Raw genomic sequence first — 72,089 nt, 5'->3', positions numbered from 1 at the left:
ATTTGCACTTGTCTGTATTAACAGAACATATTTCTGGAGTGGAAGATACTCTAGAGGTTCTTAATGATGCCAATGCTAACTTGACATTGAAAACAGAGGTGGTGGAACAAAAAGTGGAAAATGCTGAAAAAGAAATTATTATGATACAGTACCGACAAATGGAGTTCGCATTAAGAGTAAGGGGGCTGCGTGAGGAGAAACAGGAGAACCTGAAACAGATCCTATCGGAAGCTTTTGACCGCCTGATGGGAAGACCAGGGACCAACCAAGGCTGGCAAATTGACAAAGCTTACCGCGTTAACTCCTGGCTGGCAAAGCAGAAGCAGCTTCCTCGAGACATCGTTATATATTTTACTACAAGAGAGTTCAGAAATATGGTACTGCAAGCGTCTTATAACACTAAGCTTCAAATTGGCGGTCAAGACCTGGCTGTTTTGAAAGAGATACCACCTCAAATGTTAAGAGCCAGAAGAGACTACGCTTTTTTGGTCGAAGAACTCAGAAATCGTCAGATACAGTATAGATGGGATGCACCATTTGGCATCATATTTACATTTGATAAGCAAAGGTACCGCCTCAACTCTGTATGGAAAGCCCGAGATTTTTATTATAATATATTGAAGGCCGGACACCCTGCACCATCTGGACCTAGAGAAAGACCACAAGAAGGACAGGATAGACAGCAAACTACACAACCTTCAGCTAATGTGTCAGTTGCATCCTTCTCTATATCAGAAGGCCCAGGTCACTCACCTGGTCACCCTGCAGCACAATGCACTCCACATGGGATTGCCCTTGAAAACCGTCTAGAAGTTCAACTGATTCAGAATGCAGTGAGGTGAATAGTGACGGGCATTCCCCAGTATGCCCAGGTAAAACCTCTGCTTCATAAGCTAAACTAATAGCCAGTTTTCTGCTAGTGTGATTCAAGATGCTGGTTATTACCCATAATGTTCTATATGACATAGGGTATTTTTTGGTCAGGTTGGAATATTAGTAGGTAAGTAGTGGAGTCTTTCTGGACATTTTGGACACTTATCCTGCCAGATTTCAGTTGAACAGCTTTTTGTACAAAACATTTTAGAAATATCCTTATTCTGTTTTAGGACTCAAATAGCAGGCACAGAGACCTATAAAATCAATGAAGAAAGTCTCCTATTCCAAATTAAAAATGCAAGCTATCAGATTTTTTTCCCCTTTAAAAACTAATCTCACATATTTATTTAGTCTGGATTGCCTGACTTGGAATGGCATGAAAGAATTGGCATTGGTTACCTTTGTGGGGTGCTGTACTTTGATGCCTCTGATCATTGGGATTTCTGGTGTGCCAAGATAATTGTCACAGTTGATTTGTTAATTTGTCCCTCTTGGAAGACATTGTCTTGCCAATGGCAGGACATGTCATGCTTATGGCTTGCTAGGAATACTGTGATAATTTCATAGTTAGTTAGTAAAGGCAGTGAAAACATTTGGCACCATGAGATACAATCCCACATAAATAGTTGGGCCATAAACAAAGAGAAGGTGCACAGTCACTCACTTTCAGGAGATTTAAACCAGATCCATTTGTGCAAAGTTTAAAAATAAATTTTAAATGTTAAGATATGTGGGCCTTGAGCCCACATGGGCAATGCTGATTGATGAGTTGAACTTTCGGCTATATTGACAGGACCATCCAGAAGCTGTATATTCCATTAGGACAGCAGAAGAAAAAATAAGAGTTTGTGGCTGGCCATGTTAAGTAAGTTAAGAATTGCAAAAGCAAGTAAAGCACAAATTGTCAGGCCTTTGTGCATTGGGCACATTTATTGCTGTAGGAAACTGGAAGGGGGGATTATATGGAGTGGGGTAGATATAGTCCAAATAATATTCCTTTCTCAAGAGAGTCAAGGACATTTTGCCCTGCACCTGGAGTGGTGTGACGGGAGGCATCTCCAGTTGGGACAGTGCTTGATTGGATCATGTGATGGACATGTGGGTGCTGGGCAGGGACTTGAACTTTCATTTGGGTGGGGAAAACCTAGAAATGTTCAGATTTGGATTTTCCCAGATGTGCCAATATGACACTTTTAATAAAATGGAACTTTAAAGAATCTCAAGCCTCAGAGTCTTCAGAGTTGGTGGTATTACTTGGAACCCTGGCACAAATATTATTTGAAATAATAGAACAAATGTCAGCTAACCCTAACCTAAATATTTTCTATGGAAAGGATTTAAAGAGCCATTGCATTATCTGGCAAACTATGTATGTCAGTTTTAGAGAACCCATTACAACACTTAACCCTTGCTTAGTGTTCTCCACATAAACTACTGAATTTGTAACATGAAGTCTGAGTGCCGGAGCAATACATATGCATAGATAGCAATACATATGTATAGGTAGTCCACATTACAACCACAACTGAGCCCAAACTTTATGTTGCTAAGTGAGACATTTGTTATGTGAATTTTGCCCCATTTTATGACCTTTATTGCTTGTTAAATGAAACTGCAGTTGTTACATTAGTAACAAAGTTGTTAAGAGAATCTGCCTTCCCTATTGACTTTGCTTGTCAGAAGGTCACAAAAGGGGATTACATGACCCGAGGACACTGCAACCGTCATATATATGAGCCAGTTGCCACTGCAACCATCGTATATATAGCAATAGCAATAGCAGTTAGACTTATATACCGCTTCATACGGCTTTCAGCCCTCTCTAAGCGGTTTACAGAGTCAGCATATTGCCCCCAACAATCCGGGTCCTCATTTTACCCACCTCAGAAGGATGAAAGGCTGAGTCAACCCTGAGCCGGTGAGATTTGAACAGCCGAACTGCAGAACTGCAGTCAGCTGAAGTAGCCTGCAGTGCTGCATTTAACCACTGCGCCACCTCGGCTAATTTACCTTAAATTAAATTAAATGCAGTGATGAGCAATAAGCCAGTTGCCAGTTTTGATCATATGATTGTGAGCATGCTGCAATGGTCATAAGTGTGAAAAATGGTCATAAATCCCTTTTTTCAGTGTCATAACTTTGAACAGTCACTAAATGAACTGTTGTAAATCAAGGACTACCTGTACTTCTGGTGGAATATGACTAACAATATATGGTCTTGGATTAGATTAGAGATTAGAATTTCATGAGCAAGCTTTGGCTAAAACCAGACTGCTGTTATAGTTGCGGCATGTTGGCTAATTTGTGTGAATATTGAACAGCACTGATACTATTAGCAGGGAATGCAACAAACAGTCAAGATTAGCAACCTGATCTACATCTTTTCTATCTTACCACAATGCGCATTTCCTGAAAACCTTCTTGGCAAAGTCATGAAGACATTATCTATGAGGCAATCTAGCAAGAAGCAGGGCAAAAGTACAGCAGAAGATATGTAAATGGTAAAAAGTATCAATTAAATTAAATGGTGTATGGTGTGTTGACAGAATTAATTAAAAAGCCAAGGATGCAGTGGAACTGCATGAAGGTGCCTTGTGCTTGTAGAGTATAGTTGACGAATACATTTGAGGAAGTAGCTGCATTTTAGCTATTAATGAGAGGACTAACTATATAAATTGCTGTCATAGAGAGATCATTGTAAATACATAATGTATAAAATAGGAATCCATGGAGTGATAACAGCTGTATGTTGTGGTCCAATAAATGGTGATACAGTGTGGTGTCTTTAACATAAACAGACTGGCTCTCACTTTTAGCACCTATTACTTAAAACTACATTTTCAGTATTTAAACTGAGGCATTTTTACTTGCTTTTTGAAGTGCACAGCCAAGGATAGATATCTATTTTAAAAAAAGAACAAGAATTCCACTTTATTTTCAAGTTGCAACAGACTTCTGATGTCATGCCAACTATCATATTTACCATCCTGATTTTTTCACATTCACACATTAATATTCCCTCACTTTTTCCTTGTCTCCTCCTTGGTCGCTCTTTGAGTGATGTGTTCACCCTCCCAAATCATAGACATTCTTTAGTTTTATTTCAGAACATTTTAAAAAGTCCTCCTGGAGCATTTTTGTATTTGGGTCATAAAATTGGGCAGTCACACGATCCATCGGTTAACAAATACACCACTTAACAATGAATTTTATAGTCCTACTTGTGATTGCAAATCAGGAACTACTAAATATTTGGGTAGATCAATTATTTGGGACAGAATTAATAGAGGGATAGAATCAAGATCATGTGAAGTGTCAGTATACTTTATAATGTCTCGGTAAGACCACACTTAGAATAATGGATCCATTTTTTGTCATCTCAATATAAAAAAGATGTTGAGATTCTAGAAAGAGTGCAGAGAAGGGCAACAAAGATGATCAGGGGACTGGATGCTAAAACATATGAAGAATGGTTGCAGGAATTGGGAATGTCTAATTTAGTGGAAGAAGGACCAGGAGTGACATGATAGCAGTGTTCCAATATCTCAGGGGATGACACAAAGAAGGAGACAAGCTATTCTCCAAAGGCAGAATGAAGGCAGGACAAGAAGCAATGGGTGGAAATTAATCAAGGAGAGAACCAGCCTAGAACTAAGGAAAAATTTCCTGACAGAACAATTAATCAGTGGAGCAACTTGCCTACAGAGGGTTGTGGATGCTCCAACCCTGGAGGTTTTGAAAAAGAGATTGGACCACCATTCGTCTAAAATGGTATAGGATTGGACTAGAAGACTTCCAAGATCCATTCCAATTCTGTTGTTCTGTTATTGGATAGTTATAACTGCAGAATTTGATGTTGTTTTTTTCTTCCCAACTCAGAAACAAAATTATTTGAAGATACACAATACAGACTCTGACAATAAAGGAATTTGAAGAACTTTGATCTCAAGATGACAAAAATCCAATATAGACATTTTTCTATAACATGAAGTTATATGTCTCTTTGAAACTCTGCCTCCACATCTCTACTGCTGACATCTTTATGTACAAGGATGTCAAAAGCAGCCATACATATGGAGATTTATGGGGTGAGTACAAGATATGTGTACGTGCAATCCCTATTTTAGCCCTCTTAGATTGCAGGATAATGCCTGCATGGGACTAGGAGGGTTCAGTATGCAATAACCAGCACAAAAGAAGACAGTTATGAGAGACTTTTATTACAGTTTTGTAGATTGAATGAAGCATTAACAAAATCATTAGGGTTTCACCTCAAAATATTATCTTACCAGACCATAAACTGCAGTTTGAGCTGCCACTTTTGTGGGCCAGCACTCAAGCTTTAAATAACTGCAAAAATAAAATAGGTGGATCTTTTTCTGTCTTAGAGAATTTTGAACCAAGTGTATTCCCCTTCAAGATTGTGATAGGGAGGCAAGACCTGAAAGATCAATGAAGGGAGATGGGATGATTAAATTGGCAGGAAAAGAAATAATGTTGGATCTAATACTTAATACAGCTGTCCCCAACAGATCACCAGCCAGATGTGCAATAACAAGACCTTGTTTTCTAGGAATTCCGGGAGATATATTGGCAAAACATCTGAAGAGCACCACATTGGGGAAGGTTAAGTTACATCTCCATTTGCATTATTGGTATTTAATAGTGGCAGAAGAAAGGAGAGAGAATTCCAAGAGATTAGTAGTTCCACCCAAAAATGCTATATGTATAGGGCAACTCTAGCAAAAACAATTGTTGCCATAATTTAATGGAACATTAAACTAAGTTACATGGAGCTACCATTCTAACTTGCTAGACAGAGACTAACAACTCTAAGATTTATTTTCAAGATGGATTTAATCTTCCACTAGTGGGGAATTTAGAAGATGGCCTCATAATAGTTCTTCTGCATCTCTGCATTATCCTGTTTCAAGACTAAGCCATAAAATCACGTTCCAGACATATTTATATGTTTGCTTTCACGGGTCTCTTAAGTGCAGCCAGGAACCTGCAGCACCATTACAAAGCTTTGTGTTATTCATTCCTTTTGTTTTCTTTCATATGCAAAACTGGAAGAGGAGTGCAGGAAGGGAACAAGTGAGCACACTAAGTAGTCTTAAAACCAATAGCTACAACTCAGTTCGTAACTGCAGTTGCTTTTGCTGCTGCTGACCTCAAAATTCTAAGAACCATCCATTTCCTACTGCAGGTTCATTTTAAGTATAATTCCCCAATGAAATGAGCAGTTATTGTGAAAGAGTTAGACACCCCACCATGGACACTAACCTTCAGCTGCCCTATTGAAATAATGGTGCCTCGCCATGACATGGAGGCTGAACAATTAGAGAGAAATGGAGAATTTAGCTTGAACCCAGGAGTTACAAGCCAGGAGGAGTCGAGTTATTCCCACTGGACAAATGACATGCCTGTCCACAAGCTCTGCAGAACTTCAGCGTTGCAAACTGAGACCATTTTGAGAGCTTTTGGATAAATTCAACTGAGCAAAAACTAAATAACCACCACAGCCAAAGGCTGATCAGACAGGTGCAAAGTTGCTTCTGGATACTGGAGCCAATACTGGAACTTTCCTATGTTATATTGCTGAATACCGCAAATGAAAACATTTTGTTCTACCAAGAAGCACATCTTTAGGGCTGATCTGTTACAAGGCTATAAGGTAAATGCAACTGAAATAAGCCATAGGTAAGACCAGAGGCTTCATTATTCAAAAACACCTTTGTTCTCCATTCCAAAAACTTCTCCTCATCCCAACCAATAACATTGTATAGTTACTTGGAGGTGAGAGCTGATCTCTCATAAACGAGTTGTGAAATTAAAACTGAGGCTATATTAAATTAGCCCAAGCATTGCAAGTGGCCATAGAGCCAAGGGAAACCCACCTTGGCTAGATCAGTGATGAATTGGTGCTATCACTGTATTACATGATTGAAAGCCAATTACCATTTTAGGTCATTGTAGTTTTAGGATGCATTACCCAGAAAAGAGTTATATTGTTTAAACTCATCTACAGAGACTTCTCTCCTCCACACCATATGTATGTGTGTGTGTGTGTGTGTGTGTGTGTGTATACATACATACATGCATGCATACATACATACATATATAAATACACACACAGACACACAGACAAAGACACAGACACAGACACACACACTGCAATTTAGATATTGCAGAGATAGATATGGCTTGGGATTCAACTTCTTGGCTCATTTACTTTCCGGTGTTTGGATGGAATTGAATGTGGCTCCATTCTTTTGGAATGGTTTGCTGATGCTGGTCAGTCACCTTATTTTGAAACAATCTCACAGAGAGTCAATGGGACTTTTTTCCTAAGATAATTGATTTGGAAACTGTAGCCTTTGTCATTCTGGCCAGCAAATTGATATAAAGCACATTTCTGAGTGGAAGATAGGCACTTTGATACAGTCATTCAATTTCTGTCTACTGTTTGGAGGCTGAACGCATTTTATTTTTCTCTCCTGCATGGTTCTTCCCAGTTGTTTTTTATTGTTCCTGCTAAAATAAAACTTTCCCAAACTGCAGTGATGGTGCCTACATTACTAGCAATTTTCTATCTAGGGAGATATTGCTAAATAAGGTACAAGATTTATAAACTCAGATATTTAAAATCAATGGTAAGTGAGTACCAACCACAAGTTTACGTGGTTAAAAACCTCTTACAGCTTGTAAAGCAAGCATAAAATATTATTTCCCTTCTGTCTTTGTTAATCTATCTAATATAATGTATTAATCTTAAGCAACCACCTTATATCCTGCTATGCTGCCTCCTTCTGAAAGAAGCATGTGTGTTAATTCTTGGGAATAACAAAAGAAAAATGCCAGGTATGTACAGCAGTGTGTAGATACTTCTAGCAGGATGCCTCAGGTTTGAGTTATCTTGGGAACTGTAATGGAGAACTCACTGTTGCTTTTCCCCTCCAATTTTATTCATTTTTGCAAAATGAAAATAGTAGTAGCCATGGTGGTAACAGTAGCAGGGGGCTGGACGAGAAGACCTCCATGGTTCCTTCCAGCTCATTCATTCTACCTCTATTTCTAATAGGTTGAAATAGGAGCCCAAAAGTCCATCTTTTAAAAATAAAAATACCAAGAATAGGATCATATGTTAATTTTGGGGGGAAATACATACATTTTAAAATCCATAATCAATAGTTATATGCAAAGTGACATGAATACAAAAGTAAACTATTGACATATATTTTCTCCAAAATAAAAGTAATTCATTCAAGTATGCTTTTTTAAGGATGTGAATAAGATAACATGTACTATGAACCTTAAGAATTAAAATGTCACAAATTCTGCTCTGTCTAATGAATGGAGGCTGAAAAATCACTGTGCAAAAAACTTCATGACAAAGTATTAACTAAAATGTTTATGGTCTTACCTTGAAAACTGATTTGCACTGAATAAGATCTAGCAAGGATACATAATATAAGCTGTATCTCTGATGCTATTTCTTTTCAGATAAACAGGTATGCCTCTCTTTATAATAAATTGGAATGTCTCTATAATAAATTGGAATGAAAACCATATTTATTTTAATGATTGCCTAGCCTGAACTTTGACTAAATGTTTTATACTGTAGCCTTTGCTAGAGTGCCCTAAAGTGCCAAAGTTTAGGGAATGCTAATCATGCTAATCATGCACCTCTATCACTACCATCTTCTGAATTCTTCTAAGAATGCAAATTACATTAGTGGAAGATAGCACCATCAGTCAATGGGGCCTAAGAGCACCATATACCCTTGAGTTGGCACTGTCCTTCAATTTGACAATCACTCTTAATGCAAATCCACAGCTGGATAATAGCTTTATCAGGATCAAGTGGAATGACATAAAAGGGTTCTCCTCCAATGTCAGTGAAAACATTTAAGGGCAAGTGTTTATAGATAGAATTCTTAAATTTGAAAAATTGCACGATTGTATATTGCCAATTGCAATTTACATAAATATGAAGGAAAGGGTCACTTTGCCCATGGCAGCAACAGTAATTTCTGCAGCAACCTTTTTTTTTTGTATTGGATGGCCTCATAACAGTTTGTTCATTATTACCTTTATCTCATAGGATCTGATTTGTTACAAAATTAGCATATATCTGCACATACGTATACATCTAATTTTCTTCTTTTCCTTTTCCTATGTTTTGCATTTATACTTGATTTCTTTCCCTTTTTTGCTAAGGTATTCCTTAATATAAAGAAAAATCAACTGCAAATATATTCTGTAGCTTTCATCTCTCTATATATATATGTCCTATAAGGCAACTAGACCAATTGATTCATGCTTTCTAAGGTCCAATTGCAGCAATAATTTGAAATGTCCCTTCGATTTGCTACAAGTATTTGTTTTCTGTTTTGAAATATTGTTGCAAATACCCATAGAAGGTAGGATTATTGGAAGATCAAGAAAGTTTTGTGAATCAACACTCATATGATTTACCATTAAAGCAATTATTATGAATCTAATTCCAATTGACTGTTTGCCACAAGAGATCTCTGAATTGATATTCAATCTATAAACTGATGCATTTTAATTGACACAAAGATAGGGATGTTTTCACAATATCAGTATAAAGTTTACTTTCCATTTTATTGGATAGTATTCCAGCCCATCAGACTTTCTTTACAGATGTTTTTAAAATAAAACTAAAATCACATTTGTCATGGCTTCCAAATTTCTATAATGTGCAGAGCTTTGTATACATCTTGCCTTACTGTTCAATTTTTTTTGTCAAATGTTTCCCAACAATTGAAGTTATATAGGTAGAAGCATTCCTTAAATTCCTCGAAAACATGTTCTCCTTTGATGTGTGCATTCTCACATACAACTTTTAAAACATTTTTACCAGACCCAGTAATCTGAGAAGAGTTATAACCAGAAAAAGACGATTGCTACAAAATTCCATTTAGTGATCCTTTCTAATGTCCCTTTGGCAAAGCAAATTAATCTTTTCCCATGATAATTCATGAATCCAAACCAAGGTTTACAAAATAATGATAAAACATTAAAACTCAAATTCTCGAAATCAGCTTCAAATAGAAACTAAAAGAGATAATGAAGAAGAAATCTCACCTCCACTTGACAGAAATTGTTTTTTATAACTATTGCTATTCACACTATTGCAAGAATTGGGAGTAGATTGAGCAGAATGACTAAACTGTGACACTTAGAGAAGTCAGCTGTGTACCGAACCAAGGCCCTATTTTTGGAGTATGGAAAACTATTCTGAAACTTCATCCAGAAATAAGATAGTTAACTGCCATGCAGCAAATCACGATTGACCCTGCAATTTAACAAGTCCACAAAAGGACAGATGAGGCGATACATGATAGAATGCTGATGGAATGCAGCTGATAAAGGATAAAAAAGACTAGAGAGGGGATTGGTCAAAACAACCTGCATGTTGTCATCTACAGAGTATCTATCATCCCCAATCCCTATGAATTAGAGAGTTTAGAGAGTTTAGAGTAATTTATTTATATGCCGCCCTTTTCCCTGGGGGGACTCAGGGCGGCTTACAACTCAAAAAGGGGGAGGGAAACAAACAATTAACACATAAGACAGTACATCATTAAAAGCACAACATTCATACTATTCGGGTGGGTTACAGTCTTTAACCCCAGGCCTGACGGGATAGCCAGATTTTAAGGGCTGTGCGGAAGGTCTGGAGGGTGGTGAGGGTATGAATCTCCACGGGGAGATCGTTCCATAGGGTCGGAGCTGCCACCGAGAAGGCTCTCCTCCGCGTAGTTATCAGTCGACATTGACCGGCAGATGGGACTCGGAGGAGGCCTAATCTATGGGATCTAATTGGTCGGGTGGAGGTAATTGGCAGTAGGCGGTCTCTCAAGTACCCAGATCCACTACCATGAAGGGCTTTGTAGGTGACAAGTAACACCTTGAAGCGTACCCGGAGATCGACCGGTAGCCAGTGCAGCTCGCGGAGGATAGGTGTTACGTGGGTGAAGCGAGGTGCACCCACAATCACTCGCGCGGCCGCATTCTGGACTAGCTGAAGTCGCCGAATACTCTTCAAGGGCAGCCCCATGTAGAGCACATTGCAGTACTCCAGCCTAGAGGTCACAAGGGCACGAGTGACTGTTGTGAGAGCCTCCCGGTTCAGGTAGGGGCGCAACTGGTGCACCAGGCGAACCTGGGCAAATGCCCCCCTGGTCACAGCTGACAGGTGGTGTTCAAAAGTCAGCTGTGGGTCCAGGAGGACTCCCAAGTTGCGGACCCTGTCTGAGGGGCGTAATAATTGACCCCCCAGCCTGAGAGATGGTATACTTGCCAAATTATTGGGAGGGAAAGACAACAGCCACTCGGTCTTATCTGGGTTGAGCACAAGCTTGTTAGCCCTCATCCAGTCCCTAACAGCTTCAAGGCCCTGGTTCATCACGTCCACTGCTTCATTGAGTTGGCATGGGGCGGACAGATACAACTGAGTATCTTCCGCATACTGGTGGTATTTTATCCCGTGCCGCCGAATGATCTCACCCAGCGGTTTCATGTAGATGTTAAAAAGTAGGGGGGACAAGACCAAACCCTGCGGCACCCCATATGTTAGGGGCCTAGGGGTCGATCTCTGCCCTCCAACTAACACCGACTGCGACCTGTCCGAGAGGTAAGAGAACCACCGCAAAACAGTGCCTCCCACCCCCACCTCCCGCAGTCGTCGCAGAAGGATACCATGGTCGATGGTATCGAAAGCCGCTGAGAGGTCAAGGAGAACCAGGATGGAGGCGTGGCCTCCGTCCCTGGCTCTCCAGAGGTCATCGGTCAATGCGACCAAAGCGGTTTCTGTGCTGTAGCCAGGCCTGAAGCCAGACTGGAATGGATCCAGATAACTAGCTTCCTCCAAGGACCGCTGGAGCTGAAAGGCCACCACCTTCTCAACAACCTTCCCCACAAAGGGGAGGTTGGAGACTGGACGATAGTTGTTAAGAACGGCTGGATCCAAAGATGGTTTCTTCAGGAGGGGTCTCACCACCGCCGCCTTAAGAGCGGGGGGAAAGACCCCCTCCCGAAGGGAGGCGGTAACAACTGCCTGGATCCAGCCCCGTGTCACCTCCCTGCTGTTAGCAACCAGCCAGGAGGGGCATGGGTCCAGCACACATGTGGAGGCACTCACAGCTCTCATGGCCTTGTCCACGTCCTCAGGGGCAACAGCCTGAAACTCAACCCAGCGATGGCCTACCAGATTATCCCCCTATGCCTCGGTTGGATCTGTGAAATTGGAGTCCAAGTCCGACCGAAACCGAACAACTTTGTCCGCTAGAAACTGGACGTAATCCTCAGCCCTACCCTGCAAAGGATCCCCCGTACCCCTCCTATTTAGGAGGGAACGGGTTATCCTGAACAGGGCAGCTGGGCGTGACTCAGCGGAGGCAATCAAGGTGGCAATATAGGTTCTTTTTGACGTCCTGATTGCCATGATGTATTCTTTGATGCAAGATGTTAAAAGTGCTCGGTTCGATTCGGATTTATTGGATCTCCATAAGTGCTCTAGGCGTCTCTTCCGGCGCTTCCTCTCCCGGAGTTCCTCAGTAAACCAAGGGGGCCTCCTGGATCCACTGCCTCGGAGCGGCCGTAGTGGCGCAATCCGGTTAAGAGACTCCGTCGCTGCCGAGTTCCAAGCAGCAACCAGAGTCTCCGCCGGACTGTGGGCAAGGGTATCAGGAATAACCCCAAGCTCCGTCTGGAACCTCAAAGGGTCCATTAGTCGCCTGGGGCGGAACCACCTGGTCGGTTCCTCCTCCCTACAGTGGGGGTTTGGTCTCCGAAAGTCAAGCCTCAGTAGGCAGTGGTCTGACCACGACAGGGGTATGATCTCGCTACCCCTCAGACCAAGATCATAAGTCCACTGCTCCGAGAGGAATACGAGGTCGAGCATGTGACCCGCTGAGTGGGTTGGGCCCCGAATTACTTGGGTCAAGCCCATGGCTGTCATGGAAGCCATGAACTCCTGCGCTCCATCAGAGTGTTCACCGAGCGAAGGCAGATTGAAATCCCCCAGGACCATAAGCCTGGGGAACTCAATTGCCAGCTCGGCTACCAACTCGAGGAGCGAGGGGAGGGCTGCTGCAACGCTGTTGGTAGGCAGGTACATTAACGGCAAACCCACTTGACCCTTGAGGTCCAACTTCACCAGCAGGGACTCACACCCGACAAGCTCCGGAGCCGGGATCCTACGAGGTACTAGAGACTCTCGGATAACAATAGCCACACCCCCACCCCTTCTCTGAGCTCTCGGCTGATGGAGCACCTGAAAACCTTCTGGGCACATCTCTACGAGGGGGACTCCTCCCTCCGGGCCCAGCCAGGTTTCAGTAATACATGCCAGGTCTGCCCTCTCGTCTAAAATTAAGTCCCGGATGAGGGGAGCCTTATGAACTACAGACCTGGCATTTAGCGACAACAGCCTGAGACCAGGGTCCTGATTACTCACGCCATCTGGCCTTGGAGTGGGACTCATAGGGCCGGAAGGAGGGATCTCTGTAACGTAGCGAGCCCTCCTTCCCCGATAATGGCCAGCCCTAAAGTCCCCGCCATATCTGCCCCTCCCTGTTACGACCGTGATGCTCTGGCCCACTCCCGTGTCCATAGTCCCCCTGACCACCCCAATGACCCCCGCATTCCTCGGCAGGTCCTCCGAATCAAACATACTCATTCACTCACCCAGGCAGTCCCCAGTAATAATTAAAAACACAGAAGTACAACAATAATAGCAATAAAAAGTGGGATCATTCACTCAATTACATACATATCGCATGCATATCCCATACAAAGAAAGAAAAGGAGGGAGAGAAAAAAGAAAGAAAGGATAGATTGTGGAGCTGTTAGGGTGCGAGTTCAGGCAGAGCCAAATGGCTCTCAGCATTCAAGGTGGTTGAGATAATTGGCGTCCAGCTATGGTCCAGAGAAGGTATACAGGGGAGTAACTCGTATCCCCCTCTTCTGTAGATCTGAACAGGTCCAAAAAGTCCGGAACAATTGAGGGAAGCAGGGGGCCTTCTCGCACAGGCGCTGTCCCAGATAGAGCCCCAGAGGCAATGGCGGGTGGTGATGATAATAATATTCAGAGCCAGGTGGGGCTGTGCCAGAGAGCCTGAAAGTCCAGAGGCCGCGGCCAGAGGAGGCCAGATGATAGAGTGCCACAGTAGGGGAGCATCAAATGCCGGGCGGAAAACACAGGGGGAGACCCCACAGCAACGGGGACGGGCAGAGAGGAAAACGTGCCCAAAGAGCCACCCGACCAAGCAAGAACGGAGGAGGAAGGAGGCAATGCTGGAGAGGAAGTGAGGCCGAGTAAGGAGGGGAGCCATCCGGAAAGGCCGATGCAGCATCAGGGAAAGCCAACCGTCCGATTTGCCCAGTCCCAACACTGTTCCGGCTCGTTCACTCTCCCTCCGGGGCGATAGTAGCCCAACGAAGCCCCAACGAAGCAACTCAGCAGGCAGAGTGGAATCGCCGAAGCCGCCGAAAAATGCCACCGCTGTAGCCAACGTGGCGCTGCCCCCCCCCCCGCCGAGCGACGCAGGCAGCTCACAGACCTCCGGAGATTGTGCAGTCCGGGGTCGCCCAGAATTACCTAGGCACATGCAGGGGAGCTAATGTTGAGTAGTGTTGAGAATAAGAAGTGATTGTGACAGTAACCACAGCATTCTTCGCTCTGTTCCCCTCCTGCACTGACACATGTATAGACAGACAGACAGACAGACAGACACACACACACACACACACACACAACTCTGTAAGATAGATTGGGCTGAGAGGGGCTGAACAATTTCATTTTGGAGCTTCCATACCTGACGTTTCACTTAAATGCAAGTTACTTCCCCACAACTAGGTCAAGACCTCAACCATTATCCTACATTGGCTCTCAAACTAATAACTCTACGTAGATATGTTGTCACATTTTTGGAGGACCCAGTCCATTGCTTATAACTATATAAGAGCCAAGGTGGCGCAGTGGTTAAATGCAGCACTGCAGGCTACTGCTAGATCAGCAGGTCAGCGGTTCAAATCTCACCGGCTCAGGGTTGACTCAGCCTTCCATCCTTCCGAGGTGGGTAAAATGAGGACCCAGATTGTTGGGGGCAATATGCTGACTCTCTGTAAACCGCTTAGAGAGGCCTGAAAGGCCTATGAAGCGGTATATAAGTCTACTGCTATTGCTATATTGCTATTTGTGAAAAGACCCACAATACCAAGATTTAATGACTGTTCCAAACCAGCCACATGCATATTTGTGGTTGCCAACTTTGCACTAAAAGTTGCCACTAAACTGAGCATGCGGGGGTGAGCACCATCTGCCTTAGATTGACCTCATGCTCCATTGCTTTGAGCCATCTTTTCCCCAAGCCAGCTTTCCAGTTCTGCAGAAACCAAATTGGGAACTATAAAAAGTCTCGCACACACTGTGGAACAAAAGTTGATCAATAAAAATGTTCTCTTTATGTATTTTTTTCACTTGTCAGGTTAGCTATTATTAGAATTGTTTCCACACAGCAGTGTTCTAAAACTCTTAATCGACCCACACACATACACACACCTAAGAATATGATTCCTAACAGGATTTGAAAAGAAGTATCTAAGAAATTTTTTAAAAAGTTTTAAAGGATAACGAAAGCTTTCCCAAGATCCAGTTGCTTTGATTTTTTAATCACAACTCTCTCGCTACTATCCAAACCATGGCCATATTAACCATTTCTGACAATTCATCAAAATCCATTTTGGTTGGTTTTGTGTGATAAAGTCTTCCATGGTATCTCTGGCTGTAATCCTTAATACACTTACCTGCATGAAAAACCCATTCTGTATGATACCATTGAGTTGAAAATGAACCTGTCTTGTATTATCAATGATTTTGTCAAGGAACCAATGAGTAATGATGGTTAATGTTACTGTCTGACAGGGGGCAGAAAAACATTGTAGCACGCAATGCTGTTACTGCAAAATATCTTCAGAGAGCATAACTGGGCTCTTTCAAAAGCAATTATGAGATCCAGAGATTCATAATCTATAGTTAAGTTAAATGTTAGTGACAAGGAAATAAAGTTCAAAGAGTTAATTAAGGGGAAAGTTTATAGAGACACGTCATATTATGAAATTATGAAGGACAAAAAATAGGTGCTAGCAACAGCATAATCTAATTGGCAATCAGTTCAAATCTTTGATAAATCAGAAACTCTCTAATTGCTCTATTAGTTTAAAACTATATTTAAGCCAGTTTTTCTATGAACATTAATTCAAAGCAGTGTGTACAATGCTCCTGAAAGGTGGATTGGGTGCCAAAAGGACGAGAAATCATGATTTCCCAGTTTTTAGCCGAATATCATAAACATTGTATCAAACTGGGCATCTCTACCTAAATACCTAAATACCTACCAACTTACTGGCCTGTTCATGCATCTGTCTTTATTAAAACTATAGTCAATGTGTTTACTTCAAATATAAAAACAAATTTCTTTCTGAAGTTGGGAAAAACCTCATTTCTTTTGGTGTATTTTAAAGTTATGGTCGTCCATCCTCAAAAACAACTACAAAAAGAAGGACTGGATAAATAAGATAGATCATGATGCTATGGATATTTGCTGTGTTGCAAATCCTTCACGAATACGGAGACAGACAGAAGACTATGGACCAGGGGTGAAATTCAGCAGGTTCTGACAGGCTCTAGAGAATCGGTAGCATAAATTTTGAGTAGTTCGGAGAACCAGTAATACCATCTCTGGCTAGCTCCAGAGTGGGGAGGGAATCAAGATTTACAGTATCCTTCCCCTGTATTGCACACCAAGCCATGCCCACAGAACCAGTAGTTAAAAAATTGAATTTCACCACTGCTATGAACATCATTTAATTCTCTCTTAAGTGCATAGTTAAGGACATATTTTGGAAATAGCTTATCTTTCATGATGATCCAAAAAAATGCTCCTCTGTTCAGTATCCATACATAGATCAGAGATACAAAAGCCACAGTTTTTTTTTTGTCCTAAAATGACTAGATCTTCCAACTTTGCTGGTAGAATGAACTTTCCTTCATTTTGATCATTAATGTCTAAGAATAATAACACATGCAGTCTTCTGAAGATCAATTGATTGCCTGTGAGGCCAGTTATATGAAGAGACTAATGTCTGAAATGCAAATTTTCAGGAATGCTGCTAAGACCATTAAAAGTTGGACAAGATAAACTCAAGTGGGCAGTAAAGAATGAAAAAAGAGGAGACGGATTCCAACAATCATTTTATAAGGATTGAACCAGAGGAGGGTTCCTACTGGTTCAGACCGGTTCAGCCCAACCGGTAGTGGTTTGGCATCCTGGGTCGCTGCCTGCCATGCCCCAGAAGCGGTTCTCCTATGGGGCCATCTTGATTTTCGGTTCTGCACAGAACAATTGCAATTGTACAAATTTCATTCTTTTAACGTTTTGCACATGTGCAGACCTATTTTTGTGCAAATGTGCACGCACGGATAGTGCACCAAATTTTTGTGCGCACCAGTGGTGGGTTTCAAAAAAATTTTGAACCTCTTCTGTAGGTGTGGCCTGCTTTCCAGATCCACTGGTGGAACCTCTTGTAACCGGTTCGGTAGATTTGACGAACTGGTTCTACTGAATAGATGCGAACTGGTAGGAACCCACCTCTGGTGTGCACCGAACGGGCAGTAATGCCAGGATCAACCCACCCCTGGATTGAACAGTAAAGATATAGACACTGATTTATAAACATTGGACAGGTCACTGCTTGAATCCATAGCTGAATTGGATGTGTCCAATTCAGAAGAGACAAATCTGAGATAATGGTTCTCACTCTGTTGCCTTAATAAATAAAATAATAATAATAAATGAAAGGGACTAGAGCTCATATTATGCCACTATAATAAAACATGCCACAACAGAAGGTCATTTCTAAAGGAAAAAGTATTTTGTGTATCTATTGAGTATGGCCTATAAGTGTCCAAATCAAAGATTCCTGACATATAAAACAATGCCAAGTTTGAGCAGTCTCATAAAGTATTGAAAGTTTTTTTCAGCTTTAAAGGGAAACATAAAAAAATCCCAACACCTTTTGTTCAATGTCTTCTAGTTTTCACAAAAATACATCATAATAGAACAAAGACATCTGTATGGTATTAATGGACTTGGCTAATTTTCCTAATATTTTTTCACCATCTGTTCTGACAATTTAGAAAACATTGTCATTTCAGACGCTAAGCTCAAAAAAGAAACAATGGCAGGTGTTTTCAAAAAGTAATGAAGTTAACTCGAGCTGCAGTGTCTGATCTTTGGGAAAGAGTATTAAGATCCATAGATGAATTCTCCAATCAGATCAGAGAATGTCTCTGGCTTTGAAGAGAAGATTCTAAGATTAAATGTCCTCTCTTGATTCACTACCAATTTCTAAGCTTCACTTTCACACAGGGAAACTGCTCCTTTTATGTGATGCAGCACGGGGGGGGGGGGGGGTCTGGCAGGCACTACTGCCGGTTCACTTGTGGGCATGCTGCGCATGCACACGTTTGATGTGCACTGCGTGTGCATGTGCAACGCAATAAAAATTGTTCTGTGCATGCGCAGAATCAAAAAACAAGATGGCAGTTCCTATGGCACTGGCTGGAAAACTGGTTCAGGGGCATGGCAGGGCCGGGTCACTGCCAGTTCCAGTGACTGAGGCAGCCAAATCACTACCGGTTCGGCCAAATCGGTAGGAACCCACCACTGATGCAATGTATGGGACAAATCTTAAAAAGGGGAAAGAGGCACAAATTCCTTAGTTGTGCCTGCTGTTTTGAATCCAGTGCCCATTATTGTAGATACCTCTATGGAGAAGTGTCGTATGGATACCTCTATGAAGAAGTGTCTGTTTGGGGAAAGAGCAGAGAAGAATTTAGAGGCACATTCCAGGAATTGTTATAATTGAATGTGGGAGCAGATTCAGGTGTCCAAAATCCATTAGCGGAGCCCATTCCACATCAAGCCAAACCTGAATTTAGCAAGCAGTAATTGAGAGAGAAATATATTACTGTAAATGCAGCAGAATTTGGAAAGCCACATTTTGAAAAATAATATCAATGTTTTTCTCCCATGAAATATTAAATGGAGAAAGAGAGACAGATGCATCAGAAAAGTGTCAGAAATCAAATGTACTTTTAAAGAGGAAGATTTATTAAATACTTTTAATGCAAAAGGTTAATAACTCGATTGGGGAAGAGTTTAAAGGTATAATAGTTCAAAAATGTAACTTTAAGTTGGATTATTGCTAAATATGATTTGTACTGTCAATTTCTCTGACTAAATAATGCCAGAATAGAAAATAAATGGTGTTATTTTCAACTGTGAAAATAGTGACTATTGCCCAGGCAAGAAATGTATATTCTCTTTAGTAGAACATAGATGAGTTCAGTTAAAGATTTTTTTTAAAACAAAAGTTATGTTCAAGAAGTGAATTCACTTCTTCTTGAATAAGAAGTGATATGTCTTCAAAGAAAAACCAGAAAGTCCAGTTGCCTCTTGAAAAAGCACTGTTGGGACAACCATGATCTGGATGACGGAGAATCTCCATAGGCATTTAGTGATGTTCACAATAGTTATCACAAAATTCCTCCTTACTAATCTGGGGATGTAAGCATAATTGTTTCATAATATAGCATTCAAACTCACTAGACATTATCTTGAAGATTTTAAAAGCAGAAAATAATAAGAAAAAATAAACTGCTTTTATTGATATCAAGCATTTCCTAAAGTTGGCTCTTGCCTATCGTGTAGGTCTGTTTTGAGTTTTTATCCAATAGAAGCCTGCTAAGGTTCTTCCTAGTCTTAAAACTATAAAGGTAAAGGTAAAGGTTTCCCATGTCCTGTTGCATCTGACTCTAGGCAGGGGTCAACAACCGGCGGCTCTGGAGCCGCAAATGGCTCTTTCAACCCTCTGCTGTGGCTCCTTGCTGCCCGTCGGCTCCACAATTGATAGGGCTTTCGGTTAGGACAGGTAGAGGAAAAGGATGCTGTGCTAGGAGGAAACTCTACGGTGGAAGAACCAGACTTCTGGTCGGCAGCAGAAAAAGAATGGTACACTAGGAGGAGACTCTATGGTGGGAGAACCGGATTTCCGGTCGGCTCCAGAATTGAAGGGGGGGCTTCCAGTTAGGACCTTTGCGGCTCTTTGAGCATTTAAGGTTGCCAACCCCTGCTCTAGGGTGTGGTGCTATCTCAGTTTCTTAGCCGAGGGAACCAATGTTGTCTGAAGGCACTTCTGTAGTTATGCTGCCAGCATGACTACATGCTGAGGCGCATGGAATGCTGTTATCTTCCCACCAAAGTGCTATCTATTTATTTTTTTGCATTTGCATGCTTTTAAAGAACTAGATGGCAGAGGTTAGGGCAAGTAACGGCAGTTCACTGCATTGTGCAGTGCTCAGGTCTTGAACCTGGGCTGTCAGCTTTCCAGCTGACAAGCTCAATATCTTTAACTGCTGAGTCATTATGTACACACACATGTACACATGGTATGGAAGACTATACTGTAATAGTAATTTGGCAGCTGTCTACTAATTGTTGTGGTGTTAACACTGGCAATAGTTCAGAGACTCAGAAGTTGTTTCTGCAAAATGAGCTGGCAAACTTCACAATTTGGGGGCAAAATGTCTTCACGTATATACCTTTCCCAGGATGGGGCATGGAAGCATTCTAAAAAAAAATATTGCCAATATAAGAAACTTCAGTAAATTCTATTTTTAAAAGTTATACCCCACTCAAAATGTAAATGTATTTGCCCAGAAATTTTGAATGGCCCAATTTCATCTTTCCTGAAATGAGATTTTTAGTATCAAGATTTTAGATGGTAAACAGGAGCAGATCTTACAAATAATAATCCCAGAAATTGGATCTCAGGATGTCAACATGAGGCTTGCTGTCAAAAGAATTTGGTACAGTGAAAATGTGAGGAGGGGGGCAGAGGACCTCTTCAGATTACAAAGTACAAAATGGTCACTGAAAACAATTCTGACATTCTTCCCTTAAAGTTTAACATATGTCACGTAAGCTGGTCCAAAGTATCTTACTGAATTGTACAATGCTTTTTTCTAGGATGCAATATAATTGTTGGAGAACCAGTTTGGTGTAGTGGTGAAGCGCCAGGCTAGAAACCAGGAGACTGAGAGTTTTAATCTCGCCTTATGCATCAAAGCCATCTGGGTGACCTTGAGCCAATCTCTCTTTCTCAGCCCATGATGTCAGTCTGGTCGGCCAATTGGTCACAACCAATGGACCAACGCCCAGCTGATCTGAAAAAAGTGGATCCTGAATTGCAGGGGGAGAGGGGGAAACTGGGAAGAAAAAAAAAACCAATATGGTTATCATAAATGAAATCTGCCTTTCCCGCTTATTCCACCCATATCATCTGGAAAAAAATGATTTCAAAAATCATTAAGAAATTATTTAGACCTCATGTAAGTGTGTGTGCAACACATTTCTGGAGTGTTTTTTTTTCTGCTGTAATGAATAAGCAGCTTGTAGTTCTTCAGTCATCTGGAAAAAAAACCCCACCTATTTCATTAAATTAGATTAAGAGATTGGTTAAGAAGTAGATTACTAAACAAGACTATGTCTCTTTTCTCAAACTCATGTAATAGTCACTAACAAGATTTCAAAAACGTCTTCCTAATCATTTCCCAAGTGACCACTGCAGTACTAAATAACAAATATATAGTAGATCAGAGGTAGTATTCAGCAGGTTCTGACTAGTTCTGGAGAACCGGTAGAGGAAATTTTGAGTAGTTCGGAGAACCGGTAAATACCACTTCTGACTGGCCCCACCCCCATCTATTCTCTGTCTCCGGAGTCCCAGCTGACCGGGAGGGAATGGAGATTTTACAGTATCCTTCCCCTGCCATGCCCACCAAGTCATGCCCACCAAGCCAAGCCATGCCACGCCCACCAAGCCACACCCACAGAACAGTAGTAAAAAAAAATGAATCCCACCACCGTAGTAGATTTGTTCATTTAGAACAGGGCTGTCAAACTCACAGCCCGTGGGACAAATGTGTCACGCACTGGCCACTCCCATGCCCAGTTTAGCAAAGAGGAAAAAAGTCCCGATACATCACATGACACTGTGACGCTGTGAATTTGACACCCCTGATTTAGAATAAATAAAATGTAACATTTGTTTGAAAACAAGTATCTCTCTTCTCTCAAGCTCAATTTCACTACCTAGATAGTGCTGAGAAAATAGATATTGGATTATGTTGTAAGGCACTAACAAAATATTAGTTTTCAAAAAACAAACATATCTTAGAAAAACAAATAATTGCTTATTTTTTTAAGGAGAAAGATGAAAGGATTTTGTTTTCTTAAGAGTGCCTGGAGTGGTTGCAATGAAAAACCATATTAGCCTAAAGACAATTTAATTCTAATGGACATAATGTAGCCCTTGACCACAAATAATAATCAAACATGGTATGTATAGATAAATATTCTTAATTTTATTGGTATTTCCTTCGCTCAGAAACCCTTGCAACTAAGAGACTTTGAAAAGAGGCTTTTTAGGGAGAAATTGGTTTTTTTCTGAGTATGATTGACAATTTAATATCTAATTTGTAATTTGTAATTTTAATAGATTTGTATGCCGCCCAATCCCGAAGGACTCCAGGCGGCTTACATAAAAGCAATTAAAAAAAAATATTAGAAAAGATTAAAACACAAGACAGAACGACTTAAAAGCAGAAACACAATATGCACTCAGTTGTAATGGGGCTGAAGTTCAGTCAAGATCAACAGCCCCAGGCCTGCCGGAATAGCCAGGTCTTAACAGACTTACGGAAGGCCAGGAGAGTGGGGAGGGTCCGGATCTCAGGGGGTAGATCGTTCCAAAGGGCCGGGGCAGCAACAGAGAAGGCTCTCCCCCGAGGAGTCGCCAGACGGCATTGCATAGCCGACGACTCATCCCGATTGGCCGTCCTCTGTAGCCTCCTGGTGTGTCTAGTGCTTCCTTTGGTGGCTGGTTTGCTCACTCATCCAGATCTTCTCTGCAGCTTCCTGGTGTGTCTGGCGCCCACTCTGGTCACTGGCCTCGCCTTGCTCAGCTCTCCTCTTACATTATTGGATTACAACTCTGATCATCTCCAAACATTGGCAATGGGGGTTGGGATGAGGAGAATTGGAATCCCAAGATTATCTGGAAGGCTATAAGTTATACCCTTCATTTGCAGAAAATGCACACAGTCATGTCTTATTTGTTCTATACAGTAGCTGCTGTCCTGAGTGCAATTTGCCACAAGCTGAGCTCTTTGCTCATAAATAAATAAAAACCTAAAACAACCTATTGTTTCTTGAGACAGCATTTCATGGGTTGCCATTAGATTTCTGATCACTGAATAGAAACAGAGATAGAGTGGCCAGCAGCAGGAGTCTTCCAAATATGGCATTTGTTCTGTTCAAATGCCACCACACTAATGCAAATGGACAAAGATCACCAATGGTCTCCAAAGGTTAAAAGCTTTTTGCTTTCCAACTTTCTGCTAAATCTAATTTTGTAAAGATAAAACAGCACCCCCAAAAAATAAAACGATGCCTTTTACTTTAATTCAAGGATGCTGGTAAGAACGAAGCAATGTGACTCTATGATTGTTTCAAGGCAACCCCTCCAGGAGGCCTAGGAACAAATCACAAAGAGTTGGGCCCCAAGAGCTCCTTGTGTTGTTGCATATGTTTAGGTTTAGGTTTAGGTTTAGGTTTAATTTATTTGTATGCCGCCCTTTTCCCTGAAGGGACTCAGGGCGGCTCACAACTCAAAAAGGGAGGGGAAATACAAACAGGGTAACAAAAAACATAAAAACCATACATAGTTAAAAGTACAACAATCATACCATTCGAAGTGGGGCAGCGAGTCTTTAGCCCCAGGCCTGTCGGAACAGCCAGGTTTTAAGGGCTATGCGGAAGGCCTGGAGGCCTGAAGAGACAGTTGAAGGATGCAATCAAACTGGTAAAAGCAGACGTTTTGGAAAAGCAAAGTGCAACATAAGCTAACCAAGACTAACCAAGGCCTTAGATCTCTGATCAGACACAAATGAGACAACTGTTTGCACCTTAGGATTGTGAGCTCAGCTACCTTCTCTTTAGATCCATGCTCTCCTGGCTTGTTAAGGTGACCTGGGGATATCACATGAATGAGTTCTAGTGGGTGTGAATTCTTCTTTGAGTTAGTCAGTTTGTTTCATTACCTCTTAAATGATGCACCACCTCCTCAAGAAGTCATCAATGACACCACTATACCAGGCAATTTTCATCTAGTATCTACCTTCCTTTTGTAAGAATGTGACTGAAATAGTAAATAATCTCAGTGGTCCCTGGATAAAGTGGATTATCTGGAGCCTTTTCTGTAAAGATTCAGACCAAGGTATGGGGAAGAAATGGCATTGATCAGACTTTTATGGAGGTTCTCAGTCATCCATGGCATGGTTGTCCGAAAGGTGTTTTTTAAGAAGAAGCTTCTTGGATGAGAAGTGAAGCGTCTTTAAAGAAAAAATAGAAAGTCCAATTGGTTCTTGAAAAAGCACCTTTGGGTCAGACTTTTGGATGACATCTGATATGGGCAGGGCAGGGGTTCTATACCCATTCTTGATCTATTGTGAAAATCTAACAATCAGCACTTTTGAGTCAGAAAGAGCTAGCTCTGGCACACTACTGGAATACACAAGATACAGAATTCTGGAAATCTAGCCTGGGGCAATGTGAGAAAGAATATAGTGTCTGACTACAAGCACTAGTAGTTAAGTATTTGGCTGATTTAACTCCAGCATTACACTTCTTGGACAAATACATGTGGTGATTGACTAGTACTTGTAGTCAGTCACCAACAAAGTGTGACCAAGTATGATGCTGGAGCTAAATAGGTCAGTGTCAATTTGGGTTGCAGTAACAAAAGCATTGCTTCTAGATCATAGAAAATATTTTTGTTGCATTTTGTGTTGGGAGAAATTCACTTGCAATTCTGTGTCCAAGTTTAAACAATTTTATGTTAAAAGAGACATGAAGAAGTGGAAGTTGTATCAAACAGAGCTACCACAATAGAAGGCCTAAAAGAATGAAAGAAACTGACCATAGCATTATCATTAGTATCATGTTTACTCTACAAACAGAAGACTAAGGAGACATACACTATATTGCCAAAAGTATTCGCTCACCCATCCAAACAATCAGAATCAGGTGTTCCAATCACTTCCATGGCCACAGTGTATAAAATTCAGTACCTAGGCATGCAGACTGTTTTTACAAACATTTGTGAAAGAATGGGTCACTCTCAGGAGCTCAGTGAATTCTAGTATGGAACTGTGATAGGATGCCACCTGTGCAACAAATCCAGTTGTGAAATTTCCTCGCTCCTAAATATTCCATAGTCAACTGTCAGCTGTATTATAAGAACATGGAAGTGTTTGAGAATGACAGCAACTCAGCCACGAAGTGGTAGGCCACGTAAACTGATGGAGTGGGGTCAGCGGATGCTGGGGCACATAGTGCGAAGAGGTCACCAACTTTCTGCAGTCAATCGCTACAGACCTCCAAACGTCATGTGGCCTTCAGATTAGCTCAAGAACAGCGTGCAGAGAGATTCATGGAATGGGTTTCCATGGCCAAGCAGCTGCATCCAAGCCATACATCACCAAGTGCAATGCAAAGCGTTGGATGCAGTGGTGTAAAGCACGCCACCACTGGACTCTAGAGCAGTTGAGATGCATTCTCTGGAGTGATGAATCGCACTTCTCCATCTGGCAATCTGATGGACAAGACTGGGTTTGGCGGGTGCCAGGAGAACGGTACTTGTCTGACTGCATTGTGCCAAGTGTAACGTTTGGTGGAGGGCGGATTATGGTGTGGGTTGTTTTTCAGGAGCTGTGCTTGGCCCCTTAGTTCCAGTGAAAGGAACTCTGAATGCTTCAGCATACCAAGATATTTTGGATAATTCCATGCTCCCAACTTTGTTGGAACAGTTTGGAGCTGGCCCCTTCCTCTTCCAACATGACTGTGCACCAGTGCACAAAGCAAGGTCCATAAAGACATGCATGACAGAGTCTGGGGTGGATGAGCATGACTGGCCTGCACAGAGTCCTGACCTCAACCCGATAGACCACCTTTGGGATGAATTAGAGCAGAGACTGAGAGGCAGGCCTTCCCCTCCAACATAAGTGTGTGACCTCACAAATGCGCTTCTGGAAGAATGGTCAAAAATTCTCATAAACACACTCCTAAACCTTGTGGACAGCCTTCTCAGAAGAGTTGAAGCTGTTATAGTTGCAAAGGGTGGACCAAAGTCATATTGAACCCTATAGATTAGGAATGGGATGTCACTTACAGTAAGTTCATATGCGAGTAAAGGCAGGTGAGAGAATACTTTTGGCAATATAGTGTATGTGGTAGTAGCCTACAAATTTCTAAAAAAAACTCTTTTCTAAAACATGGGCCCATTCTTTTCTGGAACAGAACAAAAGAGGGGCTGGCAATTGGTGACTAAAAGAAAAAAAATCAGGTTGAATATTACAAGAAACCAGATATTAAGAGCTACTAAACAGTGAAACAGTCTGCCTAAAACTATAATAAATGTCTCACTGGAGATGAACATCAGTAGGAGATGGTTTAATGGATATTAGCTATGAACAGATGGGATTGTGATGGGTCAGACACGACTTCGCAACTAACAACAAGCTATGAACAGAAGGCTCAACAAGAAAAATTGTGAGACTCCTTCAACTTATAGATTCTATGATTTTAATATATTCTAATCTATAACCTTCAGGAATTAAAGTTATGGCCAGTTTATTATTCCTCAAAATATTTGCTATGGAGTCATTGTTTTATGTTGTTTGCCTATAATTTCTAAACAACTCATTTTAGAACTCAGTTTGACATATCAGTTTTATGGGTGTTACACATTTTAGAAAAGAAGTTTATAGAATATCAATAGATTACTTGAAGGGCAAACATTATGAACATTATGAAGGATTTTAAAATCAAATTGCACATCTATTATTAGAGAAGTGTAAAAATATTTATTATTCCATTAGTCACTCTTTAATAATTGATTTTCAGCAAACAAAAACTGGGAAACAAACTCTACAATAAATGAAAGAATGTTACTAATGTAAAGATTGAAAATGATTTGAATTAAGAATCAAGTTTATGAACTATTATTTCAGATTAATATGTGTGCTATTTGGGGGGAGGGGGAGCTACTTTTAGTTTGTATAACAGAGCAAATGTCATGTGTGCATGACCAAATTAATGAATACAGTTCCATTCAGATATCCCAGGTGCTAAAACAATGTTATTTTGAATTTAAAATGAATGAATGTTATATTCTTCAAAGATACTCAAGCATTCAGTCCAGATGCAGCAGTGGTTAGAGTGCAGTACTGCAAGCTACTTCAGCTGACTGCTAGCTGCAGTTCAGCAGTTCAAATCTCACGGTTTAAGGTTGATTCAGCCATTCATCCTTCCGAGGTGGGTAAAATGAGGACCCAGATTGTTGGAGGCAATATGCTGACTCTGTAAACCACTTAGAGAGGGCTATAAAAGCACTATGAAGCAGTATATAAGTCTAAGTGCTATTGCTATTTAAATTTAAGCCCAGGATTAAACTGCAAACAAATATGTAATTGACAATCCTCTTCAACTGTTAATCATTTTTGATACTGATTTTGATAGTGTGTTGGCACTCCTGTGATTTCCAAACTCAGATTATGGCTACACGTAACATGTTCAACTCACCTCATGGGGTTATATACCATACAACTGAGGCTCACCACGATAGTAATACCTAGTATGAGGAAGATCTCAGTCCCTTTCAACTTTGTCCTCTGGCAAACTATTTTGATAGCCATCCCTCTCAAGAGGCAGAATGCACAGAAGCTGCTACAGAGAGGACATTTTGAGAGGATTGTGATGGGCAGGTGGGCCTTAGAAAAGCTATTTGTTGAGCTGTAGACATATTGGTATTATCCTTCAGACAGCAAAAGGTCATTCTTTTCAAACATGAAGAAGCCACTTGGAAAAAGGATTGAAAAAAGGGATGTGTTGGGAATTATTTATAAAAGGCAACCTGGAGTTCTTTGAACTCTAAAACATCAATAGCATATTGGTATCAACCAGTGGTGGGTTGCTAATCCCGTTCCAACCGGTTCAGTTGGAATGGGGCCGGCGGCGTCTTCGTGCACGCGTGTAGTTCACGCATGCGTCTTAGCGCCTGCGCGATGCTCCAGCTGCTCACGGAGAATCACGCAGGCGCTGTATGTGCCATCCAGCTGCTCGCGGAGAATCGTGCAGGCGCTGTATGTGCCATGCGCCTGCGTGGAAGCGCAGAAGCCTTCAAAGACCGGTAAGGAGCGCGGGCGGGCAGGTGGGCCCTTCGCCATTCCCGGAAGTTACTTACTTCCGGGTTCGCTGACCAACCGGTTCGCGGGGACCGCCGTGAACCGGTTGAAACCCACCCCTGGTATCAACTAACTAGGCAATACATTTCTTTTATATAGGAGAATATCTTTACAGTAACCCAAACAAATCAAATAGTATAACTCTAGAGTCAGAAAGATTCCAACTAAATATGATTCGTCTTACTCACGGTTTATATTTCCTCTAATAGTCACTTTGAGACAAAGGAAACAATAAAATAAAAACTATTAAGAAACCAATTTCAATAAGTACAGGAAAGGTTCAGGGAGATTTTAAAAATGCCATATAAGAATGTTTCACAAAAGTGGAACAAAAATGAATCCATTATCAATTAAACTAACAGAAATCAAATTTGTATTATCTCCAACAAGATTCCAGTACTGTAATCAGTTATCCTATTCAGTCTCTTCTAGATTCTAAATAATGCAGGCAGGCACGTAAATTGCTTAATTTTTCTGTTAACTTTTTAAAAAAATTATTGGTGCATAATACACTTATCAGATCTAGCACAGGCAATTTTGGGAACTATCAAGCTGGTTGTTTTAACAACCAGCTGGTTGTTTTAAGTACAGTATCTGTTTTGATGCTTCCCTGTCAGAAATTATTCATGATTTCACAGTTGTCATTAATTTCTGGCCTAGTCACTTAAATAGAAGTGGACTGTCTCTTCTGCATTTTCCTATGTTATAGAACATTATTCTATGTTCTTTTTTCAAGTTGAGCAGGAAGAAGGCTATCTATAGGTGGGGAACATTATATTGAACCATGATTATAGGCAGATCCTCACTTGCTCAGATTTAGAGCCACTGTCACCTATCCAGGAAGTCAATATTCCTCCTGATAACCCTCTACCAAGACAAACAGCTGTTAGTTCCTTAGCAATCTAAAGACTTGAAAAGAGTAAGTTGATATTGACTATCCTATGATTAAACAAGGTGAGAAATCACATTCCATCCTTTTCTAATGGGCTAGCAAAAGAGCATCTCAAACAATATAGTAAAATAATCTATTTCAAATACTGAATGGTCCATTATAAGATGAAACTCTAGGGCTAAGATTCTTATTGCAACCAATCTGTAAGGCTTAACAAATAGAATTATCCTATATCAATATTAAGTTAGATGCTGCAGTTAGAACACTACTAGTAGATAGTGGAGCTTTAGTCAGCTTAGTTGACCCAGGAGATGGGATTTTGTCTATGGTGTGAAAGCACTCTGCTTAAGAACAGAAGTTTGTTGTTTGGCAAGAATTATACCAAAGACCATTACATAGAACTTTGAAGAACAACTTTTTACATAGAACACCAGAATTCTAGAGTAACTTTCTCTCCGCCCTAAGAAGGAATTATAAATTATAAAAAAACCTTGCCAGCAAAACTGCAGGGACCATCAGCAGAACTGAATGGAAGGGGGAAAAAACCTGAAATCTGGTTAGTTGAGCTTGTTTATTTGATTTATATAATCACCCATCTCACAAACACGATTCTAGGCAGTATACAATGAAAAGTTAAAACATCTATGGAGAAACCATAGTTAAACAGATAAAAAAATTAAACAATATAAATAAGTTGAATGAACTAGCATCCCACACAGTGCTACAATTTTATGGGATCCCCATTTCATTGGGGGGGAGCGGCGCAATGATGTCCCAAAGAGCAGATTCTGTGAAAAGGCCAACCTCCCAGGCACCATTAGATGGAATTAGTCAGCAGGTAGGAGCCATACACACACTCCTCCTTCTGGACCTGATGGATGAGTAGAAGTATCCAGGGAAAAGTAGTCCCTCAAATAACCTGATCCCATGCCATGTAGGGCTTTAGAGATCAAAACCAGCACCTTGAATTGAACCGTTGCAAGCCAGCAACTAAGGCCGCGCACACAGAATAGGTTGAATATGGGCCATTCTAGGAACATTCATAACTTCGCTTTTCCAGCAGTTGAAGCTTTTAGATGCTGTCCAAGAACAGCCTCATATACAGTACATTACAATTGTCCATTTGGAAGGTGACCTGAGCATGAGTAACTGCAAGTAGAGACTCATGATCCAGGGCACAACTAGGACAAAGTCCCTCCTACCATGATTGGCACCTGCTTTATGAGTCATGAATTCAGTAGGACTCCCAAATTGCACACCAGATCTGATTGGGGCAGTGAAACTCCAGTATTAAATTCCAGGATCCAGAAGGCCCTACAACTCAAAGCCACTTAGCCTTAACAGGTTCAGTTGAAGCCTGCTGTTTCCCATCCAGACCCTATATTTATACCCATCATTTGTATGTAGTTATTTATTGTTAGCTGGGTATTATTTCTGGACCTTGTTTCCATGGCAATTAAAATAGTTCCTGACTATCGTCTCTATGGCACACTTTTAAGTACTTGAATCCCAAGATATCTTCTTTCAGTTTTTTCTCCAAACTGATCATCCCAAGTTCTTTTAGCCTGTCCTCACAGGGCATGTCATCTCTCTATATCAATTTTCTTGCCCTTCTCTGAACTTATTCTAACTTGTCAATCTTTCTGGAAATGCAATACCCAGAATCAATCAGTATGTTCCAGGTGTGATAGATTAGAGGGGAATAACAACTTCAAACATTTTTGATAAAATGCTTATTTTAATATAGCCCATTAGCCCTTCTAGCACTAGCTGATGCTTGCTAGCACTAGCTGATCTTGCTATTCATAAAGCACCTGGTAACTGATAAGTTACCATAATTGTAAAACGGTAACATAAAAAAGTTTTTTATTCAATAACGATGCATTTTTACATCCTTCTAACAAAATAATTCTTAACAACTTCCTTGGAGGCTAACACTACTTCTATTATATTCTAGATAATATTATATTGATGTATGTGTATATTTTTAGGTGGGAGTTTTGTTGGGTGTTCAGCATTTCAATAAACTATAAGAGCAAGCTTCATATATCAATTCTGCCTTTGTAACAATTACAATGCATATTCATTTTCATCTTTTTGTTTCCCCCCTATGTGAATGTTTTGTTCACATATGGAAAAATGAGGGCAAAATTCAAACACAGCAGGAAAGAAGGATTGTCTTCACTGTTGCTTAATATTCATACTGCTGGGAACATCCATCCTGCTTTCAACATGTTTAATAAAAGAGAGGAAAAAGTAGGGAAACAGCAGGCAGTTGGCACACTTTTTGGGTCCATTAGCCAGCTGTCCAACAGCTGTTCAAATGGTTAGACCATTTCATTGCTGAAAGAAATTAAAAATGACCCAATGGAACTGCTGTGCTTGGTAAATGTAAATTCACTCCAGCTCACTCCAGCAATCTTCATCATAAAACTGCAGGATGGAAAGCTGTATGTTGAAACAATATCTCTATTTCTCCAGAATATAATTTTATTTAATCAAAATCTAAGTAATTTGAAACTCAAATATTTATCTAAGCATCACCCAGATCCCTATTTGATGTTTATAATATTTATTTAATGCAACTAATTTGCTGATTCCGGGTGGATATATTAACTAACTCTTAGCACTTCAGCTACTTGATGTACCAATAGTGAAAATATGTAGAATATATATAGATATGTCACTGCTTGTTATAAGTCTGATATCCTCACTAGTCTACAAGGAATTTTAAGATCCATTAGAATCTTGTAACCTTGACCTCTATATATTTTTATCAAATACATTTCACACTTCAAACAGACTGTTTAGTTATACTTAATAGGGTGCCTCAAGTTAATCTTCTATTTCACCCAACTGTACTTAAAATGAACTAATTAAATACCATCACTGAAAAGGTTTTACAATACAAAAATGATTTGCCATTCTGAATTTAGATAGAGGCTACTAAAAAACCATACGCATTTACAAATTTAGGTACCCCATAATGTTTTGCAATGGTTCACATTTTAAGGGCTATATTGGTAATCCAAAATATATTAATACCGTAGCATTTGTGTATGTTTATGATTTTATACTATAGCAGAATAATTAATATTTTTAAAAAACTAAATTCTTATTCTTAGATGTCTTTATGTGATCATATAGTATAAATTCACATCATCTCTTAATTCAGTTTCCATGAAATATATTCTGTCAAGAAAAATTATGCATATTAAAATACAGGAAAAGCTTATTCCTTTTGGCTAGTAAGCTTTTCCTTTAACTAAAGATTTGGGAGTTATTTTTCAAATGTATGGTTTCTTATAAATATTTACATCTTTGAAATCAGAGAACAACTACACAGTGATCGTTTTTCAAAATAATATTTCTTTCTCCCTGGTCGTTCTGGAGCACATACTGTTCAAATTATGTCATTCCATGTAGGCTATTTAGGGGAGATTTCAAATCTTTCTCTTCTCTTCAACAATCTTTTTTTCTTCATTAAAACAATCCAGACGGTTAACTTCAGTAAAATGTAAGGTTGGAAGTAAGGATGTAGTGCTATGTATCAACTTAGATATACGGAGACTTTAGTTCCTGGGGGGGAAAAACAGCAATAAATGTGTTATAAAAACAATCTAGAGTCATTTGCTCTCTTTCCTAGAGCCCATGGATTGATTGATTGAATTTCTATTTTGCATCATCAAACTTCAGAACAACTCACTTAAATATGGCTGGGAGAGATTTACATACATACATATGTACGTACGTAAATACGTACGTACGTACGTGCGTGTGTGTGTTTGTGTTTGTGTGTATACTGTTTAGAAAACAACGCTATAGCAACAAACATAAAATACTCTTTATCTGCTATTAGAATTTAGCCAAATGTTTCAAATACTAAACTCTATAATACAAGTCATAAAAAACTTGTGAAAGTTCTTGTACAAGCAGAATTCAAGTATTAGATTATTCAAATAGGCTCAGAATCAAATGGGTTATAAAATCTTTTAACTGTCTTGGTTAATTGTTGCACTGAATAAAACAGTTCATCTGCATACTCACATTTTTCATTATAAAACAGGCCCTCCAAACTGATCTTGCAGAAGCCTCTCCATGATTGAAATACTCTGTAAAAAACATCACAGACTAGAAATCTAAATATTTTACAAATAACCCTATTCACTCCATGTCACCCCAAATCTCTTCCTAATACAATTAGTCACCCCTTGGAGTCCTACTGGACTAAACCTCTTACAAGTTTCACAGATAAACTGCTAACTTTCAGGATAAAATCACAAGAGTCCCAGGGGATATAGGCAAACAACAGGGCATTCTATAAACTCTATCCATACCATATGATTTTGGGAAAGCTGATCTCAAGTAAAAATCTACATAGAAAACTAGGCAACAAGACAAGTTGCAAGTTCCTAAAGAAGTTTCTCTTTTAGATTCTTAACATTTTGTCAATAAATTGCTTGACCTTTTGGCTAGTAAATTCAGGAAGGGGGATGACAATATGTGTGTGGATATACATATACATAATTGGAACCTAGAGCTCTAGCTTGTTGCAATTTTGACCAATGTACCAATCAGAATTTGGTAGTTTGATTCTAGTATTTACTATATTCTGTTTGGTTTCAGATGTGGATGTCAGTGGCTGTAGTTCCAAGGCCCCACACTAATTGGGATCTTTTTGTTCTCTGGTAAAGGAGAAATATCTGTATATGTAACAAAGATCTGGCAGCTCAAACAGTGCAGTACACCATCAAATCTTCTTTTCATAATAGAATTTGGAAATTATGTTTACCGTGCCAACTTTGGATCAGTTACAAACCAATAACCCAAATGATCCACATTTTAAAAATTCAGAATGGCTTGCAAAATGCTTCTTTATAAACTTTAAAATATTGGAACTTGCAGCTCCTTTTTCTGTTTTCATCATCTCCACAGGAAGTGAGAACTGACTAATACAGCTCATCCATCTAAATTAAGTTTGCCACCATTTACTAACTACAGCACAAACTGACAAATGTGAGAACTCTTGAGTTTTGCACTGGGAATCTTAACATGTTATTTATTGAATCAATTATGTTCACAGTGTGAAAGCTGCTTTTCCTTTCTTTCTCATAGTATTGATGCCTCTAACATAGGTGTTAGGAAAGAAGAGGGGGGGGGAGGAATATATAAAATGGCTAAAGATCAATTGTAAGTCATATATGACTGAAATAATGGTACTGCCCAATAAATATATTCCTTACAATTGAGGTTCTAATACTTGTCATTTTAATTTTATCAGCTAAGCTGATCTTTTTGTTATAACAAACCTTGTTTGTTATGTGCAAATGTAGACAATAGAACTTAACAGATCTCTATAGTGAAAGGATTTTCTTCTATAGGTAATCATGGGGTCCCTTCACCTTGCTAGATCTCACATAAAATGAATTAATATAAAATGAGAGAATGCTATATTTAATATTAGTTTCAATATGTTATAATATCTGCTACATAATGTGACTTTGCTCTGACTCTTTTAAGATTATACCAGGTGCGCTCTAGTGCACCCATGTACTTCTGACTGTAAATACTTTTGACCTCTTATTTGTCTTGTTTTGCTTATGCCTATTTTATTACAGAAACGGATGAAAATGAGGAAAAAGGTGAACCATCTGCAAGTAAGATGAATGTCAAATAACCACTGAAATAAAGTTTCTGAGAATATTTGACAGCATCGAAGAATAAGCCTGACCAGATGAGTTAAAAAAGGTTATCAATAAAAATAAAAATAAATATAAAAAGATCTCATGTAGTATCACTTCATCTCATTATGTTCTATCTACACAATCTTAATCTTTTTCCAGTTCTGACAATTATCCCAAGAACCCCAAAATGGGTCAGGATCAATTCTTCAAAAGTCCTAGGAGTTCTCAATTTTTCTTATAATCAATTTTACAATGTATGCGATCACATATTTGCTTGACTAATGTATCTGTTTGTGAATAAATATACATACTCAGTCTTATAAATTCTATTCTGGGAAGATACCATGACAGAACCACCATCAGCATAGCACCCTATAACCACATTTGCTGCTAAATATCTCAGGGATAATTTATGATTAATTGGATTAATTGAAAAAGGGGCACTTATATGAATGAATCTGCTTCAAGTGCTAACCCAAATGCTGCCTGAATGAAAACTTCAAATAAATACAATGTAGGCATGTGGTGACCTATGACATTAGTCTAAACAAATACATATATGGGAATGCCTTCTGTACCAATACTTGTTTTGACACATTTTAATATAAAGGAACTAGAATATTGTACATATCAGAAAAAAAGCATATTAGATGTCAAGAACCTGGGAATTAAATTTAAAAAAATAAAGCACTTACCCTTTTGACTCCTTGATTTAAAAAGGATCGTGCAAAAATTTCCAGTAAGCAATTCAGCAATCCAGTCCCTTTTACTGTTATATTTCCTTTCTGAACAAATTCTGTCCTACAAAATAAAAATGTAACTGAATTGGAACATTGTCTGCAATGCCTACAATGTCTGCAGTAAGGTCACCCAATTGCCTTCATGCATAAGGTAAGACTAGAAAAAATCTACTAATAAAGGATCCACTCACCAACACTTGCTAATGACAAAAAGAATGAGTCAAATATTCAAATAGAAAAATGCCTTAGGCTTCATATATTTTGGTTGTCATGGCTGTCATGGTCATTATGAATTCCAAAACAATGTGTTAAACTGTTCTTAAAGTAAAAACAAAAATAATAATAATGAGATCAAAGCTTAGAAAATATTCAAAATAATCTCTTCAAGGTCATATATCACATACTATAAAAGTGTGTGTTTTTTGGCTATGGTTTTATTTCTAGTTCATTAAAGTTTCACATCTTCCTTATGTCACCAAAATATGCCTGCATGATGCAAAGATAATATATAACATACAATATAAGTGCTATAGTGTTTTAGAATGCATGTAAACAACATATTCTACTTTAAACTTCATTAAAGTGATTATTAATTAAAATATTGAGATCATTTGCTCTAACTGAGTCCTACAAACAGGGGTGCATAGAATATGCAATGTTTCTACTGTAGTAATATGACAGCACTGTGTTTTCTAATGCCATTCAGTAATCTAATGCCAATTTTAGTAATTTAGTAATGTTTTGAATACATGTGTGAGGCAAAGAAACTGCAGACAGCCATTTCCCTCTTCCCCAACTCTCATCAGTAATTATCACTTTCAAAGCTGGAAGAACTAAAATACCCATATGAAAGAAAGAGAAGGAAGAAGGGGATGGAGAGGAGGAAGGAAGGAAGTAGAGAAGGGAGGGAGAAAAGAAAAGAAAGAGAAAACAAGGCGGTGTCATAGCAGGTGCGAAGGATGGTAAACAAAGCATTCCAACCTATACCTTATAACCTCTTAAATGGAATAATAATAATATAAGAATGGCAAAGAAAAAGAATAACTATGTGAATGTATATCTATAACTGTATGTAAGAGAATAAATAACAGTAAAAATATAAACCATAATATAGGTAAATAATATTTGGTCATAAGAAGCTAAGTATAAATAAATAAAGAATTGTACATAAAAATGGATAACGAACAAGGAGATTATGAACGCAAGATAGAAATGTATAGTAGGGAAAATACTAACTGCAAAGAAACTGATTCGGAACTGCGGTATGATATATGATGGAACTTATTGTTCCTATGTTGTTTTTAAGTTATGTGTTTGTTTCTGTTGATGTGCTTATGTGTATAAAATAAAAAATTATAAAAAAATATAAATTAAAAAAAGAAAGAAAGAAAAGGATCAAATGTCACCATTCCTAATTTAAAACCAACAAGGCTGCAATCACTGCTTATCTTCCTCAGAAGAAATTCGACTGAACATTGTTCATTTGACTTTTAAACAAACTTGCATTACTAATTATGAAAGGCAGGTCCAGATAACATCTACTGAGATATCATCAATTTGTTTGATTGAAGAGTTGAACCCAACTTGACAGCACCAAACTATCTGTGCTACTTATTAAATTTTAAAGTAGACTGTTAAGATTAAGAGGAAAAAGAAAGGGAGGAGTAGCTTTACTGTGTCAGATTGCTAAGCAACAGACTGCTTTAGGTATTTGACAAAGTGATATAATAACTATGAACGAGTATTAGAAAGCAAAGCATGTCTATAGTAAACATTCAAAGTTATTTTGAGCCATGATTCTATAAAATACACCAGTAATATAGATGCATGCATGGAAAAGGCAGGGCTATGCAAATTATTGTGGTTCCCCCCCCCCCTGTAATTGCTTTATTGCATTATAAGTTGTGACAATCACATTATTAAATACAGATAGTAGCTGGGCACACTGGGTTTTTTGCAAAATAAACTAAAAATTGTTAGCACCCTGATGGTTTAGATAAGTCAACCTTTAAAGAGAAAAAAAGTTTATGACAATGTTCAATATAATCTCCAAAATGTAAATAAACAAAGTTGCTTGAATTGTACAATTAAAACTAAGAACAGCATTGATAGACATTCTATGCATTGATTTTATAATATCAAAAAGTTTCTATGAGCTTAATACTTAATAATAATTTCTCCACTATGTTACAGTATTTATATATTTTATACATACTTTATATATATATACACACACAAAACAGAAGCTAATATTTGATTTCCAACTTCCTTCTTTATAATCTGCCCAATTTGCAGCATTTATAAATATTTCGATCCCCTCAGAAAGTATAAAGTTATTGTTTCTCAGCCCCACGTCCCCAGCATCAAAATTAAGGCTAATTCACAATTTCACTGCACTACAAGGATATGCCTTTAAAATCAGAGCCATGTGTAATATACTACAGAAAATTGCAGGTACTACTGTAGACACAAATGTTTACAACTAAACAGTACTCTAAATGACAATGCAAAAATTTCTGGAGTGCACTTCTCATTCTTGTCATTGTTTCCCTCAAGCTCCCAAAATTGGCAGCTACTTTGGTTACTGGCACAGCTGGTGTAATTCAGAACCGTAGACTGAACAAGGACTGGAATATACAACAGAATGGCTGGCCTGTACGTATTAACAAAGTATGTATTGCAGTAACAGCCAATTTTTGTGTTGGTTACCACTTATACATGATCATTGCACATCCTTCTGTTGTTTTTTAATTTAATACTGAAATGTAGAAATCTACAGTACCAACAAGGGAAAAAAAGTATTCTATGAAATAAAGAAAACTTAGATATATTATAATAAATAAAGCTAAACTGACAAAAAAAGAAACCAGTATATGCAATTGGGGGGGAGGGGAACTATAGAATTAATTCACAATCAGATCAATACTTGATTGGCTTCATCTTCATTCATGGTCCTCAGTTCCACTGACAAAAAGACATTTTCAGAGCCTTTGAATGCTTCTGGAGAAATATTTTCTAATGATTTTTTTTATTTTTAAACCATAAGACAGACAGACAGACAGACAGACAGGGAGACAGACAGACAGACAGACAGACAGACAGACGTTTCTTAATAACTGGACCTAATGATAGTCCAAAACTAGTCCTTCAAATTCTTCATTCTACAATTCAGTTACTGTAACTAATGCTAACTTTCATTTTAACTTTCTAATTCCTTATAACCGTGATGGCGAACCTATGGCATGCATGCCACAGGTGGCATCCGTGCCACAGGTGGCACCCAAAGCCATCTCTGCAGGCACAAGAGCCATCGCCCACATCAGTTCCACTGCGCATGTGCGTGCACCTCCTGCCAGTCAGCTGATTTTCAGGTCTGCTGGGAGAAGTGTACGCATGCACTGGGATGGGGGGGATACAGTGCTCCCCGCACCCCCTTTTTGATCCCAGGACCAAAACGGGGCTCTTGCACGCATGCACAATGGCAGGGGAGCACGAGGAGGGTCATGTACACATGCATGGTGGGAGTACCGGGGCTCATGTATGCATGCACGGGGGGGGCGGGCCTGCGGGGGGGCATTGGATTATGGTTGTCAGCACACACACACAGCACACACACACCCTTTTGGCACTCGAGGGAAAAAACGTTTGCCATCCCTGCCTTATAACATTGAATTTTTACTTCATGTTCAAGTATCAGAACTCTTATGGATCCTTAAGAGGCTGTTACAGCACCCAAGATGTACTATTATTTAATAAATGTTTCAGTTCCGTATATTGCTGTGCAATTATAGGGAAGTCATTTTCAACACATAACATCAAGATGTCTTTAAGACGACTGCTAGAAATCAAGATATTTAAATTGCTGAATCTAATCACTCTAATAAAACATTATCCCTGTTATTTTCAAATGAAGATATTCCTCAACATTAATTTCTCATGTGATTTGGACTGAAAAAGTAACCTGTTGCCCATTAATAATTAAGCATGCCTACACCTGAGAAGCTCAAAGATCTGTGTACACTATTTGACGACATGAAAAGAAAATAGAACTGCATTTTAGAATCAGCGCTGCTCAATATATAGGCTCCACTGTTCACCAAATTTTGAAATATGTATCAATTCAAATGAAATCACTTAACATTTTTAGCATTCAGAGATACCAATAGAGAGCCAAATTATATGCCTTAACCCTTTTGTTCTACAAGCAAGCAGAAATTAGATGAGCTTAGAAAGTTTAGAGCTGCAACATTCAGTCTGACTTTTTAAAGCCAAATGTTCCTCCTGAGGGTTAGAATAGGATGTCAAGAAATCCTTTTTCCCCAGATCAAGGATCAAGGACTAATTTTCCACATATTTCTAAATGAGAAGGTCTGGGAAGTAGACAGCAAACTAACTTTGCCATTTTACCTTCTTGTTTTTTATGATTATTGTGGGGGGGACATATTTTGCAATGCACACTATGGCAAAGAATGTCAGCAAACTGAATTAAAAAGGAAGAAATGATCCTGCTGTAATTTCAAACTGTATCTTTCAGATATTGTCAAAAGCAATCCTAGCATACTTTAAAAGCTAGGAAAGTGAGAAAAATTCATAGTGCTACAACCTTTTTTCAAGTCTTCAGTAGTTCTGTGTTAACATTATAATAACTTTATTCATTTGGTAAACATTGATTCTGGATATTTTTACACCATTTTTTCCTAGAATATCCCCCCCCCTTGTTTTCTGCTATCTTATATTATTCAGCTCACATAATATTTTCTAATGAATTAGTTCTTGTGAACTTATCTTTTAAACTTACTTTATCAACAATACTGCCATGTAAAGATTTCATTTTTTTTATTCACTGCCATTACTGGAATTTAAATATAGGAGCAGAAATGACTTAAGATGGACAGAAAGACTTCAAAATAAGCTAACTAGCCATAGCAACACTCACTATCCCTGGAGGTCTCTCTCCCATAAGTCTTATTTAGACAACCCATGTCCTGTTAGGTCATCATTGCACAGATATTCCTTACCTAAACACAAGAAGAGAATGTTCATTGTTGGGCAAAAAATCAGTGGGAGTGGAGCAAATTCCAACTTCATGCCAGCTCTTTATTGAATCCCCTTGAGAAAGATAGCAGGGAGCATCAGAAGTCTTCCTTCCTTCCTTCCTTCCTCCCTCCCTCCCACCCACCCTCTGTTCAACACAATTGATTTTAAACTCCCTGCTAGCTTCCCCATTGACTGTGAAAAGTTCTTATGGAGCATTGGAAATGCCAATCACCTGACAGCAGCTGACCATTGTAATGTGGCTATGCTGAAGAAACCAGAAGTTTTCCAAATTTCAAGATGGGATTTTGGATGCATTCTGTAAGTTAGTTCACCTTAACTACCTTGGTTGAAAAACTGTTGCCGTATGAGGCAGTTTTGCCAAATTGAAGGTTACAAACAAATGTGAGTGATTGAGTGGTACATACAATAGATTCACTGTAGAAAACAAAAGTACTTTTCAAAGAATCTTTTTTTAAAAACCGACTGGCACAGTGTAGGCTAACATGGTCTGTTGTTCAGGATTAGTTGAAAAAGAAAAAGATGAATTCCACAAAGAATATATATAGAGAGAGAGAGAAAGGCAGAAATTCAGATTTTTAAACCTCCTGAAAGCACCTGCTTGGCTACCACATTGAAAAAAAATAGGTAAAACAGGTAAGTTTTTGATGTGATCAAGAGAGCTTTCCTTTGTTTTATTGTCAATATAAACTAAAGAAATGAGCTACATTTGGCTATAAGTGCTATCTAAGGTTAATAGATAAGAAGACAAGGTTGACACTCAAACTGCAAATTCCAAGGTAAATTTGATGGATCATTCACTGTCTTTTTTGAATCAACAGCATTAGTAGATTATTCATCTACTTCCCATTCACAGTATATCAATTGTGCATTAGCTTATGTGATTTTATCGTCAGGAAAAAAGATGATTACTTAGTGGTTGGGAAGCTCCAAAGAAAATAACGCACCAGACTATACAAAGCAACCATATGTCAGTTTACTGTTTCATACAAAGGAATTTTTCCTGAGGTCTATCGGCAGTCATGTTGCACGAGCTAGCTTTTGTTGACCATTCTTCTGAAACCTTTGATAATACTTTATATTTCCTCTTTCCAAATTAAATCCTGGGACTACATCAGAGATTACACAGAATCCTTAGAAATCCCTTTATTTTGAGGAGCCATGGGTTCTGTTTATACAATCTACAAAAACGTTTATCCTTGACTTATCATGCTAAGTCAACTGGCACTTGAAAAGACTCTCCTGACTATTGAAATAAAATTTCCGAATCATTGCCATTATCATTTGAAGCCCTGATTAATGTTAAGAGTCCAACAGGAATTAGAATATAGGTATGTTTTAGCGGAAAACAATTAAAAGATAAACTGATGCCCTGGCACTGTTTCAATTTTGTTAACCCAGGATGAAAATCATATTCTTCTCCTGGGAACCTAAATGTCTCTCTCGCTTCAAAATAAGAAGCTGACCAATATACTTTTGTAATGGACCAGTTGTTTCCAATACTTACTTTCATATAACATTCCCAACTGATTAGCTCTTTTTCGTTCTCTACAACTCCAGGCTTTAAAAGTGAGCCACAAAAAACTAATGCAGACAAAGTTATGAGTATTGCTTTCTTTTCATACTGAAATCAAGATTGAAATCAAGAGCATGTCCTTCTCAGACTTTTTTAACCTGACTCATTCTAACCAACTGAAAAAATATCCCTGCACACAGCTTTCCATAGATTCAAACCACAGGAAAATGTATCCCAGTCCACATGAACAAAGTGGCACCTCTTTTGGGTGTGTCCATGTAAGACAACTAAGTGACTATTATTTGCTGTACATTGTAATTATCTACTAAATGCATTTCATGCATAAAACGGAGCTCATGTAAAAATACCTGTCAGAAAAAATCCACATAACTTTTACTTCGACCAACATTAACTTTTTTAATAATACATTAACTTTGGGTCGGTTGCTATTACATTACATTTTTATTTCATGGGCCTTTCTAAAAAAAAAAAAAAATTGCAGTGAGCCAATTGTTTATAATATGCAAGACAATTTTTAAGCTCCACACAGCTACTCCTGTTTTTATCAATAGTTCATTTCTTTTGCTTATTTTTCCAGAACTGCAAAACAGCTCAAAAATAAAACCAAGTTCGCCTTCATTTGAAGAAATCTTTACTATTAAAGTGTAACCAGTTTTTAGAAAATACACCTTGCAGAGTTGTAAGTTATACAGGGTTGGTATAAGTTTTCTCTCTGGGTGAAGTATGAAGGATTGGATCTTTCAGATTCCACATTATCTTCCCCACTTTTCCCTTGTTGCGAGTTCTGATGGTTTGCAAATGTTGAAAAACATGGTTGAAGTTCTCCCTTCAAGGTGAGATGCCTGTCACTGAACTTAGCCTGATTAACCCCTCCTCTATAGCAGTCCTGGAATGCCAAAGGCCATCAGGTTAAAATTTACATCAGTCTTTTTATAAAAATAAAAAAGGGGGAAATAAATACATTTTCAGAACCACATTGTTGTTTTAGTGATTTTAATGGGATGTTACTATTGGTTTTATATTTGTCTGCCGAATTGTTTCTTTTTCATTTGTAACAGTTTTCCAAAAATGATTATTAATAAAATGTTTATGAACAACTTGTTCATAAAAATTGTGAAAAGTGGCACAAAAATATTGCAACCAATAATGACAGCAGTATACAGAATATAAAAGTAAAGCTTCAGAGTCAATCAGGTACCAAAAGGATCATTTTTATACTGTCTTTTATGACTTTTATAGGGCTGTATGACATTCCTATCTATCAATTGTAAGCTGTTTGACAAACTAAAAGACCATGTTAAAGTCTTAGAAGGGCCCCAAATCAGTGTTTTCAATGCATCTCAATATACATACAGCAAGCAGTCCTTGGTATGGTGGTTCATACATTGTACAGACTTACTATATTACTAAGAACCATCATGGATGCCCAAGGTAAAACCTTCAGTTCTTCCTACTGAAGGTGATACATGAAATGAAAATCCAAATACCACTTTCTAATAAATGAACCTACTACACCTTACCAATTTGGATTTTCAGAGCTTTCTCTGAAGACTGATTCTTCATTTAGGGTGGCATACTCTGTCCACGTAAGACAGTGAGTCTTCATAGACATAATTCTATCTTGCATATTAAGCCACGACTCCTCTTCTAAGTAGACTTCTGATACTTTCAGGATACTAATCTGTCAAATGTAACATTTACAATGGTCAATAAATGGAGTGAGGAAAAAAAGATCAGATTACATACATTAGTAAATAATTTCATTCTTTTAAAATCATTAACAGTCATATTAAAGCTAATATCTATCAATAACATGTAACCACTGACCCAACATTGACATTTGATAAACATGCAAGCTTTTATTAGTTATTTCCACTGCTTAGTAACTTGTTAATTGTTGCCAATTGCAACATTTTAAAGCAAAGCATCAACTTAATGTGTGCCATTTTATTTCTCTTTTAAGTCCACTTTAATGTAACAGATCCAAAAAAAAGCATCAACTGTTTGCACACAAGACATAATTACTCAAAACATTTGGGTTCATTTTTCATTCTCTTTGGTACCTGTCAATTTTATGCTTTCCCATCTAGATGAAGCATGGAAAGAGTAAAAAGAAATGTGGTAAAATTGAATTATTATATTTTCAATATGTAAGATTAAAAAAGCACTTTACAAAATGTTATGGTACACAGCAGAACATACAGTATATCATAAATATTGTAATTTAATTTGAAAGTTGAAGATATTAGAAGCTTAAAACAAGAATCACCTTTCTATTTGGATTCTAAAACTAAATTAACTACCGTATTTATCGGCGTATAACACGCACCGGCGTATAACACGCATCCCCCATTTTAACACAAAAATTTGAGTAAAAATTTTTTTCATTAAAAATAAATGACTTGGAAGCTCGGAACTTAATGTTGGATTAAAATTTATAACATTAGAACATGAATTATAACATTAACTCCTCAACATAAAGTGCCTTCCTTCCTTCCCTCCCTCCCATCCCTTTCTTTATGTTTTCTTCATGCTTTCTTTTCTTTTTCCTCTGCTCTTTTTAAATCCCCCCCCCTTCTTCTCCTCCTCTACATTTAGGTTGGATTAGTTTGTACAACGGTCATCAAACTTCTGAAGTAAAAATAAATAAATAAATCATATTTAAGAAGAAGAAGAAAAAGGAAGACGTTTTTAGTTAAGTCAAACGTTTTAATAAAAGTTTCATCTTTTAAGATTTGTCCAACACATCCAATTGTAACCTTAACAGTAAAGAATATCACCCCAGCTGCTAAAGGTTCAACCAGTCTGAGAACCATTGAAAAGACAACAGTGCAAAATCCAAAAGACACAACTTCCTCACCGCCATTGCTTTGGTACCAAATCTTTGAGGAAGGGGCTCCAGAAAGAAGGAGGAGGAGGAGGAGGAGGAGGAGGGGGAGGAGGAGGGAACCAAAGAGAGGCTTTTACCGAGTCTGCGCCCCACAGCCAGGACCGTCCTTGCGCCTCAAGCCGCGTTTCTTCCCCGCAAAGCCCTTCGGGCAACCCGAGAGTTCCTTTTGGCGCCAGAAGGGCTTTGCAGGAAGAAACGCCGCGTTTCTTCCTGCAAAGCCCTTCTGGCGTCAAGCGGAACTCTCGGGTTGCCCGAAGGGCTTTGCAGGAAGAAACGCGGCTGGAGGCGCCAGGACGGTCCTGGCTGTGGGGCGCAGACTCGGTAAAAGCTCTCTTTGGTTCCCTCCTCCTCCCCCTCCTTCCACAGTCTGTGTGACGCTGCCGCCAGGCTGAGAGCTGCCGCTGAAACAAGTTTGGGGAGGTCCTTTGCAGGCAGCCAGTTCTAGCTGCCTGCAAAGGACTTCCCCACGTTTGCTTTGAAAGAAACCTCTGCGCGGGAGTTAGAAACCTCTGCGCGGGGGTTTCTTGCCATGTGCGCGGCCGCGCGGCCGCGCACCTTAGAGGGAACAGTGGACCCGGCGTATAACACGCAGTATCGGCGTATAACACGCAGGCAGGGTTTAAGCTTGCAATTTTAGTTTTAAAACTGCGTGTTATACGCCGATAAATACGGTATATTGTAAAAAATGTTACTTTGATTGTTTTACAAATCCTCATTTTGAGATAAGGACTTTGAACATTAGCTATCTCCTCTCTAAGACACAAAGTCGAATTTTAAATGCTATCATCTGTAACTCAGAAAAGTTGAACTAAAGTATAGTTTGCTTCTATCACCTTTATAATGAATTTTAATGGCTTGAACAGAGTTACCTTTCTTAAAATGTGTGGAATTACATTTTGGCATGTTGCAATCCTTCTCCGATATATGACTCCTGTAGACAAGTCTGATAAGAAAAGAATACATTTTCAGTGTAACAAACAAAATCAAACAATATCAGCAGGAAAGCTTGAAAGCCATAAAGGGATTTAGTTAATTTTTTGCTTTAGCACTCAAAGAATATTGCAGTATGTTAATCTAGGAAGGATTTTATTGCAACAACCCTACCTAGTAATCTTGGAAAACTGATTTAAATCTACTGTGATGGTGATAACAAAGCATAAAATACAATGCTAAGTTCAAACTTTTTAGAACTTCCTGGAACTGCCTTGAAATCACAGTAAATTTTGGCAAATAGCAGTAAGGGAGTTAATTTCGGAGGCACTTGTGTGCTAGTTACAAGCTTCAAGTATCTTCCTGGGTCAGCACTTCAGAGCAAAAACAGCTCATTCTTCTCATTCTGCATTCTAAAGAACATCCTAAGAGCATAAACTACCTCTCTGCCATCTAGCAATGCCAATGTTTGAAGTCTAAAGCCATTTTCTTGGACAACAAACATTTATTTTTGCTCTGAACTGAATCAGTGACAAGAATAAAGCTCCTTTCTGAAAGTTAAAGAACAGCCCCTTTCTCAAATTATAGGTATTGACCTACAATGCAAACGTGACTGGCTTCTAAAATCAATTCTCATTTTAATATTTAATGATTTAAGATTAAGTCCATAAGCTTCAGGAAGATGTTAATTGATAACCTGGGTGGGCAAATAGCCTGGAGCAAGGCCATTACTTGCTCTTGAAAAAAGGCAACTCTCTCTGAAACCTTATCTAAATATTTCTTCCCTGGAAACAGCATTCTGCAGTACATTTTAAACAGACTTGGCACTGTATATGGATATCCCACTTGACATATTTACAGGGAGTCATATGCTGATTATTTCCCAAAGAAAAAATTGAATTGAAATTGCATGCCATGCCGAATACAAATTTTGAATATTTTGAAAAATAACTTGGTATCCCTTCCAACATATTATTTCCTTAAAAAACAAAACATATAAGGCAACAGTTGGAAACTGGGTTGGTGGAATGACAGATTTTGGTTCTAATTCTTCCCAGAAGTAGTATTTATTTACTCATTTCCTGGCTAGTATTTGTATTATATATGCAGGTCCTTTTAGTGTATAGCTATATTGTAATGAGATTCTTTTTTCCTGACGATAGGACATTTCTCCTCTGTGACCCCAATCTGACAGCCACAATGGATAAGGCGGCAGTTGGGGGGGGGGGGAATTGGGACAGTCATTTAGGGACAAAGAACAATAGTTGAATAAATCTGTGATTTAAAAAAAAAACCTAAGAGCTTTAAAAAAAAGATACTTGCACAGTTTGAGTGTTAGAAAAAGAAGACATAATTGATATAATCCATAGATGATTATTATTGCTAAATGAATCATAGAACTAAGGAATGAATTAGCCCTTTTGACAGCAACCACAGATTGTCGTGAGATTCAGCTTTTACCTTAGAACAGCAATGGTGAACCTTTTTTGGCTCGCGTGCCATAAGTGTGGGGAGCGCAGGAGAGGGTCATGTGCAGGTGTGCTGCACCCATAATGCAAAGCGCAACCCCCCCCCAGTGTGCATGAGTGCACTACAGGCACTCCCCATTTTTTGTATGTTTTTTTCACCCACCCCAGGCTCCAGAGGCTTTATAAGAGCCTGGGGAAGGCGAAAACAGCCTCCCCTGCCCCCCATGAAGCCCTCCGGAAGCTTCAGGGACCTTCAGTCAAAATGACACTCTGAGCAAACCCGAAGTGACTTCCGATTTGCTTGGAGGGTCATTTTGAGAGCTCCAAAGGCTTCAGGGACCTTCAGGAGGTTTCCCTGAAGCCTCCGGAGCAGTCAAAACGACCCTTCAAGCAAACCGGAAGTCCGTTCCTGAACTTCCGGTTTGCCCATAGGGCTGATTTTTTGCGCTCTGGAGGCTTCAGGGAAGCTCATGAAGTCTCCGGAGGGCCTTTATATAGCCTCCTATAAAGCCTCTGGAGCCTGGGGAGGGTGAAAAATGGCTTTAAAAAGGGTGAACTCAGCTGGCCAGCGCGTGCATGCACGCTGGCCAGCTGACAGGGCAGCGCCTCACGTGCCCTGACAAATGGGTCTGTGTGCCAACTGTGGCACACGTGCCATAGGTTCACCATCACTGCCTTAGGAAAATAGCTCATAGGAACTTTCTCACAATCCTGAATTTACTTATATTTCCTGCTCCAGCATAATTTTCAGCAGGCATGCAGTAGTCATAAAAATATATGAAACTGAATGAGATGATTATGCATAGCTGAACAAAATTATATAGCTCCATTTTACTCACTGCTGCAAAATATCAAACATTCTATTATAACTGCCAGGGACTAGCAATTAAATACTTCCTACCAACTGAAGAAAATACTTTTATTGTATGTAAGTATGTATGTACAGTACGTATGTACGGTATATGTTTTCCTTATCAAAATAGGTTGATAACACCTAGCACTCCTTCTCAAATCTGACCAGAGTGTAGTCTCAAGGAAAAAAAAGAGATATTACAGGGCAGAAAGATAAATAGAAAACTGATGGTCCAAGCAGTTAGGCAATGAAGATTATGAAGCTAAGGATTAACTAGTTTTTATCTCTAAAGCTTCCACAGAAATGTCAGCTCAGTACAGTGAAGGATAGCAATTGACCAAGAACTTGATTTTCTTCTCACTCAATTGCACCTCAAGTCAGTATTTACCCAAATGGTAGCATGCAAAAACTACAGAGCCAAAAACAAAGGCTTATGTTTATTCAGTTCTATTCCTCGGCTCTCTAAATGGGCTGGAGGAACCAGTGAGGAATCTCAGCAGGGTTATTGGTGAGAGATGCCAAAGTTTGCATTGCAGCACCATCTGAAAATCTACTGATTCTTCACCTCTGCTCTAAGACATTTCACCTGTAAACCGCATGTTTCAGGTGAAACAATTGTTGTCTTGTGCCATATTTTGAGACCAGGATCCACAAAAGGCCAACGCACCAAATATATGCACTCAGTAGTTATCTGGCATTTGAATGACTATCAAATGAAATTTTCATGATATAGAAATCATGTCATTTCTACCCAAATATATGGACTTCCCTTTCACATTATTTTCCTCTTAAAAAAATAAGCCAGTTTTTCTTTGATATCCATAGCATTTATCAGCATTGCTGTAATGCTGAGAACTTCAGCCACTCCTCTGAGAGTGCTCATGTGAGCATTGTTTAGCTCAAGACTTTTCCTAAATTGCCGAGGCAGATTATTTCAAATAAAGCAATTTAAACTCAAAGTAATGTATGTGGTTCTTGTTTAATGACTACAATTGGGACATTGCAAATTAAGCAAAGCGGTCACTAAATGAAACTACAGCTGTGCTTAAGATCTTTACCTTTCCTTCGCTTTACAGACCTGTGAAGATCATAATTTCATATAGTCATTAAATGGGGCAGTTGCTAATTGAAGATTATCTGTACACCTAATACCACAAGAAATACATTAATCAGTGAATTTTAGTAATTAGCTGGCAGTCCAATCCTATCCATGGTCACTCTAAAGAATCCTAGAAAATGCAGCTTACTTTAGTTAAGTGAATGCATCAGCCTTCCCAAGCAATGTTACTTTAAATGATGAGAGACATGATATTTTTCTCCCATATAAATGATTTCTCATCATACTGCCTGTCACCTCCTGGCCCAAGTTCAGCTTATTTCATTTCTAATTGAACCCAAGGTAGACCAATTTCAATCACTTTCTCCCTTCCTTGCCCACAGAGGCTTAAAATCTTGTTATCCTGCTATTATGTATGCGTTTTTATAGCGTGTCCTCCTTCCATTCCTCTACCAAGCAAAATTTGTTTACAGCTTTAACACTATGTTGTCAGCTATGCAGGAAGTTTGGAATGCCAGTTTAGTTCTCTTCCACCAAAGAGCTAAAACAAAACATTCATTGTTTAGGTTATCTGCCCTCATCAACTAAGCTGGTCAAAAAGATTTATTTATTTTTCTCACTAGATGCATGTGAATAAATACTGTAAAACAAACTGTGGTTGGTTGACTTTGCCCGACCTGGCCCCACTCCAGCAGAAGAGGGATCAAAATATATTATTTTACCAGGAGTTTTACTTTGGAATTTTCAATGTTTATATATATTTTAAGTTACCTTAGAAGCACCTTACATGTGTATTTATAAAATAATCAAGAATAAAGACATGGATGATGAGGGATGCTTATAACATGCTTTTTCATTTGTGAAAGGAAATGAAAATATGTCTGTTAGATGCGTGCAAAGGTGGGCCTTCTAGATGGACACAAAGGACGAACAGCTGGGAAGCAGGAAGGACAAACACTGATTAACTTTATCTAAAAAATCTAGACTATCCAAAAATATAGGCACAGCATCATAAGGATCTGTACAAGGTAAAGAGAAGCAAATATATTCTGGTTAAAAATAAAATTCCAAAGATTTGGGTACTCTGGAAATCCTGAAAGTATTTTTCAATTGCTAGAAAAGAAATTAGGAAAGCAAAGGCTCAGAATGAACTAGCAACAAATATCAATAATAATAATAAAATGTTTATTTCAACATACAAAAAACAAGAAAAAAGTCAAAGAAACAATGGCTCCACTAACGGGAGAAAATGACAAGAAAGTGATGGAAGGAAAAAGCAGAGCTGCTTAATTTTTATGTTATTTTTTGCATCTGTCTTCATTCAAAAAGAAAAAATACCCCAACCTACCAAAAACAGATCCAGAAAAGACAGACTAAGAATTCAAATTAAAATGGTAAGAGAACACCTGTCTACTCTAGGCAAGTTCAAACCACCTGGGTCTAATGGATTATATCCCAGAATTCTGAAGGAGCTGGCAAAAGTTATCTCGGAACCATTGAACCATATCCTTCAAATAGCCTGGAGTACTGGGGAACTCTACCAGAGGACTGGAAAAATCCTGATGTGGTTCCTATCTTCAAAAAAGGGGGAAAAAATAGATCCGGAAACTACAGACTAATCAGCCTGACATCAATATCTGGGAAGATCCTGGAAAAGATAATCAAGCAACAGATCTGCAAACACCTAGCAAAGTTATAACCAGAAGCCAACATGAATTTGTCAGAAACAGATCTTGCTAAACAAATCTTACTTCATTCTTTCACAAAATGACTAAATTAGTAGACCAGCGGAACCCTGTGGACAAAGTATACTTGGATTTCAGTAAGCAATTTGATAAAGTAGACAATCTACTTCTTGGTAAACTAGAAAAATATGGGATAGACAGCATCACCACAATTTGTAACTAGCTGACAAACCACACACAGCGTGTTGTCCTTAATGGAACTACATCTTCATGGAGCGAAGTAAGCAGTGTGGTACTAAGGTTCTGTCTCAAGCCCAGTACACTTCAATATCTTCATAAGCGATTTAAATGAGGGGATACAAGGGGAACTCATCAAATTTGCAGAAGGACATCAAGTTATCAGGAATAGCCAATAACCCAGAAGATAAACTCAAGATCCAAAAGCATCGCAACAGACTTGAACAATGGGCCCTATCTAACAAAATGAAGTTCAATGGAGAAAAAGTAAGCTATTACACCTAGGGGAAAAACCCAAATGTAGAAATAGAGATTCGGCGAAACTTGGCTCAATAGCAGTAATTACAAAAGGGATCTTGGAGTCCTAGTAGACAATCCCCTAAATATGACCAGTAATGTGCAGCAGCTGCCAAAAAAGTATTTCTTGCTCTTCTCTGCCTTATTTCTAGAGTCTCAACATCTTTTTTATATTGTGGTGATCAAAACTGAATGCAGTATTTCAAAGGTGGTCTTACCAAGGCCTTATAAAATGGTGCTAAGACTTCATTGATTCTGTCCCTCTGTTAATGTAATCCAGGATAATGCAATCCTACGCTGCGTTAACAGAGGACAGAATCAATGAAGTCTTAGTACCACTATATAAGGCCTTGGCAAGACTATACTTTAAATACTGCATCTAATTTTGGTCACCACAATATAAAAAGAGACTCTAGAAAGAATGCAGAGAAGAGCAACTAAGATGATTAAAGGCCTAGAGACAAAAACATATTAAGAACGGTTGCAAGAATTGGGTATTGCCAATCTAAAGAAAAGAAGGACTAAGGGTGACATGAAGCAAGGTTCCAATATCTGAGGGGTTGCCACAAAGAAGAGGGAGTCAACCTATTCTCCAAAGCACCTGAAGGAAGGACAAGAAGCAATAGTTGAAAACTAATGAAGAAGAGAAGCAACCTAGAACTAAGAAAAAAAATTCCTGACAGTGAGAAAAATAAACCAGTGGAACGGCTTGCCTTCAGAAGTTGTGGATGCTCTAATTCTGGAGGCTTTTAAAAAGAGATTCAATAACCATTTGTCTGAAAAGGTATAGGGTCTCCTGCTTGAGCAGCGGGTTGGACTAGAAGACATCCAAGGTCCTTTCCAACTCTGTTAATCTGTTAATTACATCACTGAACAAAATAGAAGTGCAAAAGACCACATGACTGATGATTACACATGCTACTAAAAGATCTAGGACAACATATAGCACCATACTCATTCTCCAACCTAGTCTATTAAGACAGACCACCCACCTAGAAAACTACAGAAGTTTCATTTCCAAAATTAGGCCAGACACTTAACTGAAACAGATGTAAATGACTATAATTTCAAAGTATTTTGTACATTTCTATCTAAAAATACCACGTAACTATTACAGTATGCATCGTCTCATAAATATTCTTAAACTAATAAACTCAACAACAAAAGATTTATTTTCTATAGAATTCTATTATATTTCTATTAGTGAATAAAATAAAATAGGCATTCTAGAATACACTTGAATGTGTTCTCAGTTACATGAAGTTAACTGAACATTTTCTTGATCATTTTAAACAAAGAAGAAAATAAATCTGTTTTACTTAAACTTTTTAATGTGGCTTTTCAAAACTGAGTTTTGCAGGGCGGTTGAATTAAAATTGCAATGTAAAAACTGTAACTAAACTGAATTAAAATATACAATAAAAATTAAAACAGCCATTCAATTAATGAAAATATTTCCATGCAACATGTAAGTTTTAAATTAACATGAATATATTAAAAGATTGAAAGCAGGGGTGAAATCCAGCAGGTTCTGACAGGTTCTGGAGAACCAGTAACAAAAATTTTGAGTAGTCAGGAGAACCAGCAAATGCCATCTTTGGCTGGCCCCAGAGTGGAGTGGGAATGGAGATTTTGCAGTATCCTTCCCCTGCCATGCCCACCAAGCCACGCCCATAGAACCAGTAGTAAAAAAATTGAATTTCCCCACTGGTTTAAAGCATTAATACATATTTGCATAGTGCCAAAAAGTTAATAAAATTAGCACCAGAATCATGCAGCTGCTATGGAAAAGGCTTCAGCCTGGTGACTCTTGGTTGCATCTCAGCAATAAGGTCTCTTGTGAAGGCCAGCTCAGACTCAGAAGAATCTGAAGTGAGGAAGCTGCTAAAGATGCTCAAGACAAATATCAGACTTAAAGGAAGCTTAGCAACTAGGCATCTAAGGCTGGCATGACTGAGGAACATTCAAGTCAGCTGGAACCAGATGAAGGCTGGATCCCAGATCTCCTCCCCCTCCCACCAGAGCATGCTGAACTGTGTGCAGAGGAGAACAGATCAGTGTCACTCCTTCCATGGCAAGGGCATTTCTGCCCTGGATGCCTAGCACAGGATTCATTTAAGAGCCAGCATTGTCCGGTAATTTTGTTGGGGGCAACTGCTCTGCTTGCTGGAATACTATGCATTTGCATCCTGAGTCTTGGAACCAGGCTCTGCAGACACATTTGGATTTTTGGATTTCTGGATTGTAATCTATTTCTGCTCCCCATTTTGCACTCTGGCTAGTCCAAGCCCATTGTAGGCAAATAGCCTGGGAATTTTGAGGCTTTGCTGCTTTTGTACATTCAACTTTAGTATGGCACCAATTACAGAGAAGATGAGAGAAAGCAGACTCCACTGGTATGGACATGTCCTGAGAGCAACACCTTCTAATGTTGCCAAGACTGTCTAGCAAATAGAAGTCAATGGCTGGCAACCTCACAGGCACCCAAAACAGAGATGGCAAGACACCATCAACAAAGATATGCAAGCCATGGGCCTGCGCCCTGGAGACACAGCGGCCTGTGCAAAGTGGCATTCAATGATCTGAAAAGCGGACCATGCACTTGCGGAAATATGCTAGGAAGATTTTCACAAAAGTTCTGCCTATCATTGCTTATATTTACTAAGTTCTAAGTAAAGCTTTTACTTCTCACGTGTGTGTGTGTGTGGTGTGTGTGTGTGTGTGTGTGTGTGTGTGTGTGTGTGTGTGTGTGTGTGTGTGTGTGTGTGTTTTCATGGGGATGTGTGCATATATCTGGCCAGGGACAGACATTTCTGAAAACCACCTCCAGGCACAGTTACAAACATCCAGGAAGAGACCATTGGAGTTGGATAGCTTATAACTTCTAACAAATAAATAAAAATCCTTCCGATAACATGGCCTCATACCCTAAAGGGCTTTCTAGATTAATATTAGCACTTGAATGTGGATTGCAATGAACTGAGAGCCAAAGAAGAATACGGAAAGTTGACTTAATATTTTCACAATACCCAGTTCTAATCAGTATTCCTGCTGCTGTATTTTGGATTACTTGAAGTTTTCACATCCTCCTCAAGGGCAGTTCCATATAGAACATATTGCAATAATCTAAACCATAATTTACTAGAGCGCAGATTCCTGAATCAAGGCTAAGTAGGGCAGAGCTGAACATTTTTAAAACGCTTACCTGTTTTCTCTTCTACTGTTTTTACAGCAATAACATTTTTCTCCATGGAACTGGGATACTAGAGAAAAATACAAAGTGTAGGTATCAGAAATTATTATACAGTAGAAGAAAATGTCTCCAAATTATTTACCTATAAACTTTTAATTTAACAATTAATCAGTGGTGTGGCTTGCCCCCGAACGTTGTAGATGCCCTAACACTGGAGGCTTTCGGAAGAGATTGGACAACCATTTGTCTGAAGTAGTATAGTGTCTCCTGCTTGAGCAGGGGGCTGGACTAGAAGACGTTCAAGGTCCCTTCCGACTCTGTTATTCTGTTAAACATTTGTTCTTTATTTCTCAACATGGAAAGGGGGTGTTAAATTATGCCAATAAATTTGCTGTGACTGTTGATTAATTAAGGAATATATTTGGAAGCCAGAATAAAGAAAAATACCAAAATGTTCTGACTCAGTTACAGTGGAGAGAAATGTACCATTGGGAGACTTGAAAGAACAGATTGGGGATAGATTGTCACGGAGAAAATTTATCTATGTCAGGGATGTCAAACTTGTGCCGTTACGGCGTCATCACGTGACATATCATGACTTTTTTCCCCTTTGCTAAACCGGAGGTGGGCGTGGCCAGTGCATCCAGCCGGTGGGCCGCGAGTTTGACATACCTCATCTATATAGTCGCTAGGAATTGAAAAGGATTTGATGGCACATATCTATCAATCAATTTGTGTTCATGGCCAATGCATGATGCATCCAGCCCACAAGCCACGAGTTTCACACCCCTGATCTATATGGTCACTAGGAATTAAAAAGTATTTGATGGTACATATCAATCAATGTGTTCTGAATTTCAACTGTTTCAAATTTGAATCATTCCATTTTGAGCACGATATTGCTGTTTGGGTTCATTTAGTGAGCGTTTCTGAGCTCAAGGCTTCCAAAGTTGCCAAAATAAATCATTTCACAATTTAAATACAATTTAAACCCAAAGTATTAGATAACATGCTGCAATATTATTATTAGTGAATTTTAGTAATTTGCTGTAGGGCAGTGCAATCCAATATTCATCTACAGTACAGGAAGTATTCAACTTACGATAACAATTGAGTCCAAAATTTATGTTGCTAAATGAGACATTTGTTAAATATATTTTGCCCCATTCTAAGATCTACGATCTTTCTTGCCACAGTTGTTAAGTGAATCACTGCAGTTGTTAAGTTAATGACACATTGTTAAGCGAATCTGGCTTCCACATTGACTTTGCTGGTCAGAAGGTTGCGAAAAGGGGAGAGTGGGAATGCAATCTGGCAGTAAAGAAATCTTCGAAAAACTGTTGTTGTAACAACATATTCTCCATATTTTACATATGGCCATGAGTTCGCTGAAATGATAATTTAGAGTTAGAAATGTGCTTTCCCATAAACAGATTAACACTTGGGAAAGGATGTTAAAGATTTGATTATGGACAACTTGAACCTACAGAGCAGAGCTGGTGAAAATGAGCAAAGAAGTGATTATTTAATTATGAGTAAAAGTGTTAAAATATATGTCAAAAGTATTAATTGATGTCAGTTTTGTTCTGGCTTTGTATGAAAATATGAATCCATAGGTTGCCAAAAGCTCATTACAGTGAATAGTGCTAATGAAAATATGAGCTTGGGAAAAAATCATACAACATCCTGAATGAAAACAATCCAGAGGAAAAATATTTTTGGAGGACGTGAATGGATTGATGGAAATAAGATGAGAATATAGTCAAAGTGATTGTGCCATTCAGAGAACTAAGAATAAAATAGAACGATGATTGGTGAGTTTCACAGAAAAAAATCTATTTTGTATACATTTATTTAAATACATGTACTGTCATATATACAAATGGTAAAGAATTGAATATAAGTCTTAAAAAATCAGATTTATTCATGAGACAATTGTTCATTGAAAAAAATTAGTGAAGGATATAAAATGAAGCAAGATCCTGATTGTGGGACAGATCATTATTCTGTAATGTTAAGAATGGAAAATGAGGAAGTGAAAGAAAAAAGAATGAAAATAAATGAAACTGCCAACAGGGAAAGTATGAGTTCTTTATGAAAAAGTGTTACAAGATATATTAGAATGAACAGAAAGTATATCTAAGAAAAAGGATGTGGAAAACTGGAACACAGTAAAAAAAAATATATGTTAGAGTGCCATTCACATTTTCAGACTAAACTAAGTGTGAAAAAGTGCGACTGCTGGACTGATGAAGTGAAATTGTGGTTTGTGAAGGAGGAAAAAACCCACATATAAGATTGCTGCAAAATAAGGATGAGAGAAAGGTATTGTGTACTGCAAGGTGCACAGAAAGAAACAATAGTTGCTAAGTATGTTGTCAAAAAGAGCTAAAATTAAAAGAGAGAAAATGCAAACAATTCATTATTTTGATGAAATAAAAATTGTTTGGGAAGTGAGCAAAGGCGACTAGAGTCCTGCAGAGTGGTTGGAAATAAAAAACAGAAGTAATGAAATGATTTATGTTGAAACTTGTGAGAATGCTGGGAAAAGCCTTTTAAAGATTAGTATGAGGATGATAGCTATGTAATGTTGCAAAGAGCAGAAGTAAAATAATTGCTGTAAAATTAATGTCCAAGAGGAAAAATGATGAAAAGGGTGTCATAAATGCTATGACAATGTTAAAAATAGTAATTCTGTGGCTATAGGTAGTATAACTGTGTCTGAAATAGTGTCACTGCTGTTAGTCTTTATTATCTACTGATAATAAAGTAGATATTCTTTATAGGATAATTATTAAATTTATAAAGTGATAACAAATACTTCCTAGATTTTTTTAAAAAGTTACACAATAGAAGTGCTTGTGGGAGGGGGGGTATCAGATCCGGATGAGGAGGAAAAGTCTCAAACATGATCCCTGAAGACAAAGTGGCTTTGGGTTTATAAGCCAAATAATTTTAGCAAAGCACTACCTTTGGCCAAAGGTGGGTTGCTAATGTTTTTTACTACTAGTTCAGCCGGTGTGCTTGCATGCGCAGAAGCGTCTGGGCGGGTGGGCGGAGCCTCCAACCACAGATACTGGTTCGCCCGATCTGGGCCGAACTGACAGCAACCCTTCTGCCTTTGGCTCTTAAGAAGGCTGTCATTCCCCACTCAGATTTGTTTTACTGTTTCAAGGGCCTCCTGAGCTCCTGCTGGAGGAATCTAGCTCCTGTGACTAAGAAGACTTCTGCAATTACATCCTGTGTATCACTTGCAAGCCAATTACCTCCCAAAGACCCATTAGATCACACAGGGTTGGCCTCCTCCAGGTTCCGTCTACCAGCCAATGCCACCTGGCTACTACCCGGGGTAGGGCCTTCTCTGTGGCAGCTCCGGCCCTCTGGAACGAACTCCCCGCAGGGATTCGGACCCTCACCTCTCTCCAGGCCTTCCGAAAAGCCGTCAAAACCTGGCTTTGCCGGCAGGCCTGGGGTTGATGAGTTCCCCTCCCCTCTCGACTTGTATGGTTGTGTGATTCTTGGTTATTTTAATTACTTGTATTCTGTTTTATGTTCCCCTTTTCCCCTTTTGAGTTGTTCGCCGCCCTGAGTCCCTCCTGGAGAAGGGTGGCATACAAATAATAAAATTCAATTCAATTCAATTCCTGCTCAGTCGCTTTATGTCCTAATTACCTCCCATTTGGATAACCATCAATGCATTCTACACAGGAACTGCTTTTGGAAAGCATTCAGACATTGTCATAAAAACGGGTGGCCTGGACAGCAACAAGTTTCTGGATACCCTCAAGTGACCCTACTGCATCAAGAATTAAACACCACTTGGCTTCCAGGGGCAATGCAAGGTGCTGGATTTCTGGAACCAATTTAAGGGCTGTCTTCTCCCACATTCATCTGCCCATCCAAGCAGATTAAACAGGATCAACTCCCTCCAATTAAATATTTGGCAGGATTTTTGAAATTGTCTTTTTTTATTGTTGCCTTCATCTTGAGAAAAGCACTCCTTATGGGGATGCAGTCTACCTTTTTTCCCTATATTTTAGTTTGTGACTTTATTTTTGTATTTGTAAGCCGCCCGGAGTCCTACGGGATTGGGCGGCATATAAAATTTATTAAATTCAAATTCAAATTCCTCCTTGGTTGCTCGAGGGGAATGAAGATCTGGCTTTCACATTTGGTCTAAAGGGAAGGCAAGCTCTGAATGTTGGGATGCAGAAACAGACACATTATGCCTTCTTTTGATACTGTTGAGATTATTTTTTGTAAGTTTATTTCTATTGAGGACTCTTTTCCTGTGTTTTTGACTATTAGTTGCTCAGAGCTTTGAAAAGAGAAAAAGAGAGAAAGAGAAACAGAGAGAAGGAAAGAGAAAGAGTGAAAGAGAGAGAAGGGGAAAATATTTCAGCATCATTTTTAAATAGGTTTTTTGGTTGACATTTTAGAAGCTTGCTTCCTGATCTCTACTATCTTTGCACAAAGTGGGGATATTCTTTAAGAGAATATTCCAAAAATAGGCTATGATCAAATCCTTGCAGCTACCCAGTTGAAGTTTTTAAGGATGATTGTCCTCCAAAGAGTATACCATCCTTGGTATTTTTATCATTCTGCCAAAAAAAATACTTTAAATAGTTGCACACAGTGATACTTTTCCCTATTATAGCTCATTGTTCATTTTTTCCTTAAATTTAATGTCCAATCAGTTCAAAAGTATGTAGTAGAACGCATTCAAGTAAATATACAGTGGAAAAAACAAGGAACCAACCAAAATGGAACAATGAATGGTAAAACTACACTTAAGGCTGTGGCAAAAAATGGAGTATACCATAATCACAAAGTTCAGATATATGTCTATGTATTAGTAATCATAAATGCTATAAAAAGTAAACTTTCAGAATAAAATAGTAATTATAAAATACATTTCTAATTGTATTGCAGTAAAATTTCTACTGAAGAAGAGGGTGTTAAGCATGCCTTTAAGGCAATTAAACCAGACATTTCTATTCTGCTTATTTCTTTCAAATAACAGATTACAGTGTAATTACATAATCAATGAAACTTACAATCTATAAGATCCATTCATGCGAAACAAGAAAGTCATTTGCATAAATCTTCCACTAAACAGCAGATTCCATTACCGACACATATTAAAACATAAGTAACTTAAATTTTGTATGCTACTGCAGAATGATGAATTAAGTAAGGTATTTTAACTATGGTAGTAGTTGCAATATATTGAAACTTTGACATAAACCTAATCTATGTCATGAAAAACCCAACTGCTTTCTATTACAGTTTATTACCTCAATAATAGGTAAGAAAATGAGCACAATTACATACAAGAAAAGTACTGAAGAAATTTCTTCCAAAAATCAGGCAAACTTTTGCTTTGCCTTAAACATCATTAATGTCTCTCTCTTCTAAGATCTATGTCTTCATGCTGAGATAAACTGAATAGGAAAACTGAACAAGAATGCATATTGATGGTCAAAAAGGAAAAATTCTCTATAAATTAAGTTTAGAGGGTACTTTCATATTCCCAGCTTGACTCTCAGTGAAAAAAAGCTTCAAACGGTAAACAGAATCACAAGACAGATTTCCTCAAAAACTTCAATGGACCAAAAAGTGAGATGCAACCTCTATAAAATGTCCTAGGAATCTGTAAAAAAAAATCTTGGCAGGAATTTATATGGCATTTATTAAACTTCTCTGAACACAGAGAAATTAAAATAATTAATATAAGTATGGCTTTTTCTCAGAACATGCTTAAACCAGTCCCAAATTGAGAGAAAGGAAAGCAACCCAGACTAGAAATAAGTGATTCTCTTTGCTGGTCCATAAAATCATACTTCATACACATTCTAATTTTCTCATATCTGAAGAGCAAAGAATACAAGCTCAGCTTGAAGAACCAAAGTTGTGGGCACGAGTAGGATTTTCTTGCATATACTGTACACATGGTGATTTTTATTTGGATTTTTTTTTAATTTAAACTGCAACTTACCCTATTAAAGCTACCTTGATTTCCACTGTTAACATCTTCCAAGATTTTCTGGAAAACCTACATGACTGCTATGTGCTCCTTAAACAGCAGTGAAAAGGGGGAGATAATTGTTTTTTTGGCTCATGCCTTGCAGTTTCCATTGCCTCCCAGCTGCTCCAGGCAGTCGGAGGTCTCTTTGAGACGGTGGAGTTGCAAATGGTAGCACAATATGGAATCAAAAGCTGTTATGACACAAAAGGAGGCCTTTCACTTGTGGAAGTATCCTTTGATATCCACAGAAGACTACTTGCTGTAAAAAAGCATCTAAGTCACTTGACTATCTTTAAGGGGTCTCATCCTGCCTGCCAGTCATCTAAATCTGTCTCAACTATTTTGAATGAGATGTAAACATTTGAAATCTGGGTTAGTTGTAGATTTCTGTAAAATGCAACACCACATTTATAGAGGAAAAACAAAATGAAAACAAGAAAGACCTTACATCTCCATTCATCAAGTGTCACATAAAATTAATCGCTTGACAATGTCGTATATATATATATACACACATACATACATACATACGTACATACATACATACATACATACATACATACATTTATTATATATAAATATATAATAGGGGTTTAAAGGGGAAAGGAAAACAGAACAGACATGTAGCATGATGGATTATTTCACTTTTGAAGAGATATTTGTTTTGAATAGATGAAAATGTAGATTAGCAGCCCTAATGGAAACCTTTATCAGTGCACAAGGTTAATATTTTCTACAAACAGAAACTTATTTAAGTAGATCAGTGCCTTTGAAACAATTTAATGCCATCTTGTGGTCAATTGTGTAAATGAATTCAATAAATAAGAACCAGATCAGATTGTTTTTGTGTATATATGGAGATAGTGGGAATATTTGGCAGATCTGGGACATACAAATATCACAAAACAAATAAAGCAGAGAAGAATATCATATTATTTCCTGGCTTATCTCAAGACTACTTAAATCTTCAGAAAGATATTTTACGTGAAGGGAAGCACTCCTTCAAAATAAGCTGTTGCGTGCCACAGTATTCATTATAAACAACCATCAGTCACAATGTTTCACTTCAGTTGGCAAAAGTGACTTTTGTCAAAAGCAAGTAATCAGGCTGACTGGCCAAATTCAATGCTTTGTGCAGGTAGAATATGCTATAATTAGATAGAGTGGATAAATTAAAATAAGATTAGATTAGACTGAATTGGATTGGATTCAGATATAGAGGTAAAGATAAATATACGTAGATAACATAGATATAGACAGAAAGACTCCTTGACTTACCACCATTCTAATGACTGTTCAAAGTTATGATAGCCCTGAAAGTTACTTATGACCATTCCTCGCACTTACAACTATCACAGCATCCCAGAAATAATTGGCAACAATCATGTATTTATAAGAATTACAGCATCCTGGAGTCACGATTGCCATTTACCACCTTCCTAAGGAGCGTCCAATAAGCAAAGCCAACTATTGTTTCCTTAAAGATAGCACAATCTTTATGCCAATAATGTGTGTGTATGTGTGTGTGTGTGTGTGTATGTATGTATGTGTATGTATGTATGTGTGTGTGTATGTGTATATATATACACACACACACACATACATACATACATATACATACATACATACATACATACATACATACATAAAATAAAAATAAAAATAAAAAATTGGCCATAATTCATTTAATGACCACAACCTTTAATGACAGAAGTTCTGATCCCAATTGTGGTTGTAAGTCAAGAACTGACTGTCAGATGGTATATATAAATATGTCTCATGAATATCTCATAAATATATAAATATCTTGGAATTCTGACATATGAGTTATGATTACAATATACTCATTTTGCTATCTTCTGAAAGACAGAATATTGAGATTCAGGGTATATTACTATTGATTTATATTGCTATCCATTGACTTATATAGCTACCTTTTTTATACTATTTCTGAAACTGCATTTATCTTTCACATCTATGATCAAATAAAAATTAAAATAAGTGTCATTATTATGCCAGCAGGAACTTACTTTGTAAATGTGGTTTCTACTAAGGGTAAGTAAAATATAATTTTAGACATACTGTGAATACTTAAATGTTGGTAATGGGGACACTATGTAAGATCTGCCAAAACAATGTGAAAGTAAAGCCTTCTTCTAGCCATATTCCTGGGAACTTCACTGACAAATAACATCATGGAAGCTGTTTGCCACTCCCTTCTTTGAGGATAGATGTCAGCCTTCCAGTCTATCTGTACTCCTACATAATCTTCCATTCAAGTCCTAACCAGGAGCAATCCTGCATAGTTACTCAGCCCAGCAAGATCAATGAGGTGTGGGTAAGTAATCTTTGTATTATTATGGCAATTGGGACCAGAATTGTCATTGCTAAGAGATGTGGTCATAAACATGATGTCATGTACTATGTTACTTAGTGATGACAGTCCCTATTGTCATCATTAAACAAGGACCACGCAGGTCATTAAGCAAGGAAGTCATACGATTGTGAGCTCCTCCACTGACTTTGCTTAAGGGAAGCTGGCAGGGGACCTTAGAACCCATGATCATGTGACTGCAGCTCACTGGAATGTGATAATCGCAAGCCAGTACTAAGCAACTGGATCACAATCATGTGTCTCTGGAGATGCTGCAATGACCTGAACTTTGAGGGCCTATCATAAGTTCTCCTCTTGTTCAGCACTGTCACAAGTTTGAACGATTACTGTAAAAGTAGTCGTGAACCAGGAGTTACCTGTATTAACGTTGTTACATATGTTACCTGAGGCACGTATGTTACCCAAGACCAATTTTAGCAAAACAAAAATTAAAACGCATCAAGGAATATTTAATATGAGTATCTGTAAAGAGAATTCTATTAGTCATGCCCCCAATGGAGTTTGATGATGAGCTGACACAAGAACTGACAGCGAGTGGGAGGGCAGCTCTGTTGGCCTTGGAGAAAACTGGGGAAGGAAAAAGTCAGGCTTTTCAGAATTAGTAAGGCCTGCAGGCAGGAACAGAGGCAGGATATACGGGAGAGACAGAGCTCAGATGAGGAGCAAGAATCACCCCCTCCTGATGCAAGGGTTCGGAAAGTGCAGAGAAGGCGTGATCAGCGGAGACTGAGTACACTGCTTGCGAGGAGTGCCCCACCCATCTTTACCAGGCACGCCTGGGGAATGAAACTTAAGGAGTTGTGGGGAGGGGCATTTGTCGGGAACAAACACTGAGTTCCTGAAGTGTTGCGTGCCGACATTTGAACTTGCCAGGGTCCTTGCATTCCTTTTGGTGCTCTGAATTAATTACCTGGATCTTTTGCTCCCTGAACTCCTTGATTTGCTCTCGTTTTGTCAAATACATTTGGGATTTATTGCTGTGCAGCCTTGGTGCAGATAGCGCAGGGCTGGACTAACTGCAGCCAGAGCTGTTTGAGATTTGTGTAGGGGTTTGTTATCACTCTGCTCTGGGACTTGCCAGAAACGTGGGAGCGTTGGGGGAGATTTGGAGCAATAAAGGGGTGGTTTGAACTGCCAGCTGTTTGTGCCATTCCCTGGCTCATCACATCTACACTGGAGACAAATTCCTTGTGTCTAACCACACTCGGCCAAAATAAAATACAGATAGTTCTTGTCTTACAACCTTTTATTTAGTGACTGTTGTAAGTTACAACGGCACTGAAACACTTTCAGGCTTATGACCATTGCTGCATCAAATGAGCAATTTTTAGACACTCAGCAACTGGCTCATATTTATGATGGTTGCAGTGTCTCGGGGTCATGTAATCACCTTTTGTGACCTTCTGACAAGGAAAGTCAATGGGGAACAACTGTGTTACTAACTTACCAACGCAGTGGTTCACTTATCAACTATGGCAAGAAAGATCATAAAGTGGAGCAAAACTCACTTAACTGTTTCACTTAGCAACAGAAATTTTGGGCTCAATTGTGGTCATAAGTTGAGGACTGCCTCTATTCTTTTCCATTCCATAAAAATGGGGTATCAAACTCAAGGCCCATGAGTGCGGGGTACTTAGATCTGGCCCACAGGGCTGCCCTGGAAACAGCAAAGGATCGGCCCATGGTGCCTCTGCCAGCGGAAACAGAGCTTGTGGGGGCCACTTCATTGGCAGAGGGCTGCAGGAGGCCATCGCAGCTGAAAACCGAGTTCACAAGGAGCACACATGGTCCCCGAGCTCCCTTTTCCCTGGCAGAGGGCTGCAGGCTGTTGCAGCCGAAAATGGTGATGTTGAGCTGGCCACACCAACCCTGACCACGCCCCCCCCTCCTCGACGTAAAACACAACCCTGATGCAGCCTCAATGAAATCAAGTTTGACACCCCTGCCATAGAGAATTCAGAATTGATGGATTTCACATACAATTACTGATGTATACAAAACAATACTGAAATCAGCTAAAGAGAAAGAGAGAGGTTACATCATCATTTTAGACGCATGCTATGTCTTTCTTTGTTACCCTTTTTTCAAACAATTATATTTAAGGGTGAATCCTTAAAAACTACATAGTAAAGATAATAGACTCTAAATAAAAGCTTTTCACCTAAAAGCAAGAATTTCTTATCCTTAGTTGAAAGAATCAGTAACTAAAGATGAGAGAATCTGGATTTCTTTTATCCTATTTAAGCTTTAGCATAAGAATAATTAAAACATAGAGGAAATTATATGAATCTAGTCAATATAAAGACATCTTATATATTATTTTTATACTTATTGCTGCAGAGTTTAGATCAGAAAACTCCTTTTACAATCTAACATCAGCCATTTTATAGTGTTTTCCCGCTGCACTGTATTTCTGATGCATAACAACACTTGGGAAGAACAACTGGAATTCACGGAAGATTGAGGTATGGAAAACAAAATTGAAATAATCTCTGCGTTTGTGTCAATCACTTTCTCTCAACTCAACTAACAGAGTTGTTATAGGGAAAACAAGAGGAGGAAGGAATATAGGTATGTTTGCCATCTTGACTTGTATATGAAAAGAAGGCAAGATAAAAATTTAGAAAAATTCACAGCAAATAATTGTCAAATATTTTGCACTGGTTAGAGTTCATGCTGTTACATTCTAGGTAGTAAATTATAAAAATAATAAAATATGTCCGGAGAAGGACAAGAATAAGGTCCACAGATCTGGGAACAAATTCCTATGAAATCAAGGAAACTTGTACCCTTGGCTTTAAGGAGGAAGACTATGAGAAGATAGGAAAAATCTCTTCAGATACCTGAAAGGTTGTCACACAGAGGGCCAAGATATGTTGTCCCAAAATACTTAAAACAGCATAATAGTTTCCAGTTATCAAAAGGCTAATTTCAACTGAACATGAAAGCAAGGACAGCTTTTTTGTAGTAACGAGTAGCTGAAAAGTAGAACCAATTACCCAGAGAAGTGATTGGAGGCAGTTCAGACACAGGCTGGACAATTATCAGTCTGAGATGTTTCAATCTCCATTAGATCAAACAGAGTAGACATGATGCAGGTATCATCAGCTAAGGATCTACATTTGGTGGCTTCCAGGAGAAATGAATTATTTGCCCTAAAGTGCACTTTATGGAACGTTCTTCCCCCAGAAATCAGATCAGCTCCTTTTCCTTTTGATACAGGTAGTCATCAACTTACAATTGATTTCAGGTAGGATTGGATTTTTGGTCATAAGTCACTATAGTTGTAATTTGAGGCACCCACATTTCTGGACCCAATTTTATGATATTCTTTGTACTAGTCATTAAGCAATTCACCATGGTGGTTAAGCAAATCCAGAGTCATTAATCAAACGTAGGTAAGTGCAAATACATTATTCCAAATGGATACTTTTTGCCAGAAACCAGAAAAAAATGCCAGAATCCACAAATCATTATCATGTGGCTACAGGATGCTGCAACCAGTCAAAGGGAGGCCAGTTACTAAATGCCCCAAATACAGAAATATGACCACTGGGGGAGTGGCATGACATTTTATGATGGTCAGAAGCGCTTTACAAGAAATAAAACACTTGTTTTGGGCCCATGGTAATTTCAAAAGGTCATAAGCCAAGGACTACCTGTACTCCAAAAAAAGGCCTCAACATCTGGCTATGTTATCAGATGTTCCCAGGCAAAAGGAGACTTGTTTAGATGGCTCTAGTAATGAGGTGGCCATTTTTAATCCTCCCTTTGCTTATATTTGGTTTTCATATGGATTTTTATGTTTTATACCTGCTGTTTTTAATATAATTGTTGTGGACCACCCAGAGTTGTTTTTGGTGAGATGGGCAGCTATATAAATTTGATTAATAAATGAATAAAGAGCTGGATTACCCTATTAAGCAAATTTGGAATCAGTGACCTAAATGGTTGCTTCTAATTCTATAACAGACCCGAGGCACAGCTCATCAGCACTGTTAAATTTTCTGAAGCAAGTTAATCCTAACTTCAATCTAGGGGAAAAGATTGTACATCTGCTCAAAACATATTTTTATGTTTCCAGAGTGTGGTCACAACTAACACGATATATGAACTTGACGCACCATCAGATTTTGTGAAGAGACATGTTTAGTTTGAAAATAGGCAAAGTTACAATTGGATCACCGAGCAAATCTCATTTGAACAGGAAAAAGGGAGGAAGCTTATTTTCTAAAGCAACACCCTTTACAAACATTAGAATTTCCAGGTAGGTACAAAACAGTATGTCATTGGGTCATTGTTACAGAGACATTTCCTTAACAGATTTGTCAATGTCTTCGACAACAGCAGAGCTTTTAATATACTGGAAATTTTGTTAAAAATTCAGGGAAATATTCAGAGATATGTCTGCCTTGAAAACTGTCCATGTTGAACTATATGTATATAGCCCAGTCAAATATCAAGAGCTGACTACAGGAAATGTTTTATGACTGTTTTGTGTGTGCTATGATAATTTTTTGTCATAAAGTGTTTCTAAAAATTTGCCACATTTCAATTCCATGGGAGTCATGGGACCTGAATTTTTAATTCTGTAAGTTAGCCATTTGAGGTACCTCGGTTTAAAAGTTTGCCTCTTATGCCCAGTTTTTTATAGACATAGAGCTTTACTAGTATACTAGACAACCTGGTCATCGTTTCAGAGCTATCTGCTTACTAGATTCCTCAATGCCTTCAACAATGGCAGAGCTTCTAAAGTACTGGGAAAGTTCTTAAAAATTCAGGGAGGTACTCAGAAATGTATCTGCCTTGAACAGAGTCCACGTTGAACTGTATAATATAAATCAAACATCAGCAGCTGACCACAAGAAATGCTTTATGGCATTCTGTATTAGCAGTATATAAGTAGATATGCTTTCATACACTTAAAGCTACTATTCCTTAAGAGGGTGGTCCTTTTTAGTGGTAAAATCATTTACTGATGTCAGAATCAAAAAATACCAATAAGTTCAAGAGATTTATTATCAATGATTGATGACATCATAATTGAATGTTTACAAGGAAAGCATGGAAAGGGGGAGAGAGACAAAGAAAAGATTTAGCTAGGCCACTAAAATGAGATACTGGAGAGCAGATGATAGACGTTTCAAAAATGAAAAATATGACCAAAACAACAATGAATTGAACAATGCCTAACAGGAACATACAGAGGAATTGATAAGACATACATGGCAAAATTACACGAAGTCACTGGATGTAATTCTATTGTGTGTGTTAGGCAGAGTTCCTCAACCTTTCCAGATTGGTGGCCCAGAGTGGGGGGGGAGGGGAAAGAGGGGATGATTTTGTGGGAGGGGCAAGCACATGTGCGTGCGAGCATCTGCGGCATTCCCAGCAAAGCATTCCCGTGTTGACCCGCGAGTGGGGCTGTGCGCGCGAGTGGAGGCACAGACCAGCCAGCCATTCATGTGGTCCAGTACTGGACTGTGGCCCATAGATTGGGGACCCCTATGTTAGGGTGTGAATTACTGTATTTTAAAATGAATGCAATTCAAAATAAAGTATGCGATGAGATTACACTGTTAGAAACACTTGTGAATATCTATTCTCTTACAACAAAAATCCAATAGAAACTAAAAAGAGTTTACATGTACGGAGCTCTGTAAAATTGAAGGTGCCTGTTTGCTTAAAAATTGCCTATCCTTTTATTCAACTTGAATAGAATAGAAATAGTTTCGAACTAGATCATTTGATCTTAGTATGAGTAGAAATCAGGCAGGGAAGTAGTAATTATTTCTTTTACTCCAGTTTCATTTCTAAAAATTCACAGCTAGAGGGCAATAAAGTCAGCATATTATGCAATCTATAATTAAACAACTTGTGCACCCCTATTCATATAAAGACAAAAGGAAAGCAAGAATGTCCAATATCAAAAATTCACACATTAGGAAAAAATGTCCCTTTTAAAACTGTAATCAGAAGCACAATGAATGCAAAAAGGAAGTGCCGTTTTCTAAAGATGTTTTTCAGTTTAAAAATTGTTAGAGCTTACAGATATGTCTATATACAATATCTGTTTATGTTGAATCTATTGGAGTTCCAGACACAATGTTTTCAAGTCTTCCAAACAAAATTATGTTCAGATGACTATGACTACAACTCTTCACCAAAATATGAACCTTGGTTATCCTCTCCTTAAGTGTTTTTTCATCAATATGAAAAATCCAAGGATTTACTTATTTGTTACATTTATGTATTGCCAATCTCATTATGCAGTGACTCTCAGCAGTTTATAAATGTAAAGATAAAGGAAAAACCACAGCACACTTACTTAGGGACTATGCACCACATAGTTTCAAATACTGCTGTACATTTTAATTTCTGCTCCAGGCATCAGTGCCTACCATGTGAGCCTCTCAACAAAGTAGCTGCTTTTCACACATACAAATTGTTTATGCTCAGCAATCCTTAATGAATAGGGATAGCATTCTTCAAAAAAGAGAAAGAAATGATACCTGGATTCCATGTAGAGAAGAATTTCTCTATCTGAATCTGATTTAATCTGATTTAAGAGTTTTTAAATCACCTGTGCTATTGTGTTTCTATCTTTGTTTTTATCTATCTTTCTAATGTTCCAATGTTCCAAGAGTGAAAACAAGTGAAAACATTACACATCAACTTTCTCTAAGCCATATCTAGCCACTGTAGCATGTGGACAAATCAGGAAATACTCAAATATAAACACAATATGCACGATTAGCATTTGTCCTCTTTTGTGAGCTAACATTGTACAGACTTGTTACTTGCAGCTTATGTAATAACCAAAGCCACAAATGGATTTTAACATTCTCTAATTTTCCATCACTGCAATCCAACCTGGAATATTGGGGCCAGTGTAGATTTTTGTATCTTGCAAGTTGTACTATTATTAATCAGTGTTTTTGGACCTCTCCCTTAAAAAAGGATTTAGGAAAGTAAATCCCTGCAAACTATACCAGCAAAGTAGTATAATGCTAATCTTACCAGAGTTAAAAATAGGTATCATCTGGCTTCTGTCTTATTTCAAATGTTTGATTTTGACTTTAAAAATTAATGATTCCTAGTCCAAATGCATTTTGGAGGGATGGTTTTCTCTAAATTGCTTTACCTATGTTGGAGTCTATGGCTGGATGAGAATACAGCAACAATGGAAACTATTCTACGCACCTCATTTTAATATGGTTGTAGCTAATAAAGAGTCTGACATGCATGAATTAGTTATACACCAGTTTTGATGGAAGCAGTTCGAATTCGATAAAATTAAACCAGCTTTGGGAATTATCCAAGGCAGAAAAAAAATGTATAAAGAAACATAGAGCAGCTTGGTAATGCAAAACAGGCATAAAACAATGAGCATCCTTCCACCCGGAATCGCTGAGGAAGGGTGGGAAAAACACGCAAACTCACACAAAAGTTCGCGAGCACTTTCTCCCCCCACCCTCCTCCAAAAAAACCCCTCTCAAAGGGAAAAGAGGAACGAGGTTGACCGCATTTTATGCGACAGCTGACAGGGAAGCAGAGAGCCGCGGCCGAAACAAGAAAAGCAGAGGATACGCTCGACGAAGATGTTTACAGCCATGGCTTCGACGCACTCAAAGGCAAGTACGCCAAGGAAAGCGGAGCTGCACACACACAAGGGGCTTTGGAGCGGAACCGACTTAAAACGAGAAGGACGTTTGACCGAGCCGCCGCCATTTTTTTTTGTCTCCCAGCTCCAACAGCTGAGCTGCATATACTTTTTTCAGGCGGGCGACTGCTCCGAGCGGCTTTTGTTTCGAGTGCAAAGCAAACAGCATTCCGCCCCCTCCCCTCAGCTTGCGTTTCGGGAGCGGAGGTGCTGCTGCAAGCGTTGGGCCTTTAAAGAGGGGGGGGGGTGAGGAGAGAAACGGGAGACTTGGCCGCGTGCTCGCGCCAAGCTGTACAGAACCGGGACTCTTGGGGGGGGGGGTGCGAGTGGAGTAGCGCGCGCTCACTCGCGATCCCCGCTTTACCTTGCGGAGATAACTGGCCACCACCTGCTCGAAAGGATATTTATAAACTCCCTGGGCCTCCACGGTCACCCCCATGTTGGGGCACGGACGGAGCCGCCGCGGCCCCTCCCTGCACACTCGGGCGGCTTTTTTTTTTTTTTGGCAGACCAGCAGCAGCAGAGAGCCGCCTGGGTAGGCCCCTTCTCTCCGCCAGGCGCCAGCCCTCACCCGCCGCTGAACTACGTAAAACTTTTGTGACGGGCGGCGGCATCGCTTGCAGGACAACCCCGTCCTATAGGTCACAATGTAAACCCAGGGCCAGACCGCGGAGGGGGAGAGGGGGAGGAGGTCGCTGGCCCTTTTCCAAAAGCGGCGCCTTCTCTCGGACGTCCCGAATGATTCTCGGAATTTGCCGGCCGCGACCTCAAAAAAAAGGAGGGGAGGGGGGGCAGCGCGGATTATAATTCGGTGTTAAAGCCCGCTTTTTTGGTTAAACGTAGAAATGCCGCCTTTAGAGAAAAAGGATTGACGTATGCTCTAACTAGGAAAAACGCGCTTAGAATCCAATTAGGCTTTTCCCACGTGCCTTTCGCCACACCTCCTGCCTCCCCCTCCCACCCGCATGCGGGTCAAAGTTTGCCCGTCTACTTCAGAGCGCTCAAATAAAAGAGGCAATTCCCTCCGGGTTAGCCCCTCGGTTACTAAGTGCTGTAAAAAGGAAACGGGTCTTGTAGATACAGCCCTGGCGTCGTCGTCGTGGTGGTGAATTTGCGCCGGGCAGCAAATTCCCTTTCCCACAGAG

General features: G+C 38.9%; 1 protein-coding gene across 2 annotated transcripts; it reads right to left on the bottom strand.

Moving 5' to 3' along the window:
* Positions 1-29,783: 29,783 nt before the first annotated feature.
* On the bottom strand, positions 29,784-71,887 carry PRELID2 (PRELI domain containing 2). 2 transcript variants are annotated; one of them, XM_032209245.1, is made up of 7 exons: positions 71,309-71,887; positions 54,871-54,928; positions 46,007-46,080; positions 43,768-43,928; positions 35,611-35,716; positions 33,279-33,343; positions 29,784-32,810 (listed from the first exon to the last, which is right to left on the bottom strand). In XM_032209245.1, the coding sequence occupies exons 1-6, from the start codon at positions 71,381-71,383 to the stop codon at positions 33,287-33,289; spliced, it is 531 nt and encodes a 176-aa protein (XP_032065136.1). In that variant the 5' UTR covers positions 71,384-71,887; the 3' UTR covers positions 29,784-32,810; positions 33,279-33,286. The 2 variants fall into 2 exon arrangements, with proteins under 2 accessions (XP_032065136.1, XP_032065137.1); XM_032209246.1 differs by lacking the exon at positions 71,309-71,887 and adding an exon at positions 69,794-69,911.
* Positions 71,888-72,089: the final 202 nt, after the last annotated feature.

This window comes from Thamnophis elegans, chromosome 2 (genome assembly GCF_009769535.1).
Source record: "Thamnophis elegans isolate rThaEle1 chromosome 2, rThaEle1.pri, whole genome shotgun sequence".
Lineage (NCBI taxonomy): Eukaryota > Metazoa > Chordata > Lepidosauria > Squamata > Colubridae > Thamnophis > Thamnophis elegans.
The sequence above is the reverse complement of the archived record's forward strand: the minus strand, read 5'-3'. Positions and strand labels throughout refer to the sequence as shown.

What these genes read in the sequence shown, in the direction of transcription:
- PRELID2 (XM_032209245.1), bottom strand. Translation starts at nt 71,383, where the DNA reads ATGGGGGTGACCGTGGAGGCCCAGGGAGTTTATAAATATCCTTTCGAG. An exon ending in AACAGTAGAAGAGAAAACAG is followed by an intron (nt 46,081 to 54,870) that starts GTAAGCGTTTTA and finishes TTTTCTTATCAG; the next exon opens with ACTTGTCTACAGGAGTCATA. An exon ending in AGCTCTGAAAATCCAAATTG is followed by an intron (nt 35,717 to 43,767) that starts GTAAGGTGTAGT and finishes TTTATTTTGTAG; the next exon opens with GACAGAATTTGTTCAGAAAG.